This window comes from Selaginella moellendorffii, unplaced genomic scaffold, assembly GCF_000143415.4.
Source record: "Selaginella moellendorffii unplaced genomic scaffold, v1.0 SELMOscaffold_1, whole genome shotgun sequence".
Lineage (NCBI taxonomy): Eukaryota > Viridiplantae > Streptophyta > Lycopodiopsida > Selaginellales > Selaginellaceae > Selaginella > Selaginella moellendorffii.
The window spans coordinates 3,636,350-3,705,574 of NW_003314262.1; the positions used below are offsets into that span (position 1 = coordinate 3,636,350).

Sequence of the window (69,225 nt, forward strand, 5' to 3'; positions counted from 1 at the left end):
AGACGGCGGGGCTTCCCAGCTTCCGCCAATGACAAGGGATTGGCGGCTCCAGCGGCATCTCCTCCCACGCCAAGGTACACAGCAACATTGATCTTTGGATCGGTATGCCTCGCCGCCTACATCGCGCTCTTTGCTCGTCACGCGCGCGATCTGGATGCGGAGCTCTGCCGATCGATCGCGATCAGCTTCTGTATGAGCGTCGGCGCCTTCTTCGCAGTAATCCGGCTCGTTCCAGTCGTCGCGCGCTACGTACTGAAAAGGAACATGTTTGGATACGACATCAACAAGAAAGGCTCTCCGGCTGGATCAATCCAAGTGTAAGTTTTTGGAAAAAAAGAATCTATTGCGAATGAAATGGATCTCCTCGCAGGCCCGAGTCGCTCGGGATTGTTACTGGGTTCGTGTTCGTCGTCGTCACGATCCTCTTCCAGATTTTTTGTTTCAGCCCAGACTCCGCTGTAAGTTTCTAAGTTTTTGGAGATGGTTTGTTGATCTTTTCTCTCTTTTTCCTTTTGTGCGTAGTGGCTGCTGGAGTACAATGCGGCACTCACATCTATACTATTTATGATTCTTCTCGGCTTTGTGGACGACGTCCTCGACATCCCATGGCGCGTGTAAGTTTCATGATCTCCTTCTCGCGACAAAAAATCGAGTGTTTCTTTTGCTCTCAGGAAACTTTTACTTCCTTCGTTCGCTGCTCTTCCCCTACTGATGGCATACGCGGGGCACACGACAATTGTTATTCCGAAACCTCTTCGAGCCTACCTCGAAATGGAGGTGCTCGACTTGGGTAAGATTTTTCTTCTTTTCTTTTGGTTCGATTTCTTCTTGAACAGCTTGTAAACTTGTTAGGTGTGTTATACAAAGTTTACATGGGCCTGTTAGCCGTGTTTTGTACCAACGCTGTCAACATTCTCGCCGGCGTGAATGGACTGGAAGTTGGACAAACTCTTGTGATATCTTCTGCGGTATGCGCATTGTTCTTTCTTTTCTTTGTTCTTTTTCTGTGACCAGAACATGATGTTTTACAGATTTTGATTCACAACATGATGCAAATCGTGAGTAGCTCAGACGCTGATTACCAGCAAGCACACGCCTTCTCAATTTATCTCACACAACCACTCGTTGGAGCGTCGCTTGGGCTGCTTTGTTATAACTGGTAAACATTTTGAGATCTCTTTAAGTTTTAAGACTGCAGTTCTCTCTTCCACAGGTATCCATCATCGGTCTTTGTTGGAGACACTTACACGTATTTTGCCGGGATGACAATGGCTGTCGCGGGCATCCTCGGCCATTTTAGCGAGACGCTTTTGCTTTTCTTCTTACCACAGATTATTAACTTTGTTTACTCCATTCCACAGGTAAGTCAGCCATACAATCTTTCTGTTTTTGTGCTAAGTAACTTGCCTCGCAGCTCTTCAAATGGGTGCCATGTCCGAGACATCGATTACCAAGGTAAAGACCTCAGCTTTGTCTTTCGCTAACTTGTAGACCTTTTGTGATGTAGCTTTGAGCCGAAAACGGGGCTTTTAACCGGCAGTAAGGATATGAATCTGGTTAACTTGTTCTTGAGATGGTTTGGAAGATGCACTGAGCGGCAACTGTGTATCCGGCTGCTGATTTTCCAGGTGAATTTCTCTTGTCATGTGATCCAAGGCAATTAGTCTTATATGTTTCATTCAGGGACTGTGTTCTGGATTTTGTTTCCTCTTGAGATTTTTAATGGCAGGCTGGTATAAATGATAAGAAATACCGGCTCAGATTGATTACAGATCTCTAACTAAGTATCGAATATGAAGATTTTTGGAAGTATCATTTTCGAAAAGCTAGTTTCTCATGTTGATGATACACCTGAGTTCGAAGCAAAATGACGAAAATACAAAAATGATAAAGAAATCAGTCGAAAAGAATGCAAATCACTCCATTCCAGTCTGAAATCCAAGTCCCAAGCGCTTCAGCCATCAGCCATTCGTTTGTGGTGTATTGTCAACGTAGGTAATGCCAAGGACAAGCGCACTGGATCAAACAAATATGCAAGAGAAACAATGCGAAACAAAAGTAAAGCAATTTGAAAGAGAATTTTATCCTCAACGCTGGACACAAGCTAAAAGGAAAATGAGAAACCAACAGCTTCACCTCCATGACCAATAGCTGGCATACGGTCACAAGCAAGCAAGGAATAGCAACTCCCAGTGCGTTCAAGCAAAGTGTAGTCTAGCCCTCTGGGCAAAATAATTCTAGCATATAGACCAGCAAGGCAATGAATCTACACATAATTGTTTAAGGAAAAGAACTTCTTTATTTATAGCAAAATGTGAAGCTCTGTGATGAGTATCAGCAAATATGTTTTACTCTTACTAAAAAAAGTGAGTTTAATTTAATTAATTAATTTGCAAACTTTAAACTATACTAAACCTGGTTAAATTTAATTTTAGATCAACTTAAACCTTACTTTTATAAATATTATTAGCACTTGCCCAGCATATGCTGCCCAGTTAGCAAAATATTGTTTTGATTGTTATAATTTTGTTATATTAAAAACTAAAATTGGAATAGTATAAAAAAACAAATATTGTATTCCACTTTGAAAGAAGAATTGAGGGAATTATGCCTAACAAATGTTAGATAAACATAAAAATCAATTCTTATCAAATGGTTGTGATTATTGTTGATGAGCTCCATCGGGCGATATCTCGAGTCTCCATCCTCGATGGAAATGGTTCCATCAATTTGATTGGCAAGGCCAAAGTCGCCAATTTTGTAGATGCAATTCCGGATATAAATGTTGTCAAGCTTCACATCTAGGTGAGTGAGGATGCGAGTGTAAGTGCTTCAAAGTGTTTAAGAGCTGCCATGCATGATAAACTAAGAAAAAAACACAATTGAGCTGTTTATTTGAAACATTGCCTCAATTAGCTTCTTCTTCGTGAATGTGTATACAAGGCTCTCGTCTCATAGATTCATCTCGCACAACTCCATTTGGATATACAAAAAGTCATTTTTGAACCATGAGGAGAAGTAACACACTACGTTTTCATGGTAACCTGGAAGCTGGATCATTTTTGAGGAAGCCAGTGGTAATACTGAAAGAAAAAAGCTAACTCACCAAGACACAAAAGTTCCTGAACTTCTCTTGGTGCTTTCCTTTTGCAAAGAGAAAAATTTGCCAAATCAATACCATAGTCTTTTGAATATTGTGACAAACCGATCTCCCTCATCTAGCAGATGTCAATTGGAATGCTCTTGAGAACTTTATAAATATAGCTAAAATCAACTTGTCCTATTTCCTGACAGTTATGAAAGAAAAATGAAAAATAACAATATACCCTACCTAGCTCTCTCGAGAAATACATCAGTGTTAAAAAGAAGGGTTCTAGAAGTGCTATGTGCTGCAGTGCCTTCTTCTTGCGCCCCATGCAGCTTGGCTACCTCCCATTGGCCGAGAGCAACCATCAGCATGATTATTCGCTAACACATGGTTAAAGAAATAACCCCTTTACAATTACCCCCATTGGACAGCTGTGATTGGTTGGATCCAGCGGCCCAGAAAGTTTGGCAACTCCTCCTTATTGTGATAGATAGCTATAGCCTATTTGATGCACAAAATCTTCAATTTTTTCAATTACTACCAATTGCTATGCATATAATTAACAAGCTAGTTTTGTTATATTGAAAACTAGGTTGGAATAGTATCAATTAATTGTTATATTCCACTTTAACAAGATCTAAATAAGAATTGAGGAAGTAATTGTAAGCATGTGTTTTCTTAGAGGAAACAATATTAGATTCCAGAAGCCAGGGTTTATATAGCTACAAAATCTCATTACAAACACATAAAATAAAACATAATAAAATCTATTATTTCCTACAATGCAACAGGACACTTAGTTGGAAGTGTGCCTATAAATGTCTAGATTTAGCCACAAAAAAAGGTTTAAAAAACAAAGGAAATCCAGTTGATGGGATTCCAGTATATGCTAAAGCAGCCAATAGGCTAATTTAGAATAGATGAAGTACTGCATTGGGACTAGGACTTTCACTAGGACCTAAGAACATTTCATTATCACTTTTTTTGGGGCTTGGGATTGTATACATGAAAAATCAAATTATCTGACTGAGTTTGAAGAAACATAAGCCTTGGAATTTACCTTAATTACACTTAAACCATAGGATCCATCACAAAAATGTTGTGGATGCCATAGAACTCCAATGATCTTCAGGCTGAGAAAAACACAGTGTCTTGCTGTTACTCATGCCAACCTTGAACTTGAAACCTGCCTTTTGGAGTGGCCCCTCAATGAGCTTAAGCATCATGGGGAACTGGGAGACACCATCGACTTGATCAACTTGACACCATTAATTTTCTTGAGCATAGATATTAGTGCATTGATCTTGGCACTCCTTCATCCATGATGCTGCTGCATGCCAATAGAGAATGCCCTGGAATCCCATGGGAGCATGCTGGTGGCAATAAAGAGCTTGGGGAGCTAAGAATCATGGCACTAAGAACATCAAAGGGCTGCAAACTTGGTGTTTAATATTTGGCATTCCATGCAGAGAAATCATGTGTGAGTGAGTGCCATTCCTCCCATTCCAGTGCTAGAACCCTACAGAAGAAGGAGCAGTGTGAATCACCACTCTCAAATGGCATAGCAAGTCTCCACTATAGCATGAAACTTGATAGTAGAGATTGGAGTGCAAAAGGTTGAGTGCCAATGCCAGTCAACACATTGAATACATGTGTCTAAGCAATTAGCAACCTCACATTGGCTATAACACAATTATTAACTAAGACATCATTAACAAAATAACCCTGACAGTCTGGCAACTCCTCCTTAATTATAGAAAGACATTATATGCGTTCTGTATTATATAAATATATCTAACCTAAAAATTGTGGATAAAGATTTTTAGGCTATTTTTACTATGAAAAAAATAAACCTAAGATAAATCATCATTATATATTTATTTATTTATTTATTTATTATAATTAAAAAATAGAAGTGAGATAAAAAGTGATTTATCATTATCAAAATTAACAATTCTGACAATGAGATAAATTTTAAAGGGTCAAATTCACAAACCTTATTGATTCTATTTTTCAAATTGATATGCAAAAAAACCTAGAATTTATAATTATCTTCTTTAAAAGGTGGTCATATTTTGTAGCCAAAAGTGTCATACATGATGAGGAAGCTGTATGTAAATAAATAAGATAAATATCTAAGTGTATATATTTAGTCTTTCAGCTCTGTGAACGAAAGTAAAAATTACTAAAATAAATTTGTTGCACTATGTAGCAACATAATATTTTGTTTTTTTAAAACGATTTTTAATACAATAGCATTGGTTTGACTAATAAATATTCCTATAAGACTTTCATAATAAAGATATATATAATAGCATAAACCTAAATCTGTTGTAAAATAATAGTAAAGTAAAAAGTTTTATTTTAAATATATGCTATTTAGGAATTTATAAATTAAAATATATTTTAAAATATAAAGGAATGTCCTATAAATCAATTTTCTTAAAAGTGGTATTTAACAGATTCTTTAATACATTAATCTTCAGCTCATGAGTTAGACTATATTGGTTTGGAGGGTGTTGGAACACTAGTATCATGGAGATCTTCTTGGGGAATTCTGTGAGTTTTAGCTGCTCAATAAATGGTGAAGCATGATTGATTTTGTATGGCAATCTCTTATATACATTGTGATAATGAAGTTTAAGGTAACCACATCCATTATAGTGAAGCCAAGCTTTATATAATGCTAATAGATGCAAGTGCTTTCATGGTAGAAGCTCTAGACATGCACTAATGACTAGAAATATTATATAGTTCCTATTGATCAAGAAATCACATAATATTTTTACCCATCATTGCCTAGTTGACTAAATTGTTTTGATTCTTTACCCAAAAACTATGTGTGTAAAGGGTGCTCTCCAATGACCATATTGTAAGCATCAAACAAGGAACTAGAAAATAGAGGCTAAAGTCTTGATTTTCCTATCACATTTCTCCATCATGGTTGAAAGAGGAGCTAAAACTCTAACTACCTTAAAATTTATAAATGGTAAACATGGTTTATATTAGTGAGAAGTAATATTTTTATTAATTTTGCTACATACCTTACTTGTTATGCTCTATAATCTCTGATTTAGCTATGTTAATAATGTACTATTATTATTAATGAATCAGGAATATACCTGGATTACATAATTGTTAAATTTATTCAAATACTAGCTATTCTAGTTAGCAAACACTGTTTTGATTATTATAATTTTGTTACATTGAAAACTAAATAGGAATAGTATCAAAACAACAAATATTATATTCCATTTTAAAAGAAGAATCGAGGAAGTAATTATAAATATGTGTTTCATTAGAGGAAACTATCAAATTCCTTAAAGGGAATTATAAGATCCAAGTGACATAGTGAGTTTCCATTGCAAAAAGTTGAGCATCAATATTGGTTAACATATTATATGTGACATGTATCACAACACCTTCTTCTCTTGCCCCACAAACACTATAAACATTATGTTCATCATTGATGATCCTAAAGCTGAAAACATCTATAAATTATTTATAATTACAAATTACAAAATATTTGTAATATTTTGATTGGATTTTTCTTGTGAACTTTAAAAGCAAATGCATGTGATAGGTGATATGGGCCATGTCTATCATAAGCTCAAATCGTCATGGTATACTAAAGAGATGCCAAAATATATTTTCTACAGTTTCCAAGGAACTAAAGATAAAAATATATTCAAGATTGAACCTTCCATTATTGTCTTGAAAATTACTGATGATATGCTTTAGGACCATATATAGAAGAAGTTGCACTCTATTTCATTCATATATGAAAAGAACTTCTTTAGGGTATATTCATAATCTTTTTCAATGGTTCATAATGCATGTTTTGTCAATACATGCACTACCATTTCATCCCTAAAAACCTTTGAGCAATCTTTATTTGTTGCAACTGCCATGTTTGCAAAATATTTAACAAATGCAAGATATTAATTAATGCCACCATTGCAAAAATGAATAAAGTTTTTCCAAACTTTGTAAGTCCATGGGAAATTTTATCCTCAAGACGTTTGTATGAAAAACATTTATATAGACCAAACATATGGTCTCACTTTTGGCCAATTTCTAAAGATGTTCACTTCTCTTTGGATGATTAGGGCAATCAAACTTTTAGAGACACTAAAAGGTTGCTTTTATTCTCCATTAGTGCCAATTAGAGCTCCCCAAAGGTTATTGCATTCAAGGTTGATTAAAGTACTATGCACTTTCATTTTTTATTCCATATTATGTTTTTGTTTTTTGTTTTACAATATATTGTCTATAAGCTTGCCACAATCCATTGGATCCACTTGGTGCTAGATTGCAACTTCAAAATCTCTTATAGGGCTTTCCACCAAACTTTGGTTTCACTTCTAGCAAATTGAGCTCCACTTTGGTTATATTTATGACTTCTTGCATGATTGGACAGCAAAAAGTTTGAACTGGAGGTAGAGTGTGAATCCCTTGAAACTCTTCTTCCTCTTGTATATCAACTCTTTCTCAGTGCCATGGTCATGGCATCAATTGCATTTAAAATAACACTTCTATGCCAAAACATCTCTAGATTCACAACAATCACTTGTAAGTTCTAGAAATTTTAAAAAGAAAAACCAACATATCTTGAGCTTAATTTGTGAATAGTGTTTGGACCTTTAAATTTCATCAAGCGTGAGAATACACTAGCCAGGAGCTCAAAATATCCCCCAAGTGGCTCTACAAGTTCTATAGCTCCTTTTACTCATTAGTGAGTGTGGAGGAAGCTTCAGACTAGAATCTCTCTCCAAGAAGCAAGTCATGTAGGAAATTTTCACCATAGATGGATTCCCAAGATTGCCTAATCCTTATGGAGTTCTTAAGCTACAAGAGCTCCTGGCGAAGAGCCATTGGATTCACTAAAACCCCGACTGTGTAAGCAATTTATAGCAGCAGATCATTGAAGAAGTTACTGTTGAGATGATGCATTTTGTATCATTCCCATGATCTCCTCTCCAATAAGAGTTGCCTTGAACTGAGTGCTTTGCAGGCGGTGCCTAAGCCTAGTGCCAATGATGAACATAGAAGTGGGAGGAGCTTGGAGCTACAATGTGTGATGAGCTCCTGCAACTTCCTCATCTCCTTGCCTAAAGTCTTGATTTCACGATTTCTTACTGTCACTTTGTGGTAGTACTAGAGATTCTTGAGTTATGGTGATTGATCTGACATTGTTGTGGCCAAGGTAGCGAGAAACATTGATGCCTTATGATGCTATCACCCAAAAGGGCCAAATCAAATCCGTACAGTTTTTCTTTTTAGTTCGTGGTTCAGTAAGCAATTGGAAAACTTTAAACCAACACATAGAATAAAGTGTACAGCAAGTTCATGTTTGTTTATATCCTTAGCCTCCATCACATACTAAACACTGTTTCATACTTCTTTTGTAAATTTGAGGTTTTTTACACAAACCTGGTTCCATGCAACTTTCATTGCTCTCTCCACCCATCTCTACATCACGTAGAACTTGTTGAGTTTGCCACTATGAAGAAACATTGTCTAGCAATGACTGGTAATTGTAGTCTATTATATGGTTTTGAGACCCCAAACTAGAGTCATTGACTATTATAGAGTTTTGAATGAAGCAGTTGATTAATATGAATTAATCACAGCCATTGACCTAATGCCCTGTGTGATTATTCACTAAGACATGGTTAAAGAAATAACCCTTTGACAGCTACCTCCCATCCAACAGCTGCCATTAGCTGGATCCGATAGCCCAGAAAGTTTGGCAACTCCTCCTTATTGAAAACATCATATACATACATACATACATATGATAATTTATATTAATATAATCTCTATAAATAGAAAAGCTGATTATAATATTAATAATGGAGTAAAATGATCGATTTTTAGAAATCATAAAAATTACTATCATAGATTGCTTTAGTTTTTTATTCTGAAGATAACAAGCCATTGCCAGCTTCACAATATTTTTTTGGTGACCATTGCTGCAAAGGCGGAGTAGAATTATCAATTTAGTTTTTCTGAAAGTACAAGAATCAATCTAACAATAAACTCTAACCAAGTTCTCATAATTTAAGATTATCTAGCTCAGCAATAATCTGTGCTTCTTCCAGCTATAACTTTTGACAATACCAGGAACACAATCCTGGGTGGTAGCAACAAAGTCGCAGGGCCATTCAACTACGGCACAGGCATTCTGAGCCACTCTGTTTTACACAAGAATCACTTTATTCCATGACCGGGCTAGCATCTTGGAAATCAGGCATTTGCTTCTGTTCTTTGCCTGTCACCTTCACAAAAATGAACGCCTCTAAGTGACATCGATTACATTTGCAGTCCGAGACATTGAATTTGGCTATCTTTGAGCAGCTGAGATGGTTTGGAAGATGCTGGCAGGCTGCTGAGTTTCCAGGTGAGCCTCTCTCGTCATTTGATCCAGGCAAATTCTTATCAGTCTTATATCTTTCATCCAAGCTCAAAGTAACGAATATGCTGGCTATATTCTTAGAAAGTGTTTGAGAACTTGGGCGGGAGAGTTTTTAGGGCTCTTGATACAGAATCTTACTTGAGAGCAAGGTTTATGAGCTTTCTGGCCGTGTTCAAAATCCCGCTTCATGAACGGGTGGATAATTTTGACGGACAAACGAATATTCTAACCCACTTCAACCTATCCCACATGCCGGAGAGTAAAAATCTGCAGTTTGATCAGTATATAAAGGAGACCCAGTTACCTTGTAAGAAAATCGGGTGCTCTGACCGCGAGCAGCCCTTTAAAACCAAGAAGCACTGGGAGGTTGTTTACGAGACGGCTTCCAAAAACCCAAGAAGCATCCAATTAAACCCAAGAAGCATACGAGCATGTAAGCATTGCCATTTTTTTCAATCGATTGTGCGGCTACAACCAAGTGCGAGGACAATTTTGCGTCGCGTCCCTCAGAGACTACAATGACTAGCTGGACATCAGTGACCTCTCGTTTCAATATGGTCCATGGCATCATTGTGGCTGAGACGGGAGGCGCTCGCAAGGTATCTTTACTCTCTCTTCACACACAGGCTGTGGAGATTAGCACGGTATCCCAGCGAGAATTTGGATCGAAACCTTCTGGAGCCTATGCGCCGCCAGTGGCGGGGATGTTGATGCAGCAGCCAACGAGGCAGCCCGAGCCGATTGGACACAGCCTGCTCAACGGTGGCGCGGCCGACGCGCAGAGGAACGCCGCCATCGCAGGCAGGAAGTTTTCTCCGCCGTGTTCTTGAGAGCTGATGGTTTCGACATCCTTGACTGATTTTTCTAAGGAGAGCAATAATTCGAGAAGGCAAGGCAAGAGATGAAAAAATCATTCATCTTACGGCTTAGAATTTGGAGAGGGCCGCGCGTACGCGAGCCCTCAACTTCCACAAATTACGACGCCCACTCCTCCACTTTGGGAAGATGGTAGGCCGGCCAAGCCGATGTGCAATGGGAAGGCCGAACCTAGGCCATTAGCCTTCAGGATCACTAATAAACCCCGTCCAGGTAAGTATGGATCTTTTCCCCAGGCCCTAGCTTATATACTGCTCTTGTGCCCTTATTCCACGCCTCGGCATGTGGGATAGGGCAAAGAATTGGTGCAGCATATCCTTCGGTCATGGCATGATCATCGAGAGGAGTTGTCGGGTGAGAAAGAAAGAAGCCTTCTCTCATCTTCTCTTTTGTATTTTGGGAGCAAAGCTCTCCAAGGAGTAGCAAGAACTTAAATGTGACCTTTACAACAATTGATACTGTTGCTGCAAGTATCTTGCCCAAGAGTGGTCGAATGGTGGGCCCTCACGATTATAATATGATGTAATTGGCTCGGCCGGATGCCGTATCTGAGCACCCCGCGGTTCGAACCCACGACCAGAAGTTAAAAGAGTACCATACCGCTAATATTTGTAAAATAATTTTATTCAAATATATGTATGCCAAAATTGAGCTAGGGCTTGGGGCAAGCTTGCCCAGGGCATGCGGGTTTAGGGTTTACGCAAATACAATAAACCCTAAATTTGCTCGCATCTCATCTTTTCTTTTAGGGTTCTTCAAAGATTAGGGTTCTTGTGGACCACGCCTTGAATTTCTTCACCAACAGAATATAACACTACCAGTTGGCACTCTGGTATAGCTTGATGCTTGGACCATTAAATGAAGTTTAGGTGCACATATGCCACCTCCAGTTCACCAGCCGATATCCTCCATATTGTTTTACGGGGCTTTGTTGCTCCCCTGGGTTCTTGTGAAGGTTCTTTTGTGCTTGATTGATGGTATGACAACATGCATCATTTTCACCATGCGAGTTCACTTGAAAAGCTGTGAACTCCATTCCCTTGAAAAACATACACAGCTTCTTTATCCATAGGGAGATATATATCAATTACAACGTTCACTCTTCCACTTTGGGACAGCCAGTGCTTAATAGAGTAAATATAGTCACATTCCATGAGGATATCCTTCGGTCAAAGACTAGGGTCAAAAGGTCAACATCTTGACCGGCCCTTCTTCCAGCATGAAATCCACGGCCTCTTGCGGCCGGCCCTCGCGGAAGTAGACCATGAATGGCTCTGCGCGACCGCTGGGATCCAGCCTGACTATCTCCTCCGCCACTCGCCTTGCTCGGGCGCTGTCCCGACGGATCTTACACACGTCAAGGAGCAGCTTCCACGCCGAGGCCGAGGCCACGAACGGCATGCTTGCTGCAAGATCCTCAGCATCTCCCAGCTCTGATCGGCTCGTCAACATCACCAGGATCGCGCAGTAGTGCTCCACACTTGTCCGGATGCCGTAGTCTGAGGCCATGTCGCGGATGATCCCCGCCGCATTGTCTAGGCACCCGAGCCATCAGCTGCCCCGAGCAATTCTCCGAGTGAAAAATCTCCAGCGCTTGCCCCGGGAGGTTGTTCATGGTGCACGCCTCCATGATGGACGCCCAGGTGACGGTGCTCCTCACCAGCATCGCGTCGAACAGCTCCATTGCCTCAACCAGATGCCCGTTACGGGCATACGCCACAATCAGGGTGTTGCATGCGTCGACGGTCACACGGGGCAAATTGTCGAAGGCTGTACGGGCCTCCGCCACCATGCCGTGGTCTCCGTACGCCCTGATCATGTCCACCCACGTCCCCCGCGTCGTCTCCGGCATCAAGTTGGCGGCCTTGACGCACTCGGCTAGATACCCTGCCCTGCGCGAGCGAGTTCCAGCTCCCGGAAGTCCTGGCGGGCATGGAATCGAACAGCTCCTTCGCTGCAGCCACATTCCCTGCGCGAGCGAATGCTGCTAGAACCGCATTTGCGGCAATGGAATCCGAGGCTGGGACGCTCTGGAGCATCTCGCTGGCCTCGTCGACCAGGCCGTTTCTCGCGTACGCATTCTGAGCCACTCTGTTTCACACAAGAATCACTTTATTCCATGACCGGGCTAGCATCTTGGAAATGCCAGCCCCTCAGGCATTTGCCTTTGTTCTTTACCTTCTTCACAAAAATGAACGCCTCTAAGCGACATCGATTACATTCGCAGCTGTACAACTGCGATGTCCGAGATTGAATTTGGCTATCTTTGAGCAACTGAGATGGTTTGGAAGATGCTGGAACTGTGTATCAGGCTGCTGAGTTTCCAGGTGAGCCTCTCTCGTCATTTGATCCAGGCAAAATTCTTATCAGTCTTTGACTGTCTAGCTCAAAATAACGAATATGCTGACTATATTCTTAGAAAGTATTTGAAAACTTGGGCGGGAGAGTTTTTAGGGCTCTTGATACAAAATCGGTGAGAGCGCTTCGTTTTGGCCTAGCATATTTCGCATGAAAATTTCAGCCGAGAGCATCGCCGAGGGCGGCGAGGAACACCTCCTGGTAGATCCGCCTCACTTCTCCCAATCCATCGTCGTAGGCGCAAAACCCTACAGCCAGTAGGGCTCTCGCGACGCTCGCCGCCACGAGGTCGCTCACGGCTGCCGAATTCGAGCTGCGCAGCACAGATTCGTCCAGCCCACAGGCATGGAAGCACGCCGCGAGCAGGGAGGTGTTCGTCAGCTTGTAAGCGCCGTTTACTCCGCCGTGGTGATTGTCATCTAGCTTGACGAGCTCCATCGCCAGGCACAGGTTGAGGCACGCTGCTCCAACGACGCTCAAGTGATGGTGGCTCGATCCTTTCACTCCCGGAAAGTTTCCAGCGTCGAGAAATGCCGCTGTGAGCATCTTGTCCAGAGAGATGCCAGTCCTCATCCCAGGCTTGAGGTAGCCTTCCTCGGGTGGATAGTCCAAAAGGCGACGAACTGTTGGAAGGTACGTCTCTCGCCACGCGCTGATCTTCTCTGAGTTAAAAACCTCGTCTGGGAGCTCCATCGTCCACGCCTCGTCTTTGATCACGTCCAGCGATGACAAGACTTGGAAAGCTTGCTCCAGGAGGTATTTCCGATTGTCCAGAGGAGTAGCAGCGACGAAAGCTGGAGAGTAAGAACTTGGAGCGACGGCAATGGTGGTGGATCTCGAGTCTGCTGGAGGTTCGGAAATTCTTGAATCTCTCTCCAGCTGATCTTCCTCCGTTTCAGGAACATCCGGTAGCACAAACGGTTCCATCTCTGCGACTGCTTCACCACCATGTAAGTTCTTCTCAGCGTCAGCTTTAGATGGATCCACAATCACCCCGGTCTTTAGAAACGTCTCGTCCTCGCTATAGAGCCGCATGTTGTGCTTGATGAGCATGTTGTCCACCTCCATGACGTCGAACTTAGAGAATGCCAGCATGCTCAGATGCCTCTCCATGCCTGGAATCAAGTCCCGGTGGTGGAAAAGCAGACCCTCCGCTATGATCCTCGCGAACTCGGTCCCAAACTCTGTGTTCCTCTTCTTCCTCTGCCCCTCGTCGACATAGGCTAGTTCCTGCCTCTCCCTGTTCCAGTAGAGCATCCTCTCCGAGACCGCGTGACGGGTAGTGTCTCCAGCGCGAAGAGTCCAGTGAACTTTCAGGCTCGTTTCGAGTTCCATCTCCTTTAGACGCAGCAGTTCCTGCACTATGGTTTGTCGCTCCTTGACGGAAAGTGATAGAGCCAGATACCCGAGTATTGCTCTGAACAGTCCCAGGTGGATGTATCCTTTGTCCCAAACCAGTTTCCTTCCGAGTGAGAGGCTCATGCAGCTCGTGTCCGTCTCCGATTCAGCACATTCGGAGATTGTCTTGACCCCCAGCCAGGAGTAGACTTTATATAGCTCCTGCGTGTTGATCTCCTGGCTGGTTGGATACCACGCCACCCACGGACGAGGATTAGTGTTTCCAAAGAGATGTTCCAGCTCTAGCTGATCAACCATGACCGTCTTTGCAGGCGGAAGAAGCTTGACGGTGGCTGCGTTCTTTTCGCAGGCTGGTATTGAAGGAACGCAGCTGCTCGCGCGGAAAACTTTCAGATACGGCGTCGAAGTTGGTCGTGACGAGACTAGCTTCGCCTCCACCAGCTCACGCCACACTGTGTAAGCCCTTTGTACCTCGACATCTTTTCCTTTAGACGACCAGCTCTGCCAGAGCTCGCAGAACTTGATGATCGAGGGCTTCTCACAAACATCAAACCTCTTCTGAAGGATGTCTTGCATGACCCGCTCGTAGCAGCTATCCAGAGGTACAACACCGATTTCTCCAAACAAGCCCTCAACGTCGTGAATGACGCATTCTTCCTTTTTCTTCCAGGTTGCTGCACGGCCTTCGCTCTGCGGCACCCAGATCGTGTCAACGTCCCTCCATAATTCTTGTTCAGCGCAGCGGGAGAGGTACTGATAAAATCTGACCACTTTAGCCGTGTCGACTTGCCGAGCAGGAAGCTTCTGCATATTGCCGAGACAGCGGAGGACAGTTGCATATCCCATGCCGGGCTCGCAAGCCACTCCCAGGCTTCGGAACTCGTTCTTATACTCCTCCAATGGCATCCAGTCCTTGTCCACGAACGGAACGTCCTCGACTTTCAAGACTTTAAGCAGCTCAGGCACCGGCAGGAATGCAACGGTTGGGCAGCAGTATCCGTGGCTCGTCTTCAACCACTTGGTAGTCTTAATACTGGAAGTGAAAGCGGGTGCATTGCAGTGCCTGGATTTAATCCACTTCAGTAACAACGAGCTCGCTGCGACGTTACCAACATAATGCGGAGGAAGGGCCTCGTTCACCGGATCAAAGGCGGGGATGTCCGTAGCCAGGAACTGCTCCTTCAGAAAATTCACAAACTCGGTTCGCACGTCGGAGTCGGAGAGATCGACCGTTGCTGACACCATATACTCTTGTGACAATTTTCGAACGCCGCGTCTCCACGCGGCAGACGGGAGCAAGAGCGGCCACTTCGCTCCACAAGCCGCCGGTAGCAACAATGGACGCGTTGAAACATAACTCGCACCATAGGGACTCACGGCTCCGTCATTCTCGACGATTGGTAAATTACGCTTTTCGTTGCTGATAGATGTGTACGAGCTGCGGTCGTTTCTGTACAGGTCGAACAGGAAGTGCATCGCTAGAACAGCAAGCTTTGCATTTGAGGAGTTCGCAGTGACTGCTCCAAGAACCTGACGAGCGAGTGAGCATGCTGTCAGTTCGCTCACGCTGAAGGGGGCTCTCTCCAACCAGTTCTCTAAAACCGAGTGCTGCCGGATTTTTGCAGCGCAGGCCGATGGAACGAAGTTGAAAGTTAGCCAACGTTGAAACACCTCTGTCCAACCAGCGAGCCAAGCGGTAGCTCTATGACCAGAATCCCAGTACATGGATCTGCCATCGTTTCGCGCGAGATCATCCATGCTTGCCAACTGGAGTCGACCATCGGAGCCTCGATACTTGAGAAACTTGAGGGATCTCAAAGTTGACGACTTGGAGGACAGGAACACCAGCAGCTTGACATATGCATCGTCGGGGAGCGATCTCATCCAGTCTTCAGAGTCGAGGCTTTGGTGATATTCATCGTTGCTCATATCTGGGACTCCCAGGAGTCTCAGCACCGAGCCGTAGTTCTCCTGCAGCGTGCTGTCCACTATGTACGAGGAACTTCGTCGCAAGAACCAGGGACTTCCTCGCAAGAACCTCGGACACTTCGGTGCGGCTCTGAGAAGCTCTCGGAAGCTGGGGGCGACTTTTCTCGCAAGAGCAGGCTTGCAAAGCTGCCCGCTCGGTGGTGCACGGCCGACGTCCGAGGCGCAAAGAATGACGTTGTTGTCCTTCAGCTTGGACAAGATATCGTTGCGGACTTTCTCGAGGTACGAGTTGCGGCAAGCATTCACAGGTACGTACTTGTACATTGCCATGCGTGCTACTGACGGTATACTCTGCAGTCCAAACGCCGTGGTGTTGAGGAGAAGCTCGAAGGCGTTGTAGAAAACCTCGGGAACACAGCGAAAGATCCCCTGGTTCCAGGGGCTGTCAAAGAGGAGCGTCTCACGGGAGGAAACGAGCAAAAAGTCCGAGTTGATAAGAAACGGCAGGCCAGAGTGGATATCGGAAGGCAGGAACGAGAAGATATCGCCAATGCTGCAGCTGCTCGAGATACGATCATCCACCGGAAAGGCTAGAGTGATCGTCCAGCTATCGACGTCTTTTCGCTTTTCAACCTTGGCCTCCTGAGGTACTTTCAAAGTCTGCTTAAACATGTAGTAGTTGCTGTGCTGAGTGCCATTCCGTCCGTTACTAGCTGTGAGAAAAGTTGTGCTCGTTTCCACGCTTCCATTCTTTGACGTTGTCATCTCCACAGATCTGGAGAGAGCCAGTTCCGTGGGAGGCCGCGACTGCTGATCGTAGATGGAGAGCATGCGTATCTTCGATAGGAAGAGGAGCGTCTCCGCTGGGATTTGAGTAAGCTGCTTTGCCACCTCCGAAATCTTTTCTTGACGCAAGGGAAGGATGATCACCGTTGCAGGAAGCTTGGCCTTGCTACAGACCTTCTGCAGCACAGCGTCTGTAGGACGGTCGACCCATTCCGGGACAATATACCCGAGCTTGGCCTCGTTGTGGGGCTCTTCGTCGAAACGAATACGAAAGCCATTGCTGATTATATACGGCTGCTTGGTGACGAGAAAAACGCTCTTAAACCCAATTCCTGTACGAGCAAGAGACGTTACCACGGCTAGAGAGGGAGAGGTAAGAAAGAATTATCTCACCTTTCTCGCCAATGTATCCTTGAGACTTCTTTCCTTTCTTTGTGGACTGACCAGCGCCGCACAAGGACTCTATATTCTTTTCCGAGAAACCAACTTCGTTGTTCAAGAGCAGCAGCGTGGCAGCTGCTCCAGTGCCAGTGACGTCGGTCTTTGTGAGATAGATTTCGATGCTCGGCTCCATGGACGAATGGTAAGTGTTGTCCTCAGCGTTCTAAGACGCTCATGTTTGTCAGGTACAGAACCAAGTTCGAGCAAAGTACCTGGAGGAGTTCGGACAGGAAATGGATGTCCTTCTGGTAGAGCTCGGCAGAGAGGAGCCTGATCGTCTCCTGGAGCATGAGAGCGAGAGGATTGGGACCGGACTGGCCGATTCCAAAGCGCTCGCGACGCAAGCGCTCGATAAACATTCGCTGGGACGACATTTCGCTGTGCAGAAATCTGTCTCCTACGTTCTCTCCCTTACGTGAAGCAAGAATAGGAAGGCTTATTAAAAAGTTCGATTTTGCTTAAGATTCGATACCTAGCCAAAATAGTCTTGGAGGTCCAAAACGTCCGCTAACACACCAGCGGCTGTAGTATCATTGCCTGCCCCGGCTCCCTTAATAACAAGAGGCGAAGTCGAATAACAGCGCGTGAAAATCTCGACCTGCAAAAACAAAGTTTCAGGAAACGCACAAGCTCTATACAATTACCAGATTATCGCTTCCATGCAGCTGACCGAGAGCGGACTGCTGAGGCTGCTCTACAATTCCCACTTTGCAACTGTAAGCAAAGGACAGGTTTTTGGTAAGCTCAGGCGGATTGACTTACTGAAAGTTTTCGATCGTCGCCACATATCGTAGAACACAACCCCTAGCAGCTGCTTCTTTCACACGGTTTCTCATTGGCAAGTCTAGTTCGGCTAGTCCTTCTTTTAGAAATTGCATGGTGCTCATCAGTTTGGGAGCCAGACTTGGCGGATATAAGCACTCAACCTTTAAGCAGCACGTCACTAAGAGGAATCCAACCAAAGAAAGTGAGTACCTCCACATCCTCTAAGTTTATTCTCCATCCCATTAGTCGAGCCATTATAAGCGCCTGAAAAATGAAAGAAGTCATGTTGCATTCACGAGATAGTAGCAAGTGGTTTCACCTTCCTTGCTACGTCCATACCGCCAAGATCATCACGAGGGTCTGAAAGCGTAAGAATAAACTACACGAAAAATAGAAAAGAAAGATAGCTACCTGGCTCGGTGTAACCAAGCTCTTTCGCTTGTCTCACAATATCACTAAACGATTCACCATACTCCAACCGACTCATTACAAAGCCGAGAGTGCCTGACAAAGGACGTTAGAAGTGGCAAATTTTTTATGAGAATGAAAGGACAAACCACTGAGAGCACCAACAATTTTCTTGATCGAATCTCCGGAATTTAGCAGACGGTTCAAAGTTGCTATGACTGGCAGAGCAGCACCGACCTGCTTGAGAAATGTTTGTAAAATGTACGTACAAATACTTCTTGCTTAACTGTTGATTCACAGCGATAACGTCGATTCAGTGCAGCAATCCTATCGTAAACGTTCTGCAGCCATGGGTCAAGGAAAAAAGAAGAAACAAAAAAAGAACGATCTTACAAACGAGCTGGTGAGAGGCTTCTTGTTCGCAAGAACAATGCAGCAATTCAAGTCCGCGATCTCTGCAAGTGCTTGTCCAATTTTTTCACTCGCGGTACAGTCAGCTACAACCAAAGGACGACCTGTAGGATAAACAAGAAAAAAAGTTGCATGATCATCCATCAAAATAGTTGAAAGGAAAGTTTTACCAGTTTCTTCTGTGATGGTTCTTATCGCAGCTGCTAGAGTTGCATCAAAATCTTCTTCGCGAACGGCTCGCGCATTTAATCCAGCTGAGCTTTCATCGTTTAAAGAAAAGGGAAATAAAAAACAGACATGTACCGGGCATTTGATTGTTCTTTTCCTTCGCAAGACAAATTTCCAGAAGAGCAGTGTCGTCCAGTTCTTCGTTTTTCTCACCCAAAACGATGGATTTGGAATCCACTACAGCCATCACAGCGACTCGCAAGCCCTGAGCATTTGATTCAAAGAGAGAAATCTTGGGCGATAGGCGAATAGATACCTGATCTTCGTGTAGTTTACGAGTGGAGACAATGTGGCGGAGGAGCTGCCGCCCGACGCCCCCGCATCCTAGAAGCGTCAGCTGGATTTTCCTCGCCATGGCCAAGAGCCCTAAGAAATTCCCAAATTTGAAAATATTGGGGGGAAGATTTAGGGCTTTGGAGCAATCGATAGGGTTCCTTGCGTCGATCTCGCCAGGCGAGGTAAGAATCGCGTTGGAAAAATCGCAGCTTGTCGATTTTCTTTCCAATGTAGGGTAAGATCGAGTCTATGGCGCGGTATGTTTCTTAAAAATCCAAATAGCTCGTGTTTATTTTTATCCAAAGCGACAAGTCGAATGAATTCCACTAGTCCTTTATGCGATCAATATGTCCTTGCCACTTTTTTTTTCCTGCTACTTCATTTCTTCTTCTTATTCGCCTTCTGTTCTGTACTAACATTTTTTTTTTTTCAGGTACTTGTATTCCTCAACACGGGATAACTCGGCGATTTAGGCAAGCTTCTCCCAGATCCAAGATATTCGATCTAAAACAACGCAAAACGTAGATTAAGGATTGTTTGTACAAGGTATGGTCGAGTCAAAGCTCTTTAGTGTCGATCACTCTCGCTTGCAGCTAACCATTGTTTTGTTGCAGGTTTTGGTCCCTCCTCCTGCCACCAGTACCGTCATCGTCATCTTTTCAGAGATGAAGACCGTGCGTGGACAAGACCTCTTGAATGTCTCTGCATGAATCGCATCATGGACAATCTGTGAAGGTATTGTTTTACTCTGATACGTAAATCCCACTTTGTTTGATGTAACAGGAAGCCCGTTCTTCGCGATATAGAAAGCCATGGCCTTTTAGCACTGGCGGAAAGCCCCCCTCTAGAAATTTCTCTGAGCAGCATCACAAAAATATCCTCCGACAAGATAAATAGTTCAGGGCCTTACAGTGAAGAATTCGGACAAGCGTCGGTGAGTTCTTTTTCCTGTTCTGGCTTTGTTGATATGCAGTGAAGTTTCGAAAGAGTGTTTAAAAAACTAACAGTATTTTTCTTGTTATATTGCAGTGGCTTAAAATTTTGGGACGTTAATGCTCGGATCCAACACATTGCTCGAACTAGCAGCTTTAAAGCATCAAACATTGACATTTTCCAGACTGCCGACTTTAATGGACCTTGCTTTCGGGCTTGTCGAACTGTAACATCTGCTCTGGAGAAGAAGAACAAGAAAAGGACTCAAGGTATTAAATGACTCCACTTCAAAGCTTTAAGAGGGATCCGATTGAATCCGTCCTTTGCTTGTATCCCTTTCCGTTTATCTAAACATCGCTGATCCACTGTAATTGCAGGAGGCTGAAAGCGCAAGCATCTCGTCTTCTTACCCAGCTAAAAGAATCGGCTCCAGATTCAAGAGTAAGATTATTTTACACTGGCCTCTGGAAATGGACGCATGACTTGTGGAGGTTTGATTTCTAGGTGCTGAATCCAGACAGCTGTATGCAACTGACGGCCGGCGTCACATTGATACGAAGTCTATTCCCAATCCGACCAGGTACGGAAGACTTCTCAGCGAAATAATGCGTGGTCTGTACGAGGCCGGTCAAATGAGCTAAAAGCTTGGTGGTAAAAGCATGCTAAACTCGTTTGGCGATGGACGGACCACGCCGCATGTCAACGACGAACTTTGTTCCTTCCCATGAACGTGTTCTTCGCTCAGCTATCGTCACAGTAAGAGGTCGAGCACTCTCGGAAAAAAGTCTACTTTTCTCGGTAAAACAAACAGCCATTCTCGATCTTACACTCTATGCTAGAACTGACATGCCACAAACGCAAACAGGAACACTACTGCTTTCTACGGATTGAAGAGCTTGTTTCCGCATTGGCACCTCCATCCTTTGGGCTTGTAATTGGAGTAAAGAGCAGCCGCCTCACCTTCATCTTTCGCCGGAGAAACTCGCTTGGCCTCCTCATCCTTGGGATCGGGGGTGGGAACCTGGACTGCTTGGCAAGGGAGGCACCGGTTGCACTTATTCTGGCAGCTCGGTGGCCTGGAGCCTATACCCGTTATAACAGTGTCCGGAACTTCTTGTACCGCTTGAACTGCCTGGCATGGAGTGCAAGAGTCGCACTTGTTGAGACAACTCGGAGGCTTGGATCCCGGTGCTGTGGCAATCACCCTTGCCAGGCTTTGATTGTCGTGGCGACGAGGGTCATCCTTTCTTCCTGCACAGCACGAACGACAACAATGGCATCAGCTGGCATATTGAGACAAAGGGACATGAATAGCGAATTATTACCCCGGGGGAAAGGACTCGGAGTTGTGAGACTAGCGAGCTGGAGGAGGAGGAGTGAGATCAGCAGCCAGCAGGAGAATTTGTTGGAGACAACCATGCTACCGGCATTGGCAAGGCTTGTGACTCTAGAGACAAACAGCAGCAGCAGCAGCAGCAGCAGCAGCATCCTATAAGACCGAAAACAACATATCTTTGGTGGCGCTGACAGCGGAGTTCTATGGAAAGATTCTTCTCCAGTGGACCAAGTTTTGAGGACACTCGTAGCTATGCTGCTCCAGCTCCTGGCTACTGCGGCTGGAAGCCAAAATTCATCGTCCTATATATCGTGCCGCGGTCTGTAATACGCGAGGGAGGTTACAGGGTTGGCATCACAATCACAGCAGCGTTCTCCTTTGCCTGCAATCTGGAGAGATTCCTGAGGGCCCGTTAATCCAGCACGCAACTGAAGGACGAAAGGAATGGGTGGCTCTTCTGGTAAAAGTCCTTGGGCCGCTAGTACCGAAACGAGAGCAAAGTTAAAAGAGCATCACCAGAGCTTGCAGACGTCGACACCTCCACTGTGTTCTTCACATGCTGCGTTATGCAACATATCATCAGCGGAGTCGCGCACCGAGCTTAAGTCTGTTAAGTGAGCTTTCTCTCTTCTACTTCTCCTAGTATTCCCCACGACTGATTGATTTGACACTGGTGAAGGCAGGCAGGCTTTCTTTTCTTTTCTGGAGCTGGAGCTCTCTGCTGCTGCTGCCGCTGTGGTGCTGATAGCTATTTATGTGGAGCAACTTTTGCTGCCCGGTCTATGCATGTGGATGGCGGAGTAGCCTTTGCGAGTGTCGACAAAAGAGGCGTACTTGGCGTACGATGGCTTACCTCTTCGGGCATGGTGAAGCCGTTTGTCTACCGTGCGAAGTGCTATGCCCGGCTCGGGCGTATCAGTCAAGCCAAGCTGGGTGTTAGCGAATAGCGATAGCGGCACAGATAGACAGGTGGATACGAAGCAAGGTGGGAGTTAGCACAGACGGACAGATAGTTACAGAGATAAATGGGATCGTCATTTTCCAGCAGGAGGAGCAGCAGCAGGCGAGAGATATGGTAGTGATATTTCCGGATGGCACAGAGGCTGGACAGGGACAAGTTTGCGAAGCTGGTGCGAGCTTGCAGCGACGCGAAAGACCTCGCAAGAGGCAAGCGCGTCCATGCGCATATCTTGGACAGCGGCGGGGGTGGCGTAGTACAGGATAGTTTCCTCGCCAACTTGCTCGTGCAAATGTACGGGAAATGCGGGTGCCCGGATGACGCACAGCGGGTGTTCGAGGAGATAAATCCCAAGAACGCGTACTCGTGGTCTTGCATGATGACGGCCTTGGCGAGCAACGGGTATCTCGGTGACGCCAGGGTAATGTTTGAGAGCATGCCGCAACGGAACGTCTCGGCGTGGAACAACATCCTTGCAGCGCACGCACAGAAGGGGTACTTGGTCGAGGCCAGGGGATTTATGGACAGGATGCCCGAGTGGAACGTGGTGACGCTCAGCTTTATGGTGAACGCGTATGCCCAGAACGGTCATCTTTCGGAGGCCGAGAGAGCTTTCGCCATGATGCACGAACCGGACGTGGTGGCATGCACGAAGATGGTAATGGCGTATGGTCAGGCTGGCCGGGTGGCCGATGCCAAGGCTGTTTTTGACAGGGCCGGGGCGAAGGATGTTATCGCGTGGAACGCGATGCTTTCGGCCTACGTTGAGAACGGGCTCTTGCGAGAGGCGAGAGCTTTGTTCGACTTTATGCCTGGACGGACGGTGGTGTCGTGGACGGCAATGGTTGAAGCCAGTTACCGCGGTGGGAGGTTTGAGGAAGCCCAGGAGCTCTTTGGTGGCATGCCCGAGCTGAGCGAGGTCTCTCTCACTGTTATGATCGAGGCTTACGCTCAAAACGGCCAGCTGCAGCGAGCCAGAGGCATTTTCGAGGCCAAGGCCGAGTCTCGTAACGTCGTCTCTTGGACTGCGATGCTGACGGCCTATGCGGACAATGAAGACTTCGACAGCGCGAGGATGGTGTTCGAGGTAATGCCGCAGCGGAGCATCATCTCCTGGAACTGCATGATCAGGGCGCTCGTTCACCACAGCGGGAACCTCGACCAGGTTCGCGAGTTTTTCAACAGCATGCCAGAACGCACCGTTGTCTCCTGGAACTTCTTTCTGCTAGCGAACTCTCGGGCTGGGCAGATCTCGAAGATAAAGAGTGCCTTCGACGTAATGCCGATGAGGAACACGATCTCGTGGATCACTTTGCTACATGCCTATGCCGAGGGAGGACTTCTGGAAGAAGCCAGCAGCCTCTACGAGAACTTTCCCGAGCACAACTCCGTCTCGAGGACAGTGATGCTGGTGTTCTACGCTCAGTATGGCCAGCTCGAGGAGGCAAGAACCGTCTTCTCCTGCATTGAAGAGCCGGACTTAGTGTCCCAGAACGCAATGGTGGCGGCTTATGCTCACAACGGGAGGATGGAAGAAGCAAAGGAGCTCTTTGACAGTATGCTCGAGAGGGATGTGGCAACTTGGAACTCGCTCATCGGCGGATATGCCCACAGCGGGCATACGAGCCCGAGCTCGAGCGAGGGGCACACGGCCGACACCAGCGAAGAGCATTTGCTATGCCGAAACGCTCTGGAGAGCTTCCATGCAATGCTCGTCGAAGGCCTCCGACCAAACTCTATATCCTTCATGAGCATTCTCGTGGCGTCCAGCCACTTGGGACTCCTCGACACGGGCGTCCAATACTTCCAGTCCATGAGTAGCGACCACGGCTTGCAACCGAGCAGCGATCACTACCAGTCTGTGGTGAGCCTCCTGGGACGGACGGGAGAGCTCGACGCCGCCGAAGAACTCATCGACTTCCAGGCTGCCGGGTGCTCGGGCTTTCTAGAGGTGGCTCTCGGAAGCCTCCTCGGCGCGTGCAAGACTTACAGAGACGTGGAACGGGGGGCTCGGGTAGCACACAGGCTGTTTGAGCTGGAGCCGCGCAACGCTTCTCCTTACGTACTCCTGGCCAGCTTGTACGCTTCTCTCGGCATGGAGAGCGACGTCCAGGCCGTGAGGAGGCTCATGAAGGACAGGAACGTCGTGAAGCAGCCAGGGATTAGCTTGATAGAGATCGACAGGAAGCTCCACAAGTTCACGGTCGGGGACACGAGCCACGTACGAAACCAGGAAATTCGTCGCGAGCTTGGAAGGCTCCATGAGTTGGTGGTGAAACAAGGATACGTCCCGGACACCAGGGAGGTGCTTCATGATGTTTGCGAGGAGCAAAAGCGGAGGCTCCTGCTCAACCACAGTGAGAAGTTGGCGATTGCATTTGGAGTGATCTCCACTGCTCCCGGGACGACGATAAGGATTCTAAAGAACCTGCGGGTGTGCTCCGACTGCCATGCAGCAGCCAAGCTCATGTCTAAGGTGACGAGAAGGAAGATTGTCGTCCGGGATTGCCATCGTTTTCACCACTTCGAAGAGGGGAAGTGTTCCTGCCGAGATTTTTGGTGATCTTTTTAAGTAAAACAATTAAATATAGTTTAAAACTTATTTACTTTCACCCTTATGTTTAGTTCCAGTTAATGAGGAGGGTTGTAAACCATTTGTGCTAAACTTAAATAGATTCATCTTGTAGAAGCTAGAGAGTTGTTTGATCTTGTACTGAAGCACAATAGATTTATATGGAACTAAGTGTATGACCAAAAGAAAGGAGATATGCTTATATTTCTGGATCTTACTAATTTGCTTTTATATTTTCTAACAAATCTAGATTCCTTGCTAGTACTATTTAAAAGAGCAAAGGCAATATATTCAATCTTGATTTTATTTTACCTCATGGCAAAAAATTAGTTAAAGTAGTTTTTTGTTACAAAATTACTTAAGGATATTTAATCCTAAGTATCTTAACACTTATAACCGATTGAAAAAGATGGTGCACTCTTGTTCATAGACTTTTTCTCTTTATATTTGAATCTCTATAAATCAATTATTTATATACAAATGAGGATTTGCAATCCAATTTTAAAAAAATTTGCTAAGAGCATAAGATATAAAGAGGATGGCAATAGGAAGGGTTAAGTTAAGCATCACCCTTTTCCTGAAGCATTTAAAATTGTTTAACAATGTTTAATAATATTCTTGTAGAATTAGAATGGAGAGTGTTATCTAGAGGAATCTCATAACCTGCTAATGGCAACATAATAGCCTTGAGCTTGTGTGTGAGTATTTTATGGCCTACTAGTGGCAACACAATAAGAATAGCAATCTTGAATATGAGAGTGTTCTTGAAGGGCCAAATCTTTAAAGTGTTTTTTTGGGAGGATTGAAAGAGTTTAAGGGCAAATCCTAGAGTAGGAGAGAGTGTTTCATGGCCTATTTGTGGCATTGCAGTTGGCTTAAGCAAATCTGATCAATAAAGAAGTGTTCTTTCCTGAATGGGGTATTTAAGGGTAATTGTGCTTTTATATAATGTACATAGTTTCACTTTTTATATTATAGTGATTTACTATAAAATAACTATGGAGTGGAATATAAACCTTTGTACATGTGGACCAAGGGTAATGGAGTGGAACTTGAGTTCAAAGCCTTAAGCCATTGAACGAAGAGATGAAATTAAAATCCTTAACATACAACCAAGGAGTATAGAAATAAAAATTGGAATATAGAGCAACTCCTAAGTGTTCAACTTAGGGAGCGAAGGGATATGAATATAAAGTGATATTAGAATAGTCTTAAAGCATTTAGCATTCCATAGTAAAATTAACATGTAAAATGAAGTTAAATAAAGTTTGGCACTATTTCAGCATACCAGTGGCATAATGCGAGGATATAAATCCTCCATCAGCTATTATAATGTAGAACTAAATTAGCCTCCTCTTCTGAAATGAATAAGAGAGTGAACCCTAGGCCAACCTCTTAACCCTTAACGTGTTATAGTGTAGTGCATGTGATCATGGGATGAGATTTGAATATACTGTCATCATGGATCCTTAGAACTTTAGGGGATAAATAGGGATAAAATAGTCACTAAGGGCTCTTTCATCAAGCAATTGCCCCTTTTCTAGTTGGCTTAAGGGGAGAGAGATAAGGTGTGTTACAGTTGGTATCGGAGCAAATGACACGGGTTCGATTCCCATTGATTAGTGGCTACTTAAAAATATAATATACTCTTGAGCAAGATATATTCCTACCCCTAAATTTGAAATCGTACATATTGGGCATCCATGTGTACGTCCTTCCTCTTGTGTGGAATATCCACGGACGAAATTTGAAATCGTATGTATTGGGCATCCATGTGTACGTCCTTCCTCTTGTGTGGAATATCCACAGACGAAGGTATCCACCGTGGGACTGTGGTACGGGTGTGTACGTCCTTCCTCTTGTGTGGAATATCCATGGACGAAATTTGAAATCGTACATATCCATGGACGAAGGTATCCACTGTGGGACTGTGGTACGGGTGTGTACGTCCTTCCTCTTGTGTGGAATATCCACGGACGAAATTTGAAATCGTACGTATTGGGCATCCATGTGTACATCCTTCCTCTTGTGTGGAATATCCACGGACGAAGGTGGATACACAATGGAATAGCTGGTCTACACAATGGAGGGATTGGTAGATTCAGTGTGGAAATGGAGGTGCTGATTGGTAGATTCAGTGCGGAAATGGAGGGATTGGTAGATTCAGTGCGGAAATGGAGGTGCTGGTTCCCCTTGGCTCAGTAGGGGTTATTAGTCAATAGTCAATAAGGACATTGACATCTCTGAAGGGGGGGTGATGTAAGCGACTAAATTTTCCGTTCTACTTTAGTCACTTAACCACACCTCCGACCACTTGGAGGAGTCTCATTCACAACCTCCATCAGTCCAATTCAGGACTTGGGACTTGCTAGCCCCAATACTGGCATCCATGCCACTCAACACTTGCACCTGGTCCAAGTGCTCCACGTGTCCGGTCCCAAGACCGACACCCAAAGGTACCACTGACATCTCGGCCCGTTACGCTAAGGCCATGCCCATTCACCTTTGCTGCACTAGTGGTCCAATACCACTTGCATCACCATCCCGTTTTTCCAAGACTTGGGCCATCTGTCCCCGAGTGGTCATCCTAGATCCACTCCTTAGCATCCTTGGGATGCCCACAGACCTGGGGAATCGCCTTCCCCAAAGTCCCTTTGTCGGTTCCTACCAAGTCCCTTTCTGCCCCTGGCCGTGTTTGCCAACACTGCCACTGGATCGAGGCCCACAGGCCCGACCACTAAGTCCCATGGTCCTTTGGGACTTCCTCACCACATGACTGTGTCCTTGGTCACTACCCCAGAGGACTGCTCCTCTTCCTTTCCACAGTCTAGGCCTTTGGGACAACATTTCGGAACACCGTGGCCTTACACGAGCCACCTGGGTACTCTCCCCGCCTTTCGCCTTTAGGTGCTCTAGCCATGGGCTTAGAGCAGGTTCCATTGAGCCACACCAGGTATCCAAGTAGGTAGTGCCACCCACACTTGGACTGGGAGCATCGGCCAGTCGATCTCCCGGGGGAACTAGAGCCGGCTCTTGAACACATCACCAAGCTACCCCGCTTGTCGGTCTGTGTTCACTCTAGTCTTGGACTTCCCAGTGGGCAGCTCATCACCCAACACTGGGTCTGGCCTTCCTGGGCCAAACTGGCCTTTCCTGGCCAAACTGGCTCCACTGCAGTCCTCCCCCTACTATACTTTTGGGGCTCACCAAACCCCCCAGGGTCTGGGAGACGAACGCTTTGGGCTTTCACCCTCTCAGGCTCCGGACTCGGACTCGGACTCGGACTCGGACTCGGACTCGGACTCGGACTCGGACTCGGATTCGGGCTCGGGCTCGGTCTCGGCCTCGGCCTCGGTCTCGGTCCTGATCTCGGTCTCGGTCCCGGTCTCGGTCTCGACTTCGGACTCCATCTCGGACTCCATCTCGGACTCCATCTCGGACTCCATCTCGGGTCCATCTCAGGTCCATCTCGGACTCCATCTCGGACTCCATCTCGGGTCCATCTCGGACTCCACTTCGGACTCCAACTCGGGTCCATCTCGGGTCCACCTCGGACTCCATCTCGGACTCCACTTCGGACTCCAACTCGGGTCCATCTCGGACTCCACTTCGGACTCCAACTCGAGTCCATCTCGGACTCCACTTCGGACTCCAACTCGAGTCCATCTCGGACTCCACTTCGGACTCCAACTCGAGTCCATTTCGGACACTCCCACGTGTCATGTGTTGGTCCTTTTGGGTCCCTTTTTGGAGCCTCACCTTTTGCTCGCTTCGTGCTCGTTCCTCGAGCACTTCGTTGGGAGTTCCACTCCCGCTCTTGACTTTTCAAGTCGGAGCTTTTGGTCCAAACATGTTACGCTCGTTTGGCTCTCGCTTCGGCCACTACCATGTGGCGCCCTTCCGGCTCCACTTTGGGGCCTAGGGATTTTGTGTCTCACAACTCCACCACCCATAGACGAAGTTCGATGTCCTCATCGAACGGTAAACCCTTTCATAAAGTAACACCCACACGTGTTACCATTTCCATCCTTGGCACCTAGCTAATCTTTGTCTATGGTTTGACACCAAAGGCTCACCATGCCTTGTCCATCCTTTAAGGAGCGTAGTCTCTCCAACTTAGAGACTGATTGGACCACATGTAATGGTTCTCTCCTTTTATTGGTTTAGTTCTCGCTAAACCTCTTAGAGACCCTTCTCTAAGTCAATTCCACTACTCCTTCTCGAGTAGTTTCAATTTCCATCAATATAACCTTTGCACTTTGGAACTTTGAATTTTGACTTCTTGGAGTCAATTTCCTAGGTGTCTCCGACACCTTGCCTTGCACCTTTTGTGCAACTCCACTTCCCATCCTAGGAAGTTCTCTACTCGAGGGCACCATCATCCTCTCTTCTATTTCGTGCCAAAGTTCCAGTTATCATACTTTGTGCTAGGGCTGTTCATGGCCCTATCATTTGGCTGCCTTACCGCTCCCTCCCTTGGAGCTTCCACTTTCGCCAAATCGGAGCATTTCGGAATCCCTCCTTGGAAACACACTTCCTTTCCCGCAACTTGTTAGCGTCCAACACATTAGTGTTCCTCGCCTAACTTTGTCACTTGGATTCCTCCCAAGGGATTCCACGGCCCTATCTTGGCCACTCATCTTTTGCTCCTATCCGTTGATTGTTGCACCAAGCAACATCGAATCTCTACCTCCTCCTTGAGGTATTGTTTCGGTTCCATAGCAAAGACTCTTCTTTGCCAAGTCCGGAGGATGTTCACCCCTAGTACGTCTCTTTAGCATCTTCTGTTATGGGCTCTATCCATGGCCCAACTTCGTGACCCTCCCATGGGTCTTTTATAGAGACTACTTTCCTCGGACTCACTATGCCATCGCACGGACATAGTTTATTTCCCTTAGGTGCTCTTCCCACTTGGTCATCACGACCAAGCCACACCACCTTAAACAGTTCAATTTCAACATTTTGAACCAGGAACTTCATTCCTTAGCCAACCAAGGACCTTGTCCTTATCTGGCCATAAGATCACCTAGTGATCTCACCTTGGCACCTTAACAGAGTTGCCAAGAGGTACTTGGTCTTCTAGACCTCCAAGTTGTTGACTATAACCCCGGGGGCATCCCCCACACTTGGCGCTGCACCCAAGCCAGCCCTCACGGCCAAGGGTTCATAGCAACTGAGATTAGGTGTCCCCATCTCACTCACCACGACCTTGGTGCCACTTGCACCAAAGCGTTCAAGTTAGATATGCTGAGCTTTCACACTAAGCAATCTAACCGTGCATCACGACTCCGAGGCATCCCTCGCTTGGCGGTGTGCCCAAACCAGTCTCCCCACTGAGAGTCCATGACCACCGAAATATGAGTGTCCTCATATTCCAAACCATCACCACGCCCTAGTGATTTGGGACTCGAACCCAAGCACTAGAGGGTCGGGACTCGAACCCAACCTCCGTATATGCATCTACGGACGGCATCACACTAGATGCCTGGCGTGACTCCCCACGCCAGTGCACCAACCTATTTTTAAAGCGCGCTACAGATCACAGCTTAGGAACCTAGTTCCTCCACACTGCCAAGTCCTCTCACTTGACATGTCTGTGATCATGCATGGACTCCTCCATGCTCGGCCCCATGGCCCACCCTTTTTGAAGTTATCACCTTCAACTAGGGTCTTTGTTCCCCCGACGTGCCAATCTCACTTGGCAAGTCCTCCGACCATTGTAACATGGTTCCTGCATAAGCGAGAAAGTCCTTGACCATCGACTTTCGTTCAAAGCCCTCTCTTTGAACACTCGGGAACTACTTCCCTAACCTTGATAACCTTGCCTCATGGCAAGCTTCAAGACCACACTTCTGCTGCGCCACTCTGATTTCGCGCGTTCCGTGAACCATTTACACTTGGCCTTTCTAGGTACTACGCTACCTAGAATCGTCTTTGGGAACCTTGAAGGAACTCTGTCCCTCAGCTTGCTAAGGCCTCCCCTTTCGCAAGCTTTATAGTTGCCATATAGTCTAACATGGACAATTCCATATTTTAGACTCTCCATGGCATCACGGTTGCTAGCAACAACATCCTCGAGCACCCTCTTGATTCTCCACTCCCAACTTTCATAACCACTGTTGGATATGCCCTTTGATTTCTATGGTTCAATTCCATCCCAATACTACTTGCTTTTGGCTTCACACCTTTCCTTCGGTCATTCTCCTCCAGACCAGGAGGATAGCTTTGCACTTTCTGTCATGCTTTAGCAAGTATTCTTAGGGATGGACCTACCCAATAGCCTAGGGAGTGGTTCCTCAATCCGGGTATGCTCACCTTATAATCCCACACACTGGGATTACATTGTTGCTTATGGGCCCTTACATGCCCATCACTAGCCTTGCCAAAATTCCATTTTTGGCTTTGTCCAATTCGGGTAGACAGTCCTCTCCTGTCTCCGCAACCTTGGACATTTGGATAGCACCTTCTATCCATCATTCGCTAGGGACTTAGTCCCTTGGGCTTTAACCATTGCCCTCGCGACATCAAACACCACCTTCTGGTGTTCTAGAGTGTCCGGGTGTCCCAATGATGGCTTTCTTGACAATGAGTATTTCCTTTTATGACATTGACTTACTATATCGCAACACAAGCAACTTATCCCCCGTAAGGGTATATCCAACTTCCTTATGCTATTAAGAAGTCTTGGGTAGCTACCTTCTACCCGTTTAACCAGTTATTTTGCACCTCTTGCTTAGTTGCCTCATAGTTGTCAAGTCCTACAACTCATTGCTTGGTGCTTTCACACCTCCATCATTATCTGGGTCACCACACTCCAACTGCATGCTCTGCAGCTTAGGCTATGCTATTCCCATTTCCATTGGGATTCCTTTGGCAAGGGGTTCTCATGAACCCACCAACATAGCCTCAAGGTATCACACCTTGGCACATTTGGTGTCTCCACACCATCGGCTCCACGAGCCTACCTCTATGACATTTCCCCTTCGTGTCTAAGTCTTTGCCAAGACCAACACCGCACTTTCTCATGCCAACCATCCGTTAGCACTGCATCATAGAGGTCACACACAACTTTATGTTAGAGTTGTGTTCTTCTGGGAACACCTTTCCCATAACTTTAGCATGGCCTATTTTGCCATTGATGAGATACCCTCTGTTCTCATCCTTGGATCCTATGATCCCCCCCCATCCTTTGTGGGGTACAACACACCTCAGTCCAAATGCTTCCATCAGTCCTTTTAGGACCATCCGTTGACTCTACTTGAGTCATCCAGCAATTTTGGACTTGGTTAATCCACAGACCCGTAAGGTCCTACTTGTGAGGCACTAGCTCACTGGAATACACTTCTTGCATTCCTGTCCTACTCAAAAGGACTATTTTCACAAGTGTTACTCCGACACTTGATTTTGTTCTCTGGGGGCAACCTTTGCCCCTTAGGACTACTTGTCCATGTGATGAGAATACCAACTCATCCACTCAATACACCCCCAACTCCTTGGGTTGTTCCAGCATTTATTAGAGGTAGCCCCGGCTACCATTTCAAGGACTTGAGTCCTCTTCCGTATTTGACCTTCCACGGTCATTACCTTTGGTCTCACATTCATGAGCACCAACCTCAACTATATGAGGATAATCTTGTGACTCCTTTATTGTTTTGGAGTCTCTATCTTTCCCGTGATCCCAACTTTAGTTGTTTACCACAACAACCTTAGCCAATTTGCTGAGACAAATGCTCATCCGGATCACATCCTTAACTCAATGAGGAAAACCTTGCACTGTTCCCAAGATCCCAAAGTCGTTCCATTATTGGCACTTTTCTATCCACCACCTCGTCTACAAGTTCACACATGAACTGTAATGGAGAGCCATGTCTTCCCGACTTGCTACTCCTCAAGGATAGACCCACTCCTTGGACCTTCCGATGCCAACACTAGTGGTGATATACTTGAGCACCAATAAAAGTCGGACTAAGGAACAGCTCCGATACCAAGTTGTAAGTGACTAAATTTTCCGTTCTACTTTAGTCACTTAACCACACCTCCGACCACTTGGAGGAGTCTCATTCACAACCTCCATCAGTCCAATTCAGGACTTGGGACTTGCTAGCCCCAATACTGGCATCCATGCCACTCAACACTTGCACCTGGTCCAAGTGCTCCACGTGTCCGGTCCCAAGACCGACACCCAAAGGTACCACTGACATCTCGGCCCGTTACGCTAAGGCCATGCCCATTCACCTTTGCTGCACTAGTGGTCCAATACCACTTGCATCACCATCCCGTTTTTCCAAGACTTGGGCCATCTGTCCCCGAGTGGTCATCCTAGATCCACTCCTTAGCATCCTTGGGATGCCCACAGACCTGGGGAATCGCCTTCCCCAAAGTCCCTTTGTCGGTTCCTACCAAGTCCCTTTCTGCCCCTGGCCGTGTTTGCCAACACTGCCACTGGATCGAGGCCCACAGGCCCGACCACTAAGTCCCATGGTCCTTTGGGACTTCCTCACCACATGACTGTGTCCTTGGTCACTACCCCAGAGGACTGCTCCTCTTCCTTTCCACAGTCTAGGCCTTTGGGACAACATTTCGGAACACCGTGGCCTTACACGAGCCACCTGGGTACTCTCCCCGCCTTTCGCCTTTAGGTGCTCTAGCCATGGGCTTAGAGCGGGTTCCATTGAGCCACACCAGGTATCCAAGTAGGTAGTGCCACCCACACTTGGACTGGGAGCATCGGCCAGTCGATCTCCCGGGGGAACTAGAGCCGGCTCTTGAACACATCACCAAGCTACCCCGCTTGTCGGTCTGTGTTCACTCTAGTCTTGGACTTCCCAGTGGGCAGCTCATCACCCAACACTGGGTCTGGCCTTCCTGGGCCAAACTGGCCTTTCCTGGCCAAACTGGCTCCACTGCAGTCCTCCCCCTACTATACTTTTGGGGCTCACCAAACCCCCCAGGGTCTGGGAGACGAACGCTTTGGGCTTTCACCCTCTCAGGCTCCGGACTCGGACTCGGACTCGGACTCGGACTCGGACTCGGATTCGGACTCGGACTCGGGCTCGGGCTCGGTCTCGGCCTCGGCCTCGGTCTCGGTCTCGGTCCCGATCTCGGTCTCGGTCCCGGTCTCGGTCCCGGTCTCGGTCCCGGTCTCGGTCCCGACTTTGGACTCCATCTCGGACTCCATCTCGGACTCCATCTCGGGTCCATCTCAGGTCCATCTCGGACTCCATCTCGGACTCCATCTCGGGTCCATCTCGGACTCCACTTCGGACTCCAACTCGGGTCCATCTCGGGTCCACCTCGGACTCCATCTCGGACTCCATCTCGGACTCCACTTCGGACTCCAACTCGGGTCCATCTCGGACTCCACTTCGGACTCCAACTCGAATCCATCTCGGACTCCACTTCGGACTCCAACTCGAGTCCATCTCGGACTCCACTTCGGACTCCAACTCGAGTCCATCTCGGACTCCACTTCGGACTCCAACTCGAGTCCATTTCGGACACTCCCACGTGTCATGTGTTGGTCCTTTTGGGTCCCTTTTTGGAGCCTCACCTTTTGCTCGCTTCGTGCTCGTTCCTCGAGCACTTCGTTGGGAGTTCCACTCCCGCTCTTGACTTTTCAAGTCGGAGCTTTTGGTCCAAACGTGTTACGCTCGTTTGGCTCTCGCTTCGGCCACTACCATGTGGCGCCCTTCCGGCTCCACTTTGGGGCCTAGGGATTTTGTGTCTCACAGGTGAGTGTAGCGCATATGATCATGGGATGAGATTTGGATATACTGTCATCGTGGATCCTTGGAACCTTAGGGGATAAGTGGGGATAAAATAGCCACTAAGGGCTCTCTCATCAAGCAATTGCCCCTTTTCCAGTTGGCTTAAGGGGAGAGAGATAAAGTGTGCTATATATAGCCTTAAATCCCATAGAGTATTCTTGGAATATTCCTATGGTTCATGTCATTCTCCCCTCCCTTATGACCCAACCATATACGACAGCCTCGAGAAGCTAAATAAGCCTCACATGAAGGGAGTCCAAGGCAATATAGTCATGGAGAAAAGATCTGCAAATAACAATACTAACATCACGATAAATGGTCACAAAAGAATGAAAACAATATGGCTTTTTCATATGACAATACGGTTATAAAAACAAGAGAATGAGAATAGAACAAATGACTCAAATCATATAGCAATACAGCTATAGAACTCCATTCTCCCCTTCCTTAGGAATGTTATCTAAGTCATAACCAAAATTTGGAAACACTCTTTTTATATTATCTTTAGTTTCCCATATAGCTTCGTCCATGGAATAATCATTTTATTAAACTAACAACTCTTTAGTTGTTTTTTGGCATGTTTTCACCAATCTTTGAGCAATAATATTGGTTAGCCTAGCCTTCTCAACATCAATCTTTGGGATTTGGATGATGGATTGATCTATGACATCACCAAAGTGCAAACATGCTTTAAGCTTGCTCACATGGAATGTTAGATGAATCTTCGAATTAGCTGGCAAGTCCAAAGTGTATGCAAGATCCCCCACATGCTATAAAATTGTCCAAGGCCTATAATACCGTAGAGACAATTTAGCATTGCCAACCTCCTTTCAGAGATTATTATGCATCCGACAGTTTAAGGAAAACTTTGTCACCAACTTTGTACTCTTGATGATGACGATGCTGATTAGCCAATCTCTTGTCTCAATCTTGAGTTTGCCTCATGTTCAACTTTGCCAACTCAAGCTTATCTTGCATATCCTCTAGGAAATCACAAGCATGAGGTACCCAAACCAAAGCCAAACTCAAACTCACGAGAGACCTAAACTCATAACCATACATTGCTATAAATGGAGACATGCCACTAGCTAATTAATAAACACTATTATGAGCAAACTAAAATAAAGACAAGTACTTCTCCCATACTCCCTGTCGAGTCAAGTTTCCCACAAAAAACCTTAACATATCTTCCAACAGTTGATTCACACGCTCTATTTGTCCATCTAATTGTGGATGCTCACCACCACTCATGCTCAGCTTAGTCTCTAGCTTCTCAAAGACCATTTACCAAAACTTGGACATAAACTTAGCATCCCAATCACTCACAATGTCACCTAGCAAACCATGGAGACTAAATAACTGATCTACAAATAGTTGAGCAAATTCAAAAGCTTTTATCGTCATCTTCACAGGGAAGAAGTGAGCCATCTTCATCAAACAATCCACAACAACCCAAATAACATCATTTCCTCAAAAGGTTTTGGGTAAACTAGTGATAAAGTCCATCAAGATGCTCTCCCACTTATTCTTAGGTATATATAAAGGATGATAAAGGCCAGCAAGCTTCTAATAATCAACTTCAATTGTCTGGTAGGTCAAACAACCACATACGTACTTCTCAACATCTGACTTCATCCCAAGCCAAAAGAAATGCCTCTTCACCAACATATACGTTCTCAGTACCCCCAAATGCCCAACGCTTAGCACATCATAACACTCAACCAAAATCCATTTAATGAGTTTATTAACATAAGGACCCACCACATGTCCCTTCTTCATCAGGATTCCATCTTGTATCTTAAATGACACAAATTTGTAGAGGTGTCCGTCAACAAAACCTTTGCATGAATATCAGTGATAAAGGAGTTAAAGTCAACAAAATCCTTAAACTCATCCAAGAGATCACTGGATAGCTTCACAAATGAGATAGAATTTACCATCCTAGATAATGCTATTAGGAATCCCCCAATTCATATCACATTCCTGAATCTCGCTGGATTCTTGACCTGCAGACCACATTCCTGATTCTTGAGACTTTTCCCTATTCCTGACTCTCTGATTTCCTGTACGATTCCTAAGTCTTGAGCCACATTCCTGATGATGATGTGGCGCCTCCTCGACCTCAGCTATATTTAGGCTATCCTCAATCCAAGAGTGGTGGAGCTTCATCAACCTATAGTATATATAGGTTAGCTTTGTTCCAGTTCTCCACAATCTGAATCAACACTAGTCTAAGGTTTCTTCTTTGTTTCCATTAGCTTTTCTCTTTGTCTTTTGCATTTTCCAGTCTTAATCTTGTTGGGGGTCTTGATAGTTTGATTCAAATTGTGCTTTTTCATTTTTTTTTCCTTTAGCTTGTTTTGATTGTTTGACTGCCTTTGCCTTTTTTCCCCCTTTTCTTTCTTTCTGCCGATGGAGTCTCCAAGCCATCCTGATTTCTTTGCCGAAGTCCTTACAAAAATCTAGTCTGAGAATACCGAGCTGAAGGCGGCCCTTCTTCGCATGCAGCAGGAGCTTGCTTCACTTTCGGCTCAAGGATCCAGCAAAGTTCTTGAACCGAAGGTGAGTTTCTCGGAGAAATTTTCAGGCAAGCGTTTCGAGCTTTGCGGATTTCTGAACTAGATGGAGCTGATCTTCGCACTTCAACATCGGCAGTACCCCACTCCCAAGTCTCAAATCGGCATGATTGGGACGTTGCTCGAAGGTGCAGCTTTGTCATGGTTCTCTCCTTTTCTAGAGAAGAGCATGAAAGGGGTCGTGGTTCCGGAGCTGATGGATCTTCAATTGTTCAAAGAGAAGCTCGAAGCATGTTTTGGCGAGATGGATTGGGTTCGGGTTGCTACCACAAAGATGAGACGTCTCTCTCAGGGGTCTCGCCTGCCTCGATCTATGCTACAAAGTTCCAACTCCTTGCCTTGGACACTCAGTGGGATGAGCGGGCCCTGATTGACCAATTTCGTTTCGGCCTCAACAACGAGGACCTGTTGGACGCCATCAACAAAGCTGTTCGATGTGACAATCGTCTCTTTAAGCGTCATCAAGAAAGTTGCCGCGCCGCTGTTTTTCCATCCCAGACTCAGGAATCCCAGCTTGAGTCTTCGGGGCATACTCCTGAACATACTGCTCCGGTCCCAATGGATATTTCTGGTACTCCCCGACTCATCAAAGGAAAGCTGAGTCCTACTGAGAAGCAACATCGAATATCCCATAATCTTTGCCTCTACTGTGCTGATCCTAATCACAAAGCAGATATGTGTCCCAAGAAGCCTCCCCGACTGCTCGAGTTCACGCTGCCTTAAAATCCACCTTTGTTGCAGTCGGGAAACAACCCTGTCCAAATAGAGTAGGAGCTATCTATTTGGACTCTCCTAATAAAAATCACTTTTCTTCTTTATCAAGCTCCTCACCACCTTTCATCAAAGCCACCACCAATTTCTGCAACTTCCGCATCCCATGTCTCCTTTCTTTCACCGGACAATTAGGACTCAAGGCTTTGGCGCTACTGGACTCGGATGCAACTTCCTGCTTCATGAACACGAACTTTGCTGCCCGACATCACATTCCTCTTTCTTCTACCATACAGGATCTGAGGGTTGAAGGCATTGGCGGGCATTTTGTGTCTCCATCTTCTGGACTTAGGGAAACGTTGCCCATTCGAGTACACATCGGGTCCACCATCACCGATATTGCCTTCAACATCATCAACAGCAAGTCCTCTTCTGTGGTGCTCGGTCTTCCTTGGTTCCAACTACATCAGCCTCATATCTGTTGGAAGGAATTACAGCTCATCTCTCCCACATCACCATCTCCCATGGCTTCCCCTGCTGTTCATCGAGTCCGAATCAGGAAAAGTTCCCTAAACTCAAATTGGGGTTCTGTTCTTGACTCTACGAAGTTTTCACCCTCTTCTTTTTCCTCTCTTCCATTTTACATTGGACAGTATCCTCGTCTCATCATTCCATTTAGTCGTACGCCTCCTCCTATCTCCACAATCACTATGAAAGAACTCCTTCATAAAGAACCTATTTTCCTTTTTGCTTTATATATTTTTCCTGTCAGTCTTCCTGAGAAGTATCATGATTTTGGGGATGTGTTTGACAAGAAAAAAGATAGTGTACTGCCTATTCATCAGCCTTATGACTGTCTTATTGATTTAAAGGAAGGAGCGTCACCTTTGTGGGGGCCTATCTACGAGTTATCCCCATCCGAGCTTAAGGCCCTCAAAGAGTATGTGGATGAGAACCTTGCCTCGGGGTACATTTAGCATTCGCAGTCCCCGGCTGGAGCGCTTGTCTTCTTTATCAAGAAGAAGGATGGGAGTTTGCAACTAGTCATCGACTACCGAGGTTTGAACAAGGTGACTGTTCAGGACCGTTATCCACTGCCCCTGATCTCGGACTTGTTGGAACGCCTCGGTGGTGCCCGCTTCTTCACCAAGATCAACCTCCATGGAGCATACAACCTGATCTGGATCTGGCCTGGTGATGAATGGAAGACTGCGTTCCAAACCCGCTATGGCCACTTCGAGTACACTGTCATGCCATTTGGCTTGACAAATGCTCCAGCAGTTTTCCAACACATGGCGAACGACATCTTTCGGGAGTTTCTTGATCAGATGGTGATCGTCTACCTCGATGACATCCTCATCTACTCAAAAACTCAGGAGGAGCACGACGAACATGTACGCAAGGTGCTGGCGAAGCTGTGAGAACACGGCCTATACGCGAAGCTTGAGAAATGTTCCTTCAATCAGCAATCTGTGGAGTTCCTTGGGTACATTATCACTCCTGAGGGTATCACGATGGATCCTGCCAAAGTCAAGACTATTCTCGAATGGGAGCCTCCACAATTAATGTCGGATGTTCAGGTTTTCCTTGGCTTCGCCAACTTCTACTGCAAATTCATTGATCACTACTCTAACATTGTCCTTCCTCTCACGCATCTCACTTGCAAGGATGTTCCCTTCTCTTGGTCTGCTGCTGCCCAGCAGGCCTTCGACACACTCAAGGGGGCCTTCAATTCTGCTCCTGTCTTGATCCATGCTGATCCCTCACAACCTTTCTTCATTGAGGCTGACACCTCCGACTTTGCCGTCGGTGTTGTGCTATCTCAACTTGGAGCGGATCACGAACTTCATCTGATCGCTTTCCATTCTTGGAAATTCCAACCTGCGGAGATCAATTACAAAATCCACGACAAGGAGCTCCTTGCCATCGTGGATTCCTTTGGAGAGTGGCGCCGTTTCTTGGAGGGGGCAGGCCATCAAACAACAGTCTGGATGGATCACAAAAATCTCTAATACTTTGCCACTTCCCGAGTTTTGAGCTGTCGTCAAGCATGGTGGGCACAATTCCTGAGTTGGTTTGACTTTGTTATCAAGTACAGACCTGGAAAGCTTCAAGGCCTTCCTAATGCTCTTTCAAGGCACTCTTATCTTAGTCTCAAGCCTAGTAATCCTGCCTTCGATCAACAGGATCAAGTTATCTTTGGTCCTGATCGGCTTCAAGTTATGGCAATTTCCCTGGCCCCTTAGGATTCCTCTTTGATGAATGCAATCAGAAATGATCTTCAATCCGATGACCTTGCCAGTGACATTTTCCCCGATCTTTAGGCTGGACACCCAGTGAACTCCCGACTGCCGGCGATTTGACGAGTTCGAGTTCTTAGATGGCTTGTTGTACCGTGGGGAGCAGCTTTACGTTCCTGAAGGTGATGCTCAAAGGTTGGTCCTGATGGCATGCCACGATAGCCTGACTGCTGGTCACTTCGGCATCACAAAGACCTATGAGTTGGTTGCACAGGACTTTTGGTGGGCTCACATGAACGACTACATCAAAACTTTTGTTACCTCCTGTGACATTTGCGCCCGAAATAAGGTACCTCGCCGCCTTCCTTCAGGTTTGCTTCGTTCCCTCCCGGTCCCTTTAGGTCCTTAGGAATCCATCTCCATGGATTTCTTGAGTGATCTTCCGCGTTCTGGAGGCTTCAATAGCATTTTAGTCGTGATGGATCGCTTCACAAAGATGGTGCACTTCCTATTGTGTACCAAGGAGTTTTCGGGCGAGGACATGGCAAAACTAGTATTCAGGGAAATTTTCCGGCTTCATGGGATTCCTGTAGATGTGGTTTCGGATCGGGGACCTCAGTTCATCTCTCATTTTTGGCAACGGTTTTTGCAGCTGCTTGGAGTGAAGGCCAACCTCTCTTCAGCATATCATCCTCAAACTGATGGACAGTTCAAGCAAATGATTCAGATGTTAGAACAATTCCTGAGGTGCTTCATCAACTATCATCAGGATGAATGGTTTGATATCCTTCCCCTTGCTGAGTTCTCCTATAACAACTCTGTTCACTCCTCTCTTCGAGTTTCCCCCTTCTTTGCGAACTCTGGCCGAAATCCCCGATTCAATCTCTCACTTCTTTCTCCATCTGAATCCTCTCATTCAAATCCCCACTCTGAGACATTTGTCTCCAACCTCCAGGAAATCCACAACTCCATCTCCTTCCACCTCCATCATGCTCAGGAATCTCACAAAACATTTGCCAATGCCCATCGTCAGGATTGTCCCCCTTACAATATTGGGGATAAAGTCTGGTGTAAGCAACCAAAGGGAACGACTTGAGAGACGATCCATAGGGGTTCAAATATAGAAGGAAAGGGCCCATGAACAAGAGTGCACCCCCTTTTCCAATTGGTTAAGGGTCTTGGGATATTTGGGGTTAAGCGTCCTTGGGTTTGAATAGTACTGGGTTGGGTGACCTCCCGGGAAGTCTAAACTCAGGAGCTTACATTTGGTATCAGAGGGGTCTCGGGTCCGACTTTGTTGGTTGGCTAAGGAAATCACACCACATGTTGATTGACATCTGGCTGGTCCAGTTTGTTCCCGCTGGGCTTGACCCGAGGGGTAGGGTGTCAAGAGAGCGGGGCTCTCGGGAGAGCTGCGGCTCTCAGCTTCCGTTCACGAGGGCGTGAACTTGCAGGGAAGCGTGGTGGATTGTAAGCAACCAAAGGGAACGACTTGAGAGACGATCCATAGGGGTTCAAATATAGAGGGAAAGGGCCCATGAACAAGAGTGCACCCCCTTTTCCAATTGGTTAAGGGTCTTGGGATATTTGGGGTTAAGCGTCCTTGGGTTTGAATAGTACTGGGTTGGGTGACCTCCCGGGAAGTCTAAACTCAGGAGCTTACATCTGGCTCCTTAGGCGAAATATCTCCACCACCAGGCCATGTCCCAAACTCGATTTCAAACGCCTCGGTCCTTTCCCTATCACTGCTATCATTAATCCTGTTACTTATCACCTTGCACTTCCCTCCTCCTATCAAATTCACCCTGTTTTTCACTCCTCTCTCCTTGAGCCTTATATTCCCAGTCCTATTCCAAATCGGGTCATTCCTCCGCCTCCACCAGTGTAGCTCGAGGATGGGTCTGAGTACGAGGTTCAGAACATCCTTGATTCCAAGATCTCACGGTCTAAACTCTACTATCTGGTCGACTGAAAGGGTTATGGACTTGAAGAACACACTTGGGAACCTGTGGACAACCTGATTCATTCTCCTAACCTTGTTTAGGACTTCCACCGCCGCTATCCTTCTCGTCCCAGTCCTCATTCTTTTTCTCCATCTCCCGTCCCTCGCTGCCCATCTCATCCTCCTCTTCGTTCTCATTCACATCCTCGTTCCACTCGTTCTTGAGGAGGGGGTGTTGTTAGAAATCCCCCAATTCATACCACATTCCTGAATCTTGCTAGATTCTTGACCTGCAGACCACATTCCTGATTCTCGAGACTTTTCCCTATTCCTGACTCTCTGATTTCCTGTACGATTCCTAAGTCTTGAGCCACATTCTTGATGATGATGTGACGCCTCCTCGACCTCAGCTATATTTAGGCCATCCTCGATTCAAGAGTGGTGGAGCTTCATCAACCTATAGTATATATAGGTTAGCCTTGTTCCATTTCTCCACAATCTGAATCAACACCAGTCTAAGGTTTCTTCTTTATTTCCATTAGCTTTTCTCTTTGTCTTTTGCATTTTCCAGTTTTGATCTTGTTGGGGGTCTTGACAAATGCATCAGCCACTTTATTATCACCTCTATGCTTATATTGGATCTCAACAAACATTTCTTGCAAGAACTCTTGCCAATGAGCAAGGCAACCTTGAAGATCCTTTTGTCAATTGAAATACTGAAAAGATTGTGTAAGCAACCAAAGGGAACGACTCAAGAGACGATCCATGGGGTTCAAATATAGAGGGAAAGGGCCCATGAACAAGAGTGCACCCCCTTTTCCAATCGGTTAAGGGTCTTGGGATATTTGGAGTTAAACGTCCTTGGGTTTGAATAGTACTAGGCTGGGTGACCTCTCGGGAAGTTCAAATTCAGAAGCTTACATTTGGTATTGGAGCGGTCTCAGATCCGACTCTGTTGGTTGGCTAAGGGAATCACACCACATGTTGATTGACATCTGGTTGGTCCAGTTTGCTCCCACTGGACTCGACCCGAGGGGTAGGGTGTCAAGAGCGCGGGGCTCTCAGCTTCTGTTCACAAGGGCGTGAACTTGCAGGGAAGCGTGGTGGATTGTAAGCAACCAAAAGGAACGACTCGAAAGACGATCCATGGGGTTCAAATATAGAGGGAAAGGGCCCATGAACAAGAGTGCACCCCCTTTTCCAATCGGTTAAGGGTCTTGGGATATTTGGGGTTAAACGTCCTTGGGTTTGAATAGTACTAAGCTAGGTGACCTCTCGGGAAGTCCAAATTCAGGAGCTTACAAATTGATGATCTAAATCCACATGGAAGTCCAATCCATACTAATGATGTTGCCATTCCTTCATAGCAGCAATCACAGCATACAACTCTGTTTAATGGTAAAATGTGAGATGGATGAGAATGCTGCTACCACTAGAACTCGATCTGAGAGCTGGCGCCTGATCTCCGGAGGTCGCCAGCTGAGGAGGGGTGCAAGAAGTGGTAGATCGGCAGGGAGAGAGACTCAAGTCAAAGATAATGCAAATAGAGGGTGCGATTCAGGAGTCTTGAAGTACAATGGAATGGGAAAGGAGATGGGGAACCCTAGCTGCGCTGGGGTCTCTCAAAACCACTCTCCTGTTGGCGGTTCTAACCGCCAGCATATGCCTAGAATAGAAATAAACTAGTAGTCGTTTGAACCTGGCTTTCAGTCGTGAGTGGAGCTGCTCCTAGGTGTGCATGTGTTAGGGGAGGTTTCCACTGCCCCCTGCTTGATCTAGGCGCCATCCTCGGGGCCATGATCAGTGTCCATTGCTTGGTGGTGGAGTTGGTTTGCTTCCGGAGCTCGCTGCAGGTGTCGCAGTCAGCGGCGCTGCTGGGGGAGGGTTAGGTTATCGTTGGGCTCACTGTCGGGCGCGTCTGAGCCATCATCATCCTCATACTCGGCGAGGAGCGCTTCAAGATGGTCAATGCGCTGCTGGTGCTCCTAGATGATGGTGACTCCGTGGTGGTACTTGTCTCGCCAGTAGTTCTGCTGGCCAATGGGGTTGTTGTTGGCGCAAGAAGAGCTGGTGGCCATTGTCTTGATGCTCTGGATGTCGCCCTGGAGGTGGTGAATGGTGTTGTGGAGGTTGCCAATCTCCGCAACGAGCGGCTCATAGAATTCAGCGCGGACTGCGTTTCTGGTGTTGATGAAGGCGCCATCGCAGGAGAGGTGCTGGGCAATGTCCTGAGCCTGGGGAACGCGGCCTCGGATGGCCTGGCTGATGTCATGACTGGCACGGCGCTCCAGAGCCTCGAAGAGCTTGCGATGGAGGTATCCGGGATCTTGCATCTTGTCTTCGTGTTCTTGGCGGATTTCGTGGTCGAAGGAGGCTCTGTCTTTGCGTACCTGGGACTGGAGTGGAGGCATGGTGGATTGCTGGTGCGGCTGAGATGCTTGGACTGGTGGAGAAGGCGCTGAAGGCAAGCCGTAGGGTGCTGAAACTGAGTTGGGAGCTGGGTTCTTGATGGGGTCGGCCGGCGTGATTTGGGGCGTTGATTGCTGCTGAGGTGGCTGATGCTGAGCAAATGCAGATGGATTGCGCTGATCTGTGGAGTTTGTTAAGATTTGACAGTGCTGAGTTGGCACGAATTTAATTATGGTCGTTGAATATGGACGGTCGAGATGAGGCGCTGTAATATTTGATGAAGAGCTCGGGTTTTTGCTGAATTTCAACGGGGCATCTGCTGTGGTGTTGAGAGTCGGATGTGCTGCTGATGGATGGAGAGGTTTAACATTGCCGGAGTTGACGTGCCCGCTGGAGATCTTGCTGTTGCTGGTGGTGATATTGTCTGGGTGATGGGAATCGTTGTTGTCGTGGTGCTGGTCGCCAGTGAAAGCTTCTGAGTTGTTGAAGATTGGTGTTGGAGAAGGTGAACGAGCTCGGGGTCGGCTTGGAATGGATTGGTGCTGGTGGGGTTCTGTGGTGTTTGTGGTGTCCCTGTTGGTGAGGACGACGTACTCCGTGCTGCGGTGGCAGTTCTTACGTTGAGGAGTTTGACGAAGCTTGTGGGGGCGAGGTGGTGGAGATTCTTCGTCGGATGAGGTGTCTTCGCTGCTGGTCTTGCTGGGGGTGGGGCTGGGTGGTGGATGATGCTTCGATGAGGAGGGTTGGGCTTTCTTCTTGTGCGGTGGTGAGGGCAGGGTCTCGGTCGATGCTGAGTCGTCATCGTCAGCGTGGCTGTGTTCAGTCGAGGAGCTGGTAGACCAGGGCTGCTTGTCAGGGTGGGCGGCGTGCAAAGCGATGAGCATCGGGAAGATCACGGTGGAGATGGTTTGGCCTCTCATAGGTTTCTCATTGATTTTCTTCAATTGCTTCGCCAGCATAGTGTTCAGGTGGCTGGCGACGTTGACTTGCTCTCCTCGGTCCATGGCATGATAGGCTTGGGTGGTAAGCTTGCTGATAGATTTGTCAGTGGGACGGAGGTCGTAGAGGAGGAGCAGGGCACGCAGCTTCTCCTGGTGTTCAGAAAGAACATCCTCCCACTTGGGCCCTTCTGTGGTTGGGGATGTGCCTGGCTTGAGGATGACCTTGGGAACCTCTTTGGGGAACTTGTCAAGTCCTTTTCGAGGGATCTTGAAAACTTTGCTGAGCAGGGCTGGCGTGATGGTGATGGTGTTGATGTCATCCGAGATCGTGTTGCGGCTCTCGTCATACTTCTTGGCGAGCTTGCGGGCGAGGTGGTGATCGAATGGGGTTTTGAAGATCTCGAGGAGCTGGCCGAACCCCTGCTCGACCAGCCATGCCGTGACTGCCTCGGTCGGAAGCTTGGGCAAGCTGTGGCAGACATACCTGAGGCATCTTGGGGGAATGGCTCTCATCTTGCGCTTGGGCATTGTTGCTGGAGCTGGTGGGTCGCTGGAAAGGGTGCTGGCGAGCTGCTGTTGGCGACTTAGGTTTGTGTCCCATGAAACCTGGTGGGGTTTACTTTGAACGGTGGCGATTGCGTGGCAAGATCTGAGGGCTGTGATCTGTTGTGGAGATGATGATCTGGCAGCTGAGATTGAGCGTTGTTGGACGGTGCAGATCTGATCTCGTGGAGTTGATCGGACGGTAGCTTGGGACTCAGCGTTTTGTGCCGAGTTGAGTGGCGACTGGAGGGTTGTCCAGGAGAAATTGCCGGTGATGGTTTCTGAGTAGCGTGTTGGCCATTGTTGATACCACGAGGCTTGCTGATTGTCGATGATGCTCATTGTGGTATCATCTGGTGTTACTTCTTGATACGGACGGCTGGTGTTGAGTGTTCGGTTCGAATGGCTGGGAGAGTGTTCGGGGAATCTCTCGGTTCCGGTGACGAGTTGCGGTCGGAAGTGTTGCTGAAAGGTGGTCTGGATGTTGCAGAGGTCGACGTAGTATGGTCGGAGCTTGTTGAGGTTGACAGTTTCAGTGAAGTCTCCGGCGAGGGTGGCGACTTTCGCTGTCGAGTTGGGGTAGAGTTCAGTGATAATGAAAGGTCCTTGCCACTTGGTTTTGAGCTTGTTGCCGAGCTGAGTGATTGGTCCTTGATACCAGAGTACATGATCGCCGGGAGAGTACTTCGGAGTCTTGTTTTGAGCGAGTCTTCGGTCGTGCCGGGCTTTTCTTTGCTTCTGGATGGTGTGGAGGGTCCACAAGGCATTGAGTCGGAGCTCGTCGAGTTTCTCGAGTTCGAGGAGTCGTTGCCGGAAGATGTGTCGGGGATCTAGGTCGTACTTCACCGCGACACGCATGCTGGGAATGATGAACTCGATTGGTGTTATGGCTTCTATTCCGAAGGCGAGCTTGAACGGTGTCATGTCGGTGGTGATCTTGTATGCTGTCCGGTAGGCCCAGAGAATGTCTCCGAGTTTCTTGTCCCAATCTTTGCCGGAGTTGCTGATGACTTTCTTGAGAATTGTCTTGAGCGTCTTGTTGGTGGCTTCAGCTTGGCCGTTGCCTTGCGGGTAGTAGGGCGTTGATGTCTTGTGTCGGATCTGGAACTCTTCAGTAAGGTGTCCGATGGTTTCGTTGATGAAGTGGCTGCCGCAGTCGGTGACGAGTTCGAGTGGTGTTCCGAAGCGGGTGATGATGTTCTCGTAGATGAACTTGGCTGTTGCCTTGGCGGTTGCTTGTTTGAGTGGAGCTGCTTCAGCCCATTTGGTGGCGTAGTCGGTGGCGACAATGATGTACTGGTTCTTCCAGGCTGTGGTGATTTGGGGTCCGACAAAGTCGAGTCCCCATCTCTGGAAAGGCACAACCGGGAAGGTTGGGTTGAGCAGTTGACTCTGAGTTTTCGGTGGAAGTCGATTCCTCTGGCAGGTGTCACATTTCCGGCAGAAGTCTTCGGTGTCTCGCCATATTGTCGGCCACCAGAGTCCTGATTGGAGAATCTTCCGGACGGTCGTGTCGGAGGCGAAGTGGCCGCCGGACGGTCCAGAGTGTGCTTCGTTTATAAACCGGAGGGTGTCTGGAACTTTGATGCATCTTCTAAGTATGTTGTCGATGCCAAGTTTGTAGAGGCTGCCGCCGATGATGGAGTACCGGCGGGTTTTTGAGACAAAAGTCTTTCTCTAGTCTGGCGTTGTATATTGAGCTGGGACTTTTGCTGAGCTGAGGTAGGCGAAGATGTCGTCGAGCCATGTTGGTGGTACTGAAATTCGGAAAAGGTTGGAGTCGGGCAAATCGTCGGCGAGTTGATCGGGTGATTCTCCGGTGGTGATGCAGCTGAGGAAGTCGGCCTGTTCATGCTGTCAGCCGGGCTTGTGGACAATTTCGAAGTTGTACTCTTGGAGTAGAAGGAACCATCTGGAAATTCGGCCGGAGAGTATGGGCTTGTTGATGAGGTAAAGGAGGGCCTTGTGGTCAACGAAGATGATGACTTTGCTTGAAAGAATGTAGTGCCGAAACTTCTGGAGGGCGTATACCATGCCGAGGGCTTCTTTCTCGGTGGTGGTGTAGTTGCGTTCTGTCGAGGTGAGTAGTCTGCTTGCGTAGTAAATCGGCTGGTCTCGGTTGTCCTGCTGGGCTTGGCTAAGCACTGTGCCAGTGCCGATGTCAGAAGTGTCGACGTGGATATGGAACTCTTTAGTCCAGTCTGGTTTGGCGAGTATTGGTGCGGTAGTGAGCTTGAGCTTGAGGTTGTCAAATGCTGCCTGCTGGATGTCCGACCAGATCCACTGGGCGTCGAGCCAGAGGCCGTCGGTGAGAGGTTTGGCGATGTCAGCGTACTTGTGGATGAATCTTCGGTGGTATCCGATCTTGCCGAGAAATACCGGCAAGATTTCTTGCCGAGAAATACCGGTGAGAGGCCGACTTCGGAGGTCCTTCTGGTTCTTTGGCGGTTCGAGCTGAAGTATGACTTTGACTTTGTCCTTGTCAATGAGTATGCCGTCTTTGCAGACAATGTGGCCGAGAAGTACTCCGGACTTGATGAAGAAAGCGCATTTCTCGGGGTTGAGGGCGATGTTGTTTTCTTCGCACTTCTCGAGGCATTTCTCGAGGCACTCGAGATGGCGGTCTTCAGAGCTGAAGACACTGAAGTCGTCCATGAAGACTTGCATGAAGTCGGTGAGGTAGTCTCGGAAGGTGTTGGTGACGAGTCGCTGGAAAGTGAAGGGTGCATTACAGAGGCCGAAAGGCATTCTTCGGTAGGCGTATGCTCCCCATGGGCTGATGAATGCTGTCTTGTGCTGGTCTTCGGGGGCGATGGTGATCTGGTTGTAGCCGGAAAATCCGTCGAGGAAGGAGTACATTTCGTGTCCGGCAACTGCGTCGAGAACTTCGTCGGTGAAGGGTATCGGGAAGATATCTTTGTCGGTGACGTTGTTGAGCTGCTTGTAGTTGACACAGATTCGGAGCTTGCCGTTTTTCTTCGGCACAATGACTAGAGGAGACAACCAGATCGGATTCTGGATCGGGTAGATGTATTCGACTTCGAGGAGTTTGTCGAGCTCCTTCTTGACTTGCTCCATGAGGTTTGGGTTCATCCGATAAGGTGCCTGTCGCTTCGGCCGGGCATTTGGGAGGAGGGTGATGGTGTGCAGACATAAGTCTGGTGAGACTCCTTTCAGGTCTTTGTAGCTCCAAGCAAACAAGTGCTTTTTATTCTGGAGGAGTCTCAGGCCTTTGTTCCGGAAACTCTCAGAGATGTCTTTGGCGAGGATGATGTGATGCTGATTCTGGTCGATGGCAAGGTTGATCTTCTCGAGAGGTTGGTTGGTCGGTATTGTCGGGATATAGGCGACTTTCTGGTCGGAGTCGACAATGAATGCTGGCTGAGTAGCGATGGTGGTGTCTCTGGTTGTCGGGTTCTTCAATGCTTCAGTAAGCTGGGGTCGCTCTCAGCTGAAGTCGGCTGCTACTCTAAAGATGTCAATTTCGGCGAGAGGTTCGAGGTTGGGGTAGGCTTGGAGTATTTGCTGTTCTTCATAGTCGTCGAGGCCGGTTTCGAGGTCATAGTCTTCGAGGTCGACCGGTCGGATGTTCGTCGGAAGGTGTTTCGACGAGTTTGTCGAGACTGTTACTGGACCTTGCGAGCCTTGGAGGAAGATCTGATTGGTCGACCAGTTGTGCATTGCTCGAGCGTGTTTGAGCCACGGGCGTCCGAGGAGGACTGCGTAGCCATCGGAGTCCTTCGGAAGCTTGAGGATGACATAGTTGACTGGAACTCTGATGCCTCTGATATTGGTGATGACATTCCGGATAATTCCTCGGGGTCGGACTGATCGGTGGTCGGCCATTCGGACGTTAAATGGTGCTGGCTCAACTGGACCGAGGTTGATTTGTCAGACGAGACTCTCTTCGATGATGTTGACGCCAGAGCCGCCGTCAAGCATGGCTCCTCGGACTTGGTGTCGGCCGATTCGGAGGTCGATGGTTGGAACTTCATTGTCGCAGTCTCCGGGTTGTATCTCAGCTTGAAAGGCGTCGACAGTGTCCTTGCTGGTATTTAGTGCTGGGGCGTCCGTTGGAGGTGTGTCCGGAGGGTTAGTCAGACTTACCAGTTGGTTGACGAGATATGGAGCAATCTTCAGAAGCTGGCCGACAGTGATCTGGATGTTTTGGGTGAGGATGGATTCGGCGACAGTTGTATCTCCAATTGAGTTGGCCAAGAGTTGTGCCGGTAAAGCTGTCGGCTGGTTTCTCGGTTGCTGTGTGCTTGACTTGGGCTGTTCTTCGTCTTCGGAGTCGAGAATGACTAGTTTGGGTGGCTGTTGAGTAAGGTGATTTTGTACTTTGGCAGCTAGCTGTCGGCGTGTCTTCCACTCTGGGGTTTGTTTCGGGCGCTCTGAGCCTGTGTCATCTTCGGTGTTTGAGTCTTTATCCGGTCGTTGTTGATGCTGTGCTCGAAGTTGTGCTCGAGTCTGGACTGCCAGAACTTGTGGTTCTGGGTCTTCTTCGGGAAATGGGAGTTCGTCGGCTTCGATGAGTCTGGTTGCCGGTGGTTGCTGTTGCTGTTGGTCTGGCTGTCTGGGTGGCGGCGGTCCGAGTCTCGGAGGGCCAGGCTGGTCTGGGATTCGGCGTTGCCATGGGTGGCTGTTGTAGTTGCCTTGATATCTCTGGTCTTGATAGCCTTGATATCGGTTGTAGCCTTGATACCCTTGATTCTGGTAGCGTGGATAGGCTTGGCTGTTGTTGTAGTCCATCTGGTTTTGTCGGTATTGCTGGTATGGCTGGTTGTTGGGTTGTTGGTATCAGTCATTGAAGTAGGGTCGGTTGTTGTAGTTGTTGTTGAATCTCGGTGGTGCGTTCCATTGTCGCGGTAGGTAGTTGTTCCGGGGCGGGCGCCAGTTGTTCGGATGTGTGGCCGGATATTGTGTCGAATACTTAGGTTGTCGGGGAGGTCTCCGGGGGAAGTTGGAGATTTGTCGGACTTCAGGTTGGCTGCGGAATCTGCATGTCTTGGCGTCATGGTTGTCTTTCCCGCAGATTTGGCACTTGACAATCTGGAGTTTGCAGTCGGTGGCTGAGTGTCCTTCATTCTTGCATTTTGTGCACCAAACGCCGGTTTGGACATCGGATTTGTCGCCGGATGTGGTGAATTTGGTGAGGAGCTTCTGGATCTTTCGGATGCCGACTTTGTCCTTGGACTTGCTGGTGAGGCTGTCGAGGAGGTCGTCCTCATCTTCCTCGGAGTCAGAGTCTTCCGGTTCATCAACTCGTGCAGTTTGTCGGCGTATTTGAACTTCTTTCAAGTCTTTGGAAAGAGTCTTGTAATCGCTGGTGTCGATTTTGGTGGCGGCTTTCTTCAAGTGTGAAGCTAGTCCCTGCATGTACCACTGGTATAAAAGTATGTCAGTAGAAGAGCTCTTGCAGCGGTTGGCGTGTTTGGTGAATTGTTCGGTGTATTCTTCAAGAGTTTCGCCAGTACGCATCTTGATGTTCTGTATCTTCTGAAGCTTCTCTGACTGGCTGAGTGCTGACTTGAAGTGGTCAGTGAAGGCTTTGGTGAGCTCGTCGAAGGTGAGTTTCGGGTCGGTCGTCTGAAGCCATTCTCCGGCGCATCCTTTGAGGGTGCAGCCGAAGAGGAATGCGAGGTTGTCTTGCTGGCCGTTGACTCGGGCGGCCTCCTTGAAGCGAATGACGTGCTTTTCTGGGTCTTCAGTCTTCTTTCCTTTGAATTGTGGGTAGCTGACAAGCTTGCCGATGACCGTGTTGGGGAGTACCATTGTCATGGTGACGATGTCTGGGGGAATGTCTGGTAGACTGTGTGGCAGAGGGTTCGGTGGAGCGTTTAGCGGGACGTGTGTCGGAGCAGTTGGTGGAGTGTTCTGTAAGTCCGGTTGCTGAAGATCGATGTCTGGTTCTGGTTGTTGGTGGGGTCTGCTGAACGCCTGGTCGAAAAGTTGGTCAAGTGTGTATTTGGAGGATTGGCCGAACTCGTATTGCTGGTGATGTGCTGGTCGATCGTCTGGGTCGACAATGTATATCGGACGGAGGCCGTAGTCGACTGAGTTGAGCTTTGGGGAGTCTGGTTGTTGCTGGAAGTTGTAGAAGTCCGGTGCGGAGGCGAATGGTGTGGTCGAGGTAGGAGCTGATACTGGTGTCGAAAACAGTGTGCCGAGGACTGCTGGTGAAGCTGTCGGTACAGTCCAGGAGAAATAAGTTCTTGGGTTGGTCTGTCCTCGGAAGAGTGGGTTGTGGAAGCTGTGCTGGGGAGTGTGCTGAACTTCTGGCTGGGTCTCTAGCGGGTTCTCCGGTGCTGCAGTCGGAGAAGCAGGCGGTGTCCTAAAATTCTGGTAGCCTTCTAAAATCTTTCCGGCGTCTTCACCGGCTGCAATTTTGGGAAACAATTCATCAGTAATGTACCTTTCTCTTTCAGAAACTTGTACAAAGTGGGACCACTGGGTGGCTTTTTCTTTTCTCTCTTTCTCTAGTCTTTTCAACTCTCGCTGGAGGTGTCGTTGAAGTCTTTCGGTGTCTTCTTGTTGTTTGCTGGCTGCTTTCCTCGGCTTGTTCATGCGGCTCTCTTCGGCCATGGGTTCTTGTACACTAAAACTATCTTGGATGTTGGTATCTCGGGGATGAAGGTCTTCATCAAACTCTCGACTTGGTTATCGGTGATGGTGTCGGGTATCTGGCTGAATGTCGAATCAATGTCATATCTTCAGGCCTGTAGCGTCGAAGCTAGTCTCCGGCAGTAATTATTGTATAATCTTCTAAAGGTTACTATGCAAAGATGAAAGATGTGGTGAATTTGATGTCAGTCAATTGAACAAAGTGTGTTGCCGGAAGAAGGTTGCAAATCTTCTGCCGGATGATCTCTTGGAGCTTATCGGGGAGTTGACTGATTCGGTGTAGTAGTGATTGGAGAGCTGTCATGCAGGTCGGTCAAAGAAGTTGTTGGGATGTCGTCCGGGCTGGTGTTTGGGCGCTCAGAGGAAAACTCGTCCGGAAGTGGGTAGCAGTTGTACTCCAGGAGTTTCTTCTTCGTTTCTTTCTTCGGCGTGGGTTTGTCGGTGGAGTCTCCAATCGATTTGTTGACACGAGGTGCTGAGTGCAGGCTGGTCTTCCAGGTGCCGGTGCCGAGATGAAGCTCGACAAAGAGTTTTGGATAGTTGGACTGGTTGGGGTGATCAGAACCACTTTCGTCGTCAATGGTCTTGAGGCCAGCGTACTCGATGGCGTGGTCGAACAGAGTCTTGGCAGCGTGGAGATTAGCGTCATGTCATCGTTGGATGATGTTCTTGGTGCTGGTTTGGGCGCTCAGTCGGAGAGTCTGTCATAAGATTGTCGGTGCGTTCAGGAGCTTTCCTTCAGTGACTTGGCCGATTCCGGGATAGAGTGTCGGAGGCTCGTCGTAAGAGAACGTGCGACAGATGTGTGGAAGAAGCGTTGGTCGGGAAGATCTGTTGCCGGAATTCTTGCTGTTCTTTTGTCTGGTCGGTAAAGCAGAGCTGTTGTCGGAGAAGAGTTTGGAGGCTCTGCCGGCGAGTTCTCTGGCTTGCAGCCGGTGTTCTTCTGCTCGAATTCGGAGTTGGGCTCTCAGATTGCTGGTCGGAGAAGATCTCGGAGGAGATGCTCGGGCTTGCTGTCGGTTCCTCGGTGCTGGCCGGTGAAGAGTTCGGTGCTGATGTTGGGGTTGATGGCAAAGGTCTTCTTCTCCTCGTTCGGATAGAGCGCTAGGAGGTCTCGTTGAAAGATCTTTAATTTCTTCGAAAATTTGTTGGTGTAGTTTTCTTCCTCTAGTAGTCGCTGCAGCAAGGCGTGTTCCGGGTACCCATGTTGGTGGTGGCATACTCGATGTGGAGAGAAAGAGTGGTTCTTGAAGTTCTTGAATCTCTGCACACAAGAAAATTTCAAAAAATGCAAATGGTTACCAGATTCTCGTTCCTTGATCTCTCTCAACGATCCATCCCACTGTGGTCGCCAAATGTTTAATGGTAAAATGTGAGATGGATGAGAATGCTGCTACCGCTAGAACTCGATCTGAGAGCTGGCGCCTAATCTCCGGAGGTCGCCAGCTGAGGAGGGGTGCAAGAAGTGGTGGATCGGCGGGGAGAGAGACTCAAGTCAAAGATAATGCAAATAGAGGGTGCGATTCAGGAGTCTTGAAGTACAATGGAATGGGAAAGGAGATGGGGAACCCTAGCTGCGCTGGGGTCTCTCAAAACCACTCTCTTGTTGGCGGTTCTAACTGCCAGCATATGCCTAGAATAGAAATAAACTAGTAGTCATTTGAACCTGGCTTTCAGTCGTGAGTGGAGCTGCTCCTGGGCGTGCATGTGTTAGGGGAGGTTTCCAAACTCCTTGTCCCGAGTAAGCCAATTCTGTTGTGTGGAATCAAACTTTTAACTTATGTAGGCAAGAGGATGCCCATAGTTGTTTACCACAACTACATTAGCTATTTTGGTAAGTCAAGTGCTCATCTAGATCAGATCCTCAACTCTTTGAGGAAAACCTTATAAACTTGAAGCAAGATGGCTCCAATAGCAATGTTACTTGTATCTGTCTCGACCACAAGAGGCTTCTCAAGATTAAAAATCTTCAACACAAGAGCAAAGGTACAATATTGCTTCAAATGTTGAAATGCCACTTGACACTTCTCGTCCCAACCATGAATAGTAGCATGTTTCAATGTATTCTGAAGATCGGTCAAGGGTGTTATTATCTCTGAATAATCCTTCACAAATTGTTGAAAAACTCTAGCCATACCAATGTACTAAAATCAAATGCTCGAGATATTCAATCTCCTCTAAGAAAAACTCACACTTTAATAACTTTGAGTAGAGTTTGTTGTCCCTTAAAAGTTGTAAAACACTTCGCACATACATCTCATGATCCTCCATTGAAGAGCTAAATACTAGGATATCATCAAAATAATCAATTGCAAACTTTCCCAAGTAAGGTTGTAGAACTTGATTCATCAATCTTTAAAAAGTTGCAAGAGCATTTGTCAAACCAAACAATATCACCAAAAACTTGTATGACTCATCCTTGTTTGAAATGCAATTTTCAAAACATCCTCTAGCTTGATAAAAATCTGATGATACCCTTACCTCAAATCAATCTTTGAAAAATATCAAGCACCTCAAAGACGATTGAGCAAATCATCGATACGAGGGATTGGGAATATATTCTTCACTGCCCTATCACTCAATCCCTTGTAATTCACATAAAAATGCTATATACCATCTTTCTTCTTGACTATCAGCACTGAAGTAGCCCAAGGAGACTTGTTGATTCATAACCAACCACCCTTTTCGAAAGTATTCAGTAAACTACTTATTAATCTCCTCATCTTCAGTAGGACTAATATGAGTTAATTGACGCTAATAAGGAGTAGCTCCAGGAACCAAGTCAATCTCATGCTGAATTCCATGTTCGGGAGGCAAACCATTAAGCAACTTATCAGAAAATACATCATGGAACTCCTGCTGAATGGAATCTACCTGAGCCCTATACCCACGAATGTACTCCAAATCAAACATGATCATATTAAAAAGAAATGGGTACACCATGAAAGAACTAACTATCTCATGCGTGCATGTCACCAACTCCAAAGCGTTAATCAATGGAGTATCACCATTGTCTATCCCGACAATCTCTTTCATAGTGCCACCAACTTTAATATGCAGAATATTATGCTCCCAATCAATCCTTGGCCTCCTTTCATAAAACTATTCCTTCCCAAGAATAATGTTTGTGTGATCAAGATCCATAACCTAGAACGAAGGATGGTCAAGAATCCCCTAAACCGTCAGAGGAACACTCAGAGCCTATTCACCGTAAACACAAGTGTTATATCCATCTACCATAACCACCTTATAGATTACTAAACTCTTTTCCATAGGCAAACCAAGCTTCTTCACCACCTTGGAACTCAAAATGTTGTGAGTAGCACTTGGATCAAAAAGAATACTAACAATAGTACCTTGAATGTCCCCTTTGGCTTTCACAAGCTGATTGCACATAGAACCATTAATCTCTATAGAGTTGATATGCACTTGAGACTTAAATTCTTAAATTCTTAGGGACTAGACGACATTGCCATATGGTGTGGAAGAGCCACCATAGTAGATGTTTGAGCTGTATCCATGATGAATTCCACCACATTCACCTTAACATTCTTTGATCCCTTCACAAGAGGACAATCCTTGCTGTGATGTCCAACCTTGTGACAACAAAATTAATTGCCCTTCACCTTATCCTTCTCTCCCTAGTCCAAATGATGTCTTTTGGCCTCATTATTATCTCCACTCTTCAAGCCACAACAAAACAATAGCCATTTCTTCCTAGAAGATGAAGTATTGGCAGGTTGGTCATCACTTTGACTACCCTGTAAACCATCCTGTTGACAAGAGTTGACCAAGTTGACTAACAATTTGGGTAAAAAGATCTAAGCCTTAGTGATAGCATCAGTCACAATTGCTGGAAAATCTTTCTTGACCTTTTGCTGTATATCTACATATTCAATCCTTTGATAAAACATTGCACTTTTAACAGCTCATTATAGGTGCTCGTGAGATTAAAACAAAGATCATGAAACTTGCGGGCATACACATCCAAAGACAAAGTCTACTACTAGATCTCTAATAAAGCTCTATTTCGTTAAAGTGGGATTTATTCAGTAAAATGGGACTAGGTACAAATTTTCAAGTATTTGAAAATGACGTGAAATTATATGTTTTTTGTCCAGGGGCTAGACATATCTGGGGCATGGTGACTAGCGCGGTGACTTTGTGTCCAGACTGAGTCCATCTGGTTGTATAATAAATCTCATTGTCAAGGTGAACAAGCCGAATCTGAAGCTAAAGAAGAGCGATGGCATGCGCGCACACACTATTTGTTTGTTCATTGAGCGTGTGGTGAGCTTTCCAAGATGAACGTCATTCCTATTAGCCAGACAGATAACTTAATGGTGAGAACATTTAGATATTATTCAATGTTATCTTTTTCTAACGAATCTAATTGTGAAGGTGTAGCAAGAGGCATTGCTAGTCTGGAGAAGTCATTTAACTCATTTGACCCTTAGTGTATTTTCATGAAACTAAATAACATTCATATTATTAAGGAATTTCTCTAGTACCTTTTTTTTACGACATAGAGGCTTGCATTTCTTTCAAAGGTGATTTAGTAAAAAGCCTGAGGGCACATGCCATTCTATTTCTCAGACCGGTATTAAGATATACTAGTGCAAAGGGCCACATGCCATCACGCCTCCTCTGATTCAGATTCAGATTGTTCACCTTGAAATAAAATACATTAGAAACTTAATAAAGGAATATTAATGAATCTCACCTTGAACCCGGGTTATGAATGCTCTTGCTGCATCTCTTGCATGGTCTGGCAAGGTGATGGTGGCACTCTGCTTCCACATCCAACCATGCACAACATTATCCACCGATATGCTCATGCTGGGATCCCTTGGATTCAGCACCCATTTCTTTTCTAGGCAATCCTTCGTATATCCGGAACTTGGCTTGAACCACTCCACAGTTACATTGAAGGAGTTAGTTTCCGCGTCCTCCTCTGCATCAGTGATGCAGCGCCCCACCCATATCATTTGTTTTTTATTACTGGGTCTGACAAGCACGACCATTCCTTTGCAAACCTGTACTGGATTGAATGCTGAATCCGGCTTCTTGTTCCTCGGCCCACAATAGTGATCCTCAACATCGTTATCTGTCACTACATTTCCAGAGGACATTGTTCCGCTACTATCTGGTGCTCTGGGTTCTGGCCAAAAAGACTCTTCCAATTCTTCATATACAACCGGCCCATTTTGGATAGCAGATATAATCTTCTCCCAGTATTCGAGCAAAGGCTTGCACCTCTTAAAATAGGATTCTCCACCAAACACCAACCCCCTCTTCCAGAAGGCAATATGCTGTCTAATCCCGGCCACTATACTTTCCTAGTCTTTGAGTCCATCCGGGTGCATCAGCCGTGGGGAACCCTGAGGAATCATAGGTTCCCCAGTTATGGGATCTCTCTTGAAGAGTTCAATGCCATCCACTGGCAGCCACACTGTGTCCCATTCTCTCATCTTGTACCTCATCACTGGAGCACCGTCACGCATGCTGAAATGAAACTGAAGAGGCTTGGAGTGGCCAATCAGCGTTTTGGATCCGTCCCTGATGTAGCCTCTTACAAACCCCTTAAAGTCTGGAACCTCTGTCACAAGTGCAGCTTCAACAGTGCCTTTGATGCAATTTTGGAATTCATCGTAGAGTTGTGGGAGGGTGAGGACATTGGATCGCCAGAGGGACTCTGCTAGGTGACTGAACATGGCATCGACGTCTTCATGAGTGTGCCCAACCATGAGAAAGCCAAGTGTAACCGTTTCAAATATGCCTTTGGCAACAAGCATCGCCAAGTACGCGAAGACGTACATGTTTTTGTTCTCACTGCCAGCATTGTCTATTTGGAGCAAAAGATGGGGTGGAAGGCCACATCGGCCGCAAGAACTTCCTTGAGATTCTGCTTCGTTTGGATGAGGCTGTGCATTCACCGGGCGACCAGCCTCGTCGGAATGGCATGAGGCCTCACGTCTACAATCTGACGGCCAACATATTCACTGGGATGGCATGGGGCCCCATGCGATACTGCAAGCCTTTGCTCCTCCTCCAGCTGAACCCTGTATGGGGTTCGGTCGACAAGGGCCTTATGCAAGGGTTGGCCGTTCAGCTCAGTCTGCGCACTTTGCAGAGACCTCAAGTGTTTTGCTAGGGACGCAATCATCATGTTTGCACCCCCGCCACCCCATAGAGGTACAAAGAAGTTCCCATAGTTCTGGGCACCATGCCCATGAGCGATTATGCCAAACAGAGACACAGGTAGCTGCATGGATGAAAAGATTGCCTTGGGGGCAGGATTGAGTCAAGGTAAGCACGTCTTTTTCTGGTCCATTTTGTCGTGGATGATGCAGAGGTAAGAGTCAGGTCTCTCCATGGAGAGAATCCTGTTATGATAATATGCAGTCCTGCAGCTTCTCTGCTTGATGTTGTGGTCGAGCCGCCTTCTAACCAACGTCTCTCGCTCTTGAGCGCTGCAAGAATTCTTCGACAAAGCCATTTTGATAGCAGTGCACTCGTCACACTTTGAAAAGCTGGAGTACTTTCCTATACTCACATCCCTGAACCTGTTGCTCCACAATCTACTAAATCTAGATTGGCTCAGCTTCCTGTAGCCATTACTCTGGAGTTCCCGATTCACATCTTCCAATATGGCCCCCTTGGTATACATGGAAGGGAGAACTCGTTGGGTGTCTTGTGTTCCATCTTCCAAGAGGCGGGTTTTATGTGGTTGCTGCTCGCTACATGTCTCGACAAACCTCTTGAAGATTGCCTCTCCATATACAACATGACCCCTAGTTTTGTGCGTACCGTCGTTCCCATGGACTGCCTGTTGAACCCTTTGTTCCTCGAACTCAGTTTTGATTCTGTAGAATGTGCTTCGAGGGACTCCATAAATGATTCTCCATGCCTTCATGCAGACCAAACCCCTCTAGAAGACCATGCCCCCCACCTGATGTTCTGAAGCATCAACAGATGACCGTAATGCCTCATACACAAAATTGCGAGCTGCCTTCCAGGATAATATCTTGTATCTTGCTCTCTCCTCTTCAATAGCATCCCAATCAGCATGTTGACAGCACCTCCTCTTGCAACAAGCAACTGTCGAGACCATTCGAACCTCCATCGCCATTTTCTGCCTTTTCGGTTCGTTGCTCAGATCCCTTTGGCTGCGCTGTAGGAAGGTGTACTTTCTTTTCCCATGAAGAGATGTTCTGTCATCAGTTGTAGTGGTGTTTGATTGTGAATCCTTCACATTCTCAAACACTAAATGCCTCAATTTCCACTGCACAATGCTTCCAATAGTCAGACTGTTTTCTTCTGTGTCAACAACCTCTAAAATCGCAACTCCAATATCATCCCAGCCCAATTCTTGATTAGCAACCGCATCTCTTGGATCGACAACTGTGGCTAAGCCCTCAGCTACCACCTCCCCCTCGGGGTTGTTTAGAAACACCTTTGCCTAAATCCATGTAGCACGGTTCTTAAGATCCACGGAGGGAACATGCGTCGCACTTGCACTGTCCCCAACATCTGCTTTCTTCTGCAGATTTTTCAAGGCAACAACAACATTTACCCCGACGACCATCTCTCCTCGTTCAATAGCGACCACATTCCTATCGAAGACAGTCTCTACTGATACAGCAGCATTGCCTTCCCCAAGCCTTTGACAGTGTATAACAAAGTTCCGATCCATAGACACAAGGGTCCCTTTTGCAACTCTCTTCCCACCATTCAAAATGTAAACCTTTTCCCCAACCCTGAAGGCCATTCTGAAAGTGCAGAAAAGAAGTTAAGACCATACAAAAAATGATTGAAGAATGGCCTAAATCATAACATACCAAATAGCATGAGGCCACATGCCATTATTCAAACATGCTATTGACACCCACGTGAAATTTCGCATTCACAAAATTGGCATGAGGCCTCATGCCATCTTGATATACACACAGCTGCAGGCAAGTAAAAACATACATGACAATACGCTAGCCATGAAATTGCAAGGGCCCAAGATGGTATGTGGCCTCATGCCATTTCTAAATGTGGTCCTAAACCATTCCATGGTGAACATACCAGGAAGCACAAGTGTCGAATATCAAGAGGAAGCGGTAGCCACACCAAAGACAGTGCCGCTCGCAACACCGCAACTACTCGTAGCGCCGCTCGCAACACCGCAACTGCTCGTAGCGCCGCTCACACAAACTGCCACTCGCATAAACTGCCGCTCGCAATGGCGCTCGCAATGCCGCAACCGCTTGTAGACGCATAAACCACAGCTCACAACGCCGCTTACACAAGCAGCGCTCACTGCGCTCAGCGGAACCAAGAACACGGCGCACAAAAATGATAGACCTAGGAATGAGTTCGAGAATTCAAAAATAACACACGCTTGAACGTCACATCAAATCCTCTGACAAACCAGATCTTATGATTCCTCTGACAAATTTCAAACTGAGTAGCTTCTAGACTTTGCTGTCGGAGGTTGAACTTTGTCACATCATGTCCTTGCCTCGATCCAGCTGTGCCATGTCAGTGATTCGAACTTTGCCATGCCCTGTCAGCGATCCACGCCAAGATTATTCGCCGTGTAAAGGAATAATTATGCTGTGTGTGTACGTCCATTTATGGCAATATAAGGCCACACGCCATTCAAAGAATAATGCTAGTCGAGCATTTTTTGGTGCATTTTTGGGTTCAAAATTGCATGAGCCCACACGCTATAAAGTTTACTTGTACCAAAAATAGAAACAGCTTTATTTACTTGGGAATTTAAGTGGTTGAGGCATTTTTAAACTTACAAACACATGCCCTACTTACATTCATTTGGTTGCTTAAAATTCAAAAATATTATAAACCTTTCTTTTTGCATTTTCAATGTTTTCAATTATGGTTTTTGATTTTCGCAGGACCAGCCTAGTAATCTATTTGCATCCCGTCATGTTTATAGCTAGCTTTTGTTTGTCCCCTTTGCTAGCCTAAGATACATCTGCTCGGCATCTGCCTCTTACAGCATTTGCCCAGAAAGGGCATCTTTCTTCACGCAGCATTTGCCACATGTTTAGGGTTAGGGTTTAGGGTTTAGCAATTCAGTAGCTTGATAAACATGCAAATACAGAACTTGATGCAAAATCCTTTGATATGTCACAATGCCCCTAGGACCATAAACACATTTCAATAGAGAGGGTCCTTTCATTTCATAACTCCTTACGTAGATCTTGGTGAAACCAGAGTTAGTGAAGTTGGTTTCTTGTGATCCCGCATCTGATTGTGATGTCCCTTTGCAGTGTCGATGGAAAGGTCAATGCATACCAAACTGTAGAATCTTGGAGCAAAATAACAGTCGGATCTATGGCAAATGCCCCTGAAACATTGTAAAGCTCGTGTGGTCTCATGTGGTGTTCGATCGAGATGCTTCTTTGCAGGGTCATCAAGAAGGACATTGTATACCATTCTGTAAAATCTAGTTGCGATCTAACGGTTGGATCTCCAGGAAACTCAAAACAATCTCGCACGTGTCAGAATATTCTAGGAATATACTCCTATGTGCTCCTGAAAATGGCATGCGGCCCCACGCCATTCAAGAGATAACGCCAGATGACGCCGAGCATTTTTTGGTGCAGTTTTTGGGATCAAAATTGCATGAGCCCACACGCTTGAACGTCACATCAAATCCTCTGACAATTTATTTAGCTGAACATCTGGCATTTTTGGAAATACAAGATGCTTTGGAATATCCAATCATGCATGGTATAAATATAGCGAGGGTATTAAATGATATCCCAATCATGATCTTTCTTTTGGATTTCGCGTGCATGCAGTCCGAGGAATGATGACGTTGCGGATTTCTTTTGGATTTCACGCATGCGCGCGCCGATCCAGAAATTAATGGTGGCGCCCAAGTCCGAGGAATGATGACATGGCGGGATTACCAACCGTCGTGACATTTCGCGCGTGTGAGGTTAGGTTTTGCATTTTGCTTCGTACTCGCGCTCGCACACTCGCGCTCGCATCGCGCTCCCACTTCTCTACAAGTTTCTCGTGTGCATCGGCGTCCACTCGCGCTTGCATCACACTCACGCTCGCATCGCGCTCGTGTGCATCGGCGTCCACTTCAAGACACACCCAGTTTGTAACTTCGCCGCCAACTCCGCCGCCCACTCCGCCACCCACACGCAGCCCACTTGGCATCCCGGGAGATTTCAGCGCCACTCTCCAACTGTAAGTGGCAGAGTAGCCTTGCTGCTACGATCCGCTGCACACACAGTGCACATTCGCCAGCGAGTCCGGTTGTCACGCCTCCATTCGGCTTCAAATGGTAAGTCTTTTAGGCCAAGTAGAAAATGGTATGAGGCCACATGCCATTCAGTAGCAACATTGGCATGCACCGATTGGGCTCTCGAGTGCAGTCCGGTTACAGATGGCGTGTAGCCTCACGCCATCTTAGGATGCAGCCTCAAGACATCTGATGCAGTGGTGAATGGCGTGTGGCCTCACGTTATTTCCAGCTACTAGCTTTTCATCTGTCAGCTCTAATTGTTGTGCATTTCTGAACAGGCGAGGAATTGCGTTCTTCTTCCAGCCACTGTCAATGTGGATGCAGAGAAGGGGGAGGAGCTCACTAGTTGGACTTTCGGGATGGAAGGCGAGGATCTGAGGCTGTACAACACAGATGGTGGGAGAAAAGAATGCATGGGGATCCTCATCTAAGTGACAGACACTCCATGTAGTTCCATGCAAGAATATGGACTGGCACTTGTGGTAGAGACAGCGTCTGCCTTCAAGATCCACCTTGCACATCCTAGCGGCTTCCCGGAGGGGGGCAGCGGCTATGAGGAATTCCTAGAGGGAGCTAGGGAGAGGTTGTCCAGGAGGCCCACAATTTCAAAGACGCTGCGGGTCTATGAAGATCATATGGAATCCACGGACCTCACCTACGGCGATGTTCAAAAACTATATTCCAACATTGAGCCGTTGAGAGTGCCTCCAGTTCGCGAAGCGAAGGGGAAGGGGGTCGATCTGGAAACTACCCCGAAGCAAAAAAGGGTGGTCAAGCTCAAGCCGACGTCCGACTCTCCTCCAAAAAAGAAGCTACTCGGTGATGCCATTGCCTCGGGTTCGAACACTACACCCACCAAAAAGAAGAGCCGCAAAGAGCAGAAAGAGCAAAAAGAGGCAGCAAAAATCGTCGCAGATAATAGTACTTGTTACTATTCCAACAAAGTATATACAATCGACGTGAGCCGTATCGACATCCAAAGCAAATACAACCACAGGCTAGTATCTGATGAGTGGGTGGAGAAACTGAAGCAGAAGATGCTGGCAAGTCCAGTAACACCCGACATCGCAGACGTGATCCCCTACTACCGAACAATGAAGGGCGAGACGAGGTTTCCAGACTTGATCAATAGGAAGGTGTTGGACGATCAGAACATCCGGTTCTATGCCGTCTCCGGGCAGCATTCTAGCTTGGCGATGCAAGAGATAGTTGTGGATATTATGGTGGGCGAGGAGGTGAAGAAAGTCTTCAAGACAAGAGTTGTCCGCCTGATAAAAGGCAACTCGCCCCTCCGATCTATCATATACATCTCCCACGCGCAGAATGTCAAGCAAGAAACGTGCTACAAATCGGGTCTGCACGAGACATTGGCACGAACACGGAAGCTCTGGGTTCAACTGAAGAAGCCACAAAAACCAGGACAAGGACGTGCACTAGCAACTAGCGCCTGGCAGGTAAGCCTCGTTGCATGTGGCATAGCATGTGGCCTCATGCCATTTCCATTGCAGGAATTCTCGAGTCTTCTCTCGAAAACACTGGGGGTCAATGACACACTCAGCATCCATAACATTCTACTCGCGACAAAAGTTGTTTTTGACAAATGGGTAGATGTGCTGAGGAGGTACCATGACGGGGAGTTGCCAAACTCAATGGGTGTGGAGGACGGCCGGAAGCCCAATGATTTGAAGCTCAATGCCTTGCGTTTCTCGCGGTCTCTAGACGACGACGACCTTCTGACAGTGGCTAATGCTCTTCTACGTGGTGAGGTAGTCTTCAACAAGACCAAAATGACTCCCGGCCATATTGTGACATACGAGGACTTGTGCACGACTCTGAGAGCTCGTGCGCTATTGAAGGATTGGATCTTCGAGCAAGTGGCCGTGGAGAGGGTGAGCATCGACACCACGCAAAAGATGATGGAAGCGCTAGAGTTGTCAAATGAAGACATCGATGAGTACGTGAAGGGGGCCCCCAAGTTCATCGATCTGCTGCGGGATGCCACGAAAAGTAAAGCTGAGAAGTTGGATCAGTATCCAAATTTCATTAAGATTGATGTCGACCGCCGGCTTCAGAAATAGCTCAACCCCGCAGCAGAGGCCTATCGAGAACCTTACCGGGTATACTTGAATTCGGATGAGGATCAAAGGTGGAGGAGCATCGTTTCCCGCAGAGATGAGCAGGTCAAGAACATCTTTTGTGTGATGGACTTCACAAACGAGGAGATCACTCATGCAGACGAAGTCAGCTCCATCATTGACTTAATGGTGGGACTTGCGGAGGTGGAATCTTCAGTCCACTATATGATCTACGACTCCGAATCCTATCACAAATTCTGGAAGGCCTTGAACAAGGTGAAGGCTCGGTTGAAAGGCAAGGAGATGCGGGAGATCCATGGGATAATGGCTAAGAAGAAGATACCGACGAATGTCCGCATTTTCACACTCGCCCTTGTTATTGGTCCTGCAGCAGAGTGGGACTGGAGTGACTTCCCAGCTTCGTTTGACAAGGCCAATCGAATTGATCTGAGGGAGGTCAATTTACCCGTGCCTGAGGAACTGAAGACGGCTATGGAGCTTTCGAATCCAAAGAAAGCTCCAGGTGTAGCATGGGAAATGCTCAGCTGGGTCTTCAACGCAATAGCGGGTGGGTCACCTGCTTCCGACTCCAAGGGCAAATGCGTTGTCGAGTACAACTGCGGCGGACTATTCTTTCGAGCCGCACTACTCAAGGGTGTCCCGTGTGTTGCGGTGACAAACTCCATTGAAGAGGTGACTTCAATGGAGCATATAATTACAGTTGCCAAAGAAAAATAGTATCTTCTCTGCGAACCTGGTGAGTACACACTTTAAGTTTAAATGTTATCTCACAAGCTCTGTATGCAGGAGCGTGGCCACCCCCAGATGCTGAAACGGCGTTAACAGCTACTGTTGAAGATACCCATGTTGGGCCGAGCTCACAACCTACACAAGGTAAGGTCACGTGAGGCCTCACGCCATTTTGATTATAGATCGTTGTGAATATTCAGACACGAGGACTGAAAAGCGCACTGGTGGCGCATCGAAGAAGGACAAACAGACAAGCAATAGGAAAAAAGGAGGTACAAATTATATTTGCAATGGCGTGTGGTCTCATGCCATTCCTTGCAGGAGACACTTCTTCAAAGGCAAAATAGGCAAGCACCAGCCAATCTCAAACTGACAGTGGTCATAAAAAGCGAAAGCACGTTGGACAGTCGTCGAGATCAGAGGCGTTTGATTCGAAAAGGAAGAAGGGCAACGAAAAGATGATAGGTAATGCCTCGCGGTTATGGCGTGTGTGCTCATGCCATTCATTGCAGATCAAGGGCTGAGTGAAAGCAGGCAGTCACCACCTCCTGACTCAGATTCCTATGGCGGACTCCCCTTCCCCAATCTCAATGGAGAGGTACATTGGATGAGGGAAGCTTTTCAAGTCAGGGCCACGTTTTTCTCATCTCGTCGTCTTCGAAGGGTGCAAGAACGTGCAGAAACCATGTTAAGACAGTCGGGTGAGGATACGGTCCTAGGTCACGCACTAAAACAGGCTATGGATGTCTTGTATTTTGAGATGGAGACTCGGCCAGATGATTTTCCCAAGATGGTCCTGGAAGAACAAGCCATCCAGCCTGAGCAGCCTATGGAAGAAATGCAGGAGGGGGATGAGGAGCCAGAGAAAGATAATGAGCAGGAAGAGCAGAAGGACGAAGAGGAGGACAAAGAAGAGGAGGACGAAGAGGACTTGGATGGTCCTCACAATGGTGACGATCACAATAACGACGACGACGATGATGACGACGATGGCCAGCCTGAGGTGGCCAAAGAGCAGCGGAGGAAGGTCATACAAGACAAACCATCAGATAAATAATAGTACATCCATTCCTAACCTTTTACCATTTCTAACATTGTCCATGTAGGTCGCAGAGCAAATGGTAAGTAGAGATTATTCAGTTGAATTTACAAACTCTAGCCTTTAGTGTCGAGGAAGGATAGTGCCAAGCAAGGGTCGAAACGTATGTCCAATCCTTTAGAATCAGCAGTGCGCCCAAGTGATATCGGTCCTAGTTCCTCAATAGCAGTTGATGGTAAATACAGTATAGTCGATTCAATGTGCTAATGAGTTTGTTTTTAGTAGCACGGGAGGATACCATCTCAATCGAAGGGAGATATTTGGACATGCATATGGATCCGCCAGTGGACTCTACTTGCCTGCAAGAGTCATCAGAGCTGGTGGAGGCTATTATCCATATCAACGCCAAGCAAGCTGACCACGCTCCACTTGATGCTGCCCATACCACTGAGTCAATCTTGTCCACGTATCCAACTGACGGTGACCAGGCGCCATTGGACCCGCATGAGGCCACCCCAGCCACCGAGCCGGTCGTATCCTCATTTCCAACGGACTCAACGTGTGCCCAATCGTCTGACTATGCGCCGTTGGAACCTCCCTACACCGCCCCTGCTGCCTGTTCGGTCATGTCCACTTTACCAACGGAGGCACCAGCTGAAATGGCGTGTGATCACACACCATCGGAACCACCCCATGCCACTATTGAGCCAGTTGTACCAGAGTCTACAGCTGAAATGGCATGTGCCCACACGCCATCGGATGCGATTGACCCCACATTGCAGAGGAGAGTATTTCCGCCCTTCATGTTTCCTCGACCAAAACCCTCTCAACGACCATCGGGAGCACCATTCGCTAATATTGTAGATGGTAAAATTGACTTGTACCATTTTTTATGCTGACGCATTTCATTTCAGAGTCACGGCGAAGGTACTGTATCATTTTTTATCTAAACGATGTCCTTTTCTCCCATGAGCGTGGCTCGTCCTCGAATGTCATTGCACCCTCCAAAGCCTGCGGTCGCAAGTTGGTCAAAAGAGACAGATTCACATTAATCACACGGGAGAAACTGCGGGATCTAATAATGACCATGCGACACTTAAAACAGAGGGCCGGGTTCAATTTGCAATTGGGAGTTTGGACATCCATGATGCGCCACAATGCATTAACGTTGCTACAGATGATGCACGATCAAACGCAAGTAATATTACCATTTGACTTTCTCCTAACGCAGATGGATTGCTTGACTATGGTCCATGTGAGGGGTAGCAAGCCCATCTTCGTCAAGCCAGAGGCTGTAGTGATGAACCGGACTGCTAGCTCAAGTGAAATCCTCATCATCGATGACTTGCCGATTAAAACTGCAGCGAACACGCACACATATGCAGTGCACCCCATCTCTTGCAGTATGGAAACTAGGGAGAAGAAACCGTATGTTCTGGGGGACCTTGCAAAACGGCTTGGAGCGATGGTGATAGAGAACCGGCCAGTCCAGGAGGTGGCTGCAGAAATCAACCAAATGGCAGATGGAACGGTATATCAGAAGCCATTTGATCGGACAGACACCAGTCATCATTTATGGCATGTATATTGTCTAGCCAAGCACTATCCGCATCTCCATAATCTGCTCAACCGGATGGGTTCTTCGACCACTAAACATGAGCGTGGACGTAGTAGAGAAGAGATGGCATTACTATTGGGTTTAAATCCTGATAGTGTGGAGAGTGATGAAATTCCAAGATTATTGTATAGGCGTTGGAGGCAAAAAATAATAGTCTGAGATGGCATGTATTTATTTAAAAATGTAACTTATTATGGCATGGGGTTCCATGCCATTGTATTAATATTAAAAGACAATTCTTTGAGAGGATTTGCATTATACTAGAAGTGTTATAGCATGTTATTGGAAGTCTACGAAGTTGTTTTATTAATAAGGGGAAAGTAAAGATTGAATGGGGACTTGGGCTCCACCTAGACTTGGAGTAACTGAGCCAATATTAAAAGGATGGAAAGAAATTGGACGACGATGACAAGGAGAAGAGAGAGGTGAAGCAGTGGCAGGGGGAGGAGAACTGATTGAGTAGACATTTCCTTGTTTAAAATAAAATGGCATGTGCCTCAATGCAGTTGAATTTTGTTATATTTATATACTATATAAAGGTTTGGAAACCTTATTTTACAAGTGGGATAATG

The 69,225-nt window shown here is 47.0% G+C and overlaps 6 protein-coding genes, 1 long non-coding RNA gene and 1 other non-coding gene across 9 annotated transcripts in view; 4 read left to right on the top strand and 4 right to left on the bottom strand.

The window, feature by feature from the left end:
* LOC9657905 (UDP-N-acetylglucosamine--dolichyl-phosphate N-acetylglucosaminephosphotransferase) overlaps nucleotides 1–1,937 on the top strand; it is a 1,991-nt gene extending 54 nt beyond the window's left edge. Inside the window, exons 1-10 of the mRNA XM_002961553.2 lie at nucleotides 1–317; nucleotides 371–458; nucleotides 523–614; nucleotides 672–790; nucleotides 853–968; nucleotides 1,032–1,159; nucleotides 1,214–1,361; nucleotides 1,415–1,455; nucleotides 1,508–1,628; nucleotides 1,684–1,937. The exon at nucleotides 1–317 is cut by the window's left edge and continues 54 nt beyond it. Coding sequence (XP_002961599.1) covers nucleotides 1–317; nucleotides 371–458; nucleotides 523–614; nucleotides 672–790; nucleotides 853–968; nucleotides 1,032–1,159; nucleotides 1,214–1,361; nucleotides 1,415–1,455; nucleotides 1,508–1,628; nucleotides 1,684–1,743 — 1,230 coding nt within the window. The 3' untranslated portion in view covers nucleotides 1,744–1,937. The remainder of the gene's footprint in view (nucleotides 318–370; nucleotides 459–522; nucleotides 615–671; nucleotides 791–852; nucleotides 969–1,031; nucleotides 1,160–1,213; nucleotides 1,362–1,414; nucleotides 1,456–1,507; nucleotides 1,629–1,683) is intronic.
* An 8,505-nt stretch (nucleotides 1,938–10,442) lies between these two features.
* LOC112350912 lies at nucleotides 10,443–10,603 on the bottom strand. Its single transcript, XR_002993929.1, has one exon. It is a non-coding gene; the product is annotated as a U1 spliceosomal RNA (small nuclear RNA).
* Nucleotides 10,604–12,772: 2,169 nt separating this feature from the next.
* Nucleotides 12,773–17,647, bottom strand: LOC112349098. Its single transcript, XM_024682861.1, has 3 exons — nucleotides 17,468–17,647; nucleotides 17,208–17,418; nucleotides 12,773–17,146 (listed from the first exon to the last, which is right to left on the bottom strand). The coding sequence occupies exons 1-3, from the start codon at nucleotides 17,627–17,629 to the stop codon at nucleotides 12,900–12,902; spliced, it is 4,620 nt and encodes a 1,539-aa protein (XP_024538629.1). The 5' UTR covers nucleotides 17,630–17,647; the 3' UTR covers nucleotides 12,773–12,899.
* LOC9630674 (bifunctional aspartokinase/homoserine dehydrogenase 1) lies at nucleotides 17,624–19,473 on the bottom strand. Of its 2 annotated transcripts, XM_024682875.1 has the most exons (13): nucleotides 19,324–19,473; nucleotides 19,143–19,272; nucleotides 19,010–19,093; nucleotides 18,822–18,943; nucleotides 18,716–18,769; nucleotides 18,578–18,665; nucleotides 18,432–18,524; nucleotides 18,340–18,380; nucleotides 18,231–18,284; nucleotides 18,018–18,181; nucleotides 17,900–17,969; nucleotides 17,728–17,853; nucleotides 17,624–17,665 (listed from the first exon to the last, which is right to left on the bottom strand). In XM_024682875.1, exons 1-12 carry the CDS (start codon nucleotides 19,420–19,422, stop codon nucleotides 17,728–17,730), a joined length of 1,125 nt encoding a protein of 374 aa, XP_024538643.1. In that variant the 5' UTR covers nucleotides 19,423–19,473; the 3' UTR covers nucleotides 17,624–17,665. The 2 variants fall into 2 exon arrangements, with proteins under 2 accessions (XP_024538643.1, XP_024538648.1); XM_024682880.1 differs by lacking the exon at nucleotides 17,624–17,665 and having other exon boundaries at nucleotides 17,685–17,853; nucleotides 19,324–19,472.
* A 499-nt stretch (nucleotides 19,474–19,972) lies between these two features.
* On the top strand, nucleotides 19,973–21,227 carry LOC112349108. The gene is made up of 6 exons (XR_002993283.1): nucleotides 19,973–20,078; nucleotides 20,127–20,277; nucleotides 20,373–20,545; nucleotides 20,654–20,717; nucleotides 20,781–21,074; nucleotides 21,142–21,227. It is a non-coding gene; the product is annotated as an uncharacterized LOC112349108 (long non-coding RNA).
* On the bottom strand, nucleotides 21,053–22,637 carry LOC9630675 (polygalacturonase). Its single transcript, XM_024682890.1, has 2 exons — nucleotides 21,602–22,637; nucleotides 21,053–21,527 (listed from the first exon to the last, which is right to left on the bottom strand). Exons 1-2 carry the CDS (start codon nucleotides 21,762–21,764, stop codon nucleotides 21,157–21,159), a joined length of 534 nt encoding a protein of 177 aa, XP_024538658.1. The 5' UTR covers nucleotides 21,765–22,637; the 3' UTR covers nucleotides 21,053–21,156.
* Nucleotides 22,638–22,689: 52 nt separating this feature from the next.
* LOC9630676 (pentatricopeptide repeat-containing protein At1g56690, mitochondrial) lies at nucleotides 22,690–25,180 on the top strand. Its single transcript, XM_024682867.1, has one exon. The coding sequence runs from the start codon at nucleotides 22,704–22,706 to the stop codon at nucleotides 25,131–25,133; it is 2,430 nt and encodes an 809-aa protein (XP_024538635.1). The 5' UTR covers nucleotides 22,690–22,703; the 3' UTR covers nucleotides 25,134–25,180.
* Nucleotides 25,181–54,272: 29,092 nt separating this feature from the next.
* Nucleotides 54,273–69,225, top strand: part of LOC9657907 (GDSL esterase/lipase At3g62280) — a 30,435-nt gene continuing 15,482 nt past the window's right edge. The window contains exon 1 of the mRNA XM_024680699.1: nucleotides 54,273–54,507. Within this exon, the coding sequence (XP_024536467.1) occupies nucleotides 54,273–54,507 (235 nt within the window). The remainder of the gene's footprint in view (nucleotides 54,508–69,225) is intronic.

What these genes read in the sequence shown, in the direction of transcription:
- LOC9630675 (XM_024682890.1), bottom strand. Translation starts at nt 21,764, where the DNA reads ATGCTGCTGCTGCTGCTGCTGCTGCTGCTGTTTGTCTCTAGAGTCACA. An exon ending in TCCGAGTCCTTTCCCCCGGG is followed by an intron (nt 21,528 to 21,601) that starts GTAATAATTCGC and finishes CGTGCTGTGCAG; the next exon opens with GAAGAAAGGATGACCCTCGT.
- LOC112349098 (XM_024682861.1), bottom strand. Translation starts at nt 17,629, where the DNA reads ATGTCGTCCCAGCGAATGTTTATCGAGCGCTTGCGTCGCGAGCGCTTT. An exon ending in TCCTGTCCGAACTCCTCCAG is followed by an intron (nt 17,419 to 17,467) that starts GTACTTTGCTCG and finishes TGAGCGTCTTAG; the next exon opens with AACGCTGAGGACAACACTTA. An exon ending in AGGATACATTGGCGAGAAAG is followed by an intron (nt 17,147 to 17,207) that starts GTGAGATAATTC and finishes TTGCTCGTACAG; the next exon opens with GAATTGGGTTTAAGAGCGTT.
- LOC9630676 (XM_024682867.1), top strand. Translation starts at nt 22,704, where the DNA reads ATGGCACAGAGGCTGGACAGGGACAAGTTTGCGAAGCTGGTGCGAGCT.
- LOC9630674 (XM_024682875.1), bottom strand. Translation starts at nt 19,422, where the DNA reads ATGGCGAGGAAAATCCAGCTGACGCTTCTAGGATGCGGGGGCGTCGGG. An exon ending in AAAGAACAATCAAATGCCCG is followed by an intron (nt 19,094 to 19,142) that starts GTACATGTCTGT and finishes ATGAAAGCTCAG; the next exon opens with CTGGATTAAATGCGCGAGCC. An exon ending in GTATGGACGTAGCAAGGAAG is followed by an intron (nt 18,285 to 18,339) that starts GTGAAACCACTT and finishes TTCATTTTTCAG; the next exon opens with GCGCTTATAATGGCTCGACT.